This window comes from Strigops habroptila, chromosome 12 (assembly GCF_004027225.2).
Source record: "Strigops habroptila isolate Jane chromosome 12, bStrHab1.2.pri, whole genome shotgun sequence".
NCBI classification, from domain to species: Eukaryota; Metazoa; Chordata; class Aves; order Psittaciformes; family Psittacidae; genus Strigops; species Strigops habroptila.
In genome coordinates, this window is record NC_044288.2 from 10,161,642 (window position 1) to 10,231,303 (window position 69,662).

The 69,662-nt window shown below is 43.2% G+C and overlaps 4 protein-coding genes across 15 annotated transcripts in view; 3 read left to right on the plus strand and 1 right to left on the minus strand.

Moving 5' to 3' along the window:
* Positions 1-7,430: 7,430 nt before the first annotated feature.
* Positions 7,431-21,938, minus strand: SAR1B (secretion associated Ras related GTPase 1B). 10 transcript variants are annotated; one of them, XM_030504431.1, is made up of 7 exons: positions 21,928-21,938; positions 17,431-17,504; positions 13,874-13,993; positions 13,007-13,072; positions 12,360-12,463; positions 12,073-12,204; positions 7,431-10,414 (listed from the first exon to the last, which is right to left on the minus strand). In XM_030504431.1, the coding sequence occupies exons 2-7, from the start codon at positions 17,486-17,488 to the stop codon at positions 10,298-10,300; spliced, it is 597 nt and encodes a 198-aa protein (XP_030360291.1). In that variant the 5' UTR covers positions 17,489-17,504; positions 21,928-21,938; the 3' UTR covers positions 7,431-10,297. The 10 variants fall into 10 exon arrangements, with proteins under 10 accessions (XP_030360291.1, XP_030360284.1, XP_030360281.1 ...); XM_030504424.1 differs by lacking the exon at positions 21,928-21,938 and adding an exon at positions 21,669-21,785; XM_030504421.1 differs by lacking the exon at positions 21,928-21,938 and adding an exon at positions 21,540-21,776.
* SEC24A (SEC24 homolog A, COPII coat complex component) lies at positions 21,840-47,631 on the plus strand. 3 transcript variants are annotated; one of them, XM_030504416.1, is made up of 23 exons: positions 21,840-22,047; positions 27,269-27,784; positions 30,032-30,199; positions 31,639-31,716; positions 32,047-32,213; positions 33,181-33,353; positions 34,300-34,402; positions 35,176-35,302; positions 35,641-35,750; positions 36,132-36,244; positions 36,874-36,992; positions 37,604-37,659; positions 37,975-38,181; positions 38,478-38,598; positions 39,181-39,339; positions 39,854-40,027; positions 40,436-40,546; positions 40,919-41,094; positions 42,484-42,621; positions 43,208-43,312; positions 43,447-43,539; positions 44,070-44,173; positions 44,569-47,440. In XM_030504416.1, the coding sequence occupies exons 1-23, from the start codon at positions 21,975-21,977 to the stop codon at positions 44,681-44,683; spliced, it is 3,306 nt and encodes a 1,101-aa protein (XP_030360276.1). In that variant the 5' UTR covers positions 21,840-21,974; the 3' UTR covers positions 44,684-47,440. The 3 variants fall into 3 exon arrangements, with proteins under 3 accessions (XP_030360276.1, XP_030360275.1, XP_030360274.1); XM_030504415.1 differs by having other exon boundaries at positions 21,885-22,047; positions 27,254-27,784; positions 44,569-47,631; XM_030504414.1 differs by lacking the exon at positions 21,840-22,047 and having other exon boundaries at positions 26,384-27,784; positions 44,569-47,631.
* Positions 47,632-49,581: 1,950 nt separating this feature from the next.
* Positions 49,582-56,138, plus strand: CAMLG (calcium modulating ligand). Its single transcript, XM_030504433.1, has 4 exons — positions 49,582-49,863; positions 51,166-51,608; positions 52,308-52,373; positions 54,030-56,138. Exons 1-4 carry the CDS (start codon positions 49,707-49,709, stop codon positions 54,219-54,221), a joined length of 858 nt encoding a protein of 285 aa, XP_030360293.1. The 5' UTR covers positions 49,582-49,706; the 3' UTR covers positions 54,222-56,138.
* Positions 56,139-56,674: 536 nt separating this feature from the next.
* The window catches only part of DDX46 (DEAD-box helicase 46), a 21,173-nt gene continuing 8,185 nt past the window's right edge, over positions 56,675-69,662 (plus strand). Inside the window, exons 1-16 of the mRNA XM_030504432.1 lie at positions 56,675-56,792; positions 59,093-59,275; positions 59,550-59,690; positions 60,065-60,182; positions 60,932-61,097; positions 61,387-61,538; positions 61,847-61,960; positions 62,601-62,766; positions 63,115-63,235; positions 63,584-63,759; positions 64,195-64,316; positions 65,110-65,188; positions 66,985-67,067; positions 67,808-67,972; positions 68,343-68,505; positions 69,393-69,586. Of these exons, the coding sequence (XP_030360292.1) occupies positions 56,776-56,792; positions 59,093-59,275; positions 59,550-59,690; positions 60,065-60,182; positions 60,932-61,097; positions 61,387-61,538; positions 61,847-61,960; positions 62,601-62,766; positions 63,115-63,235; positions 63,584-63,759; positions 64,195-64,316; positions 65,110-65,188; positions 66,985-67,067; positions 67,808-67,972; positions 68,343-68,505; positions 69,393-69,586 (2,160 nt within the window). The 5' untranslated portion in view covers positions 56,675-56,775. The remainder of the gene's footprint in view (positions 56,793-59,092; positions 59,276-59,549; positions 59,691-60,064; positions 60,183-60,931; positions 61,098-61,386; positions 61,539-61,846; positions 61,961-62,600; positions 62,767-63,114; positions 63,236-63,583; positions 63,760-64,194; positions 64,317-65,109; positions 65,189-66,984; positions 67,068-67,807; positions 67,973-68,342; positions 68,506-69,392; positions 69,587-69,662) is intronic.

Sequence of the window (69,662 nt, forward strand, 5' to 3'; positions counted from 1 at the left end):
GAAGCTCTTCCCTGTGAGGGTGCTGAGGCGCTGGCACAGGGTGCCCAGAGAAGCTGTGGCTGCCCCATCCCTGGCAGTGTTCAAGGCCAGGTTGGACACAGGGGCTTGGAGCAACCTGCTCTAGTGGAAGGTGTCCCTGCCCGTGGCAGGGGGTTGGAGCTGGATGAGCTTTAAGGTCCCTTCCAACCCAAACCAGGCTGGGATTCTAAAAGGGGCTGCAGCAGCCACGGGAGGCCAGGCTGGGAGCAGAGGGGACTGACTGTCGAGGTCACAAACACGCTGCTCATCTCTCAGTGGAACCAACCTTCTATGTTAAACTGGACAAAGATGAGAGCGTAGGGAACATGATGCAGAGAAATAACTGCAATTCAATGTTATGAGACACTGTTACGTACATCACATTTAATGCTCATACACATGGCATTCATCTTCTGTTGCCCTGGTTATCTGCAGGCACATGCTGAAAGAGGAAAGCTCACTGCAACTGAGCACAGTCTAACCCACTGGTCTCAGGGATCCACCACAACCACTGCCTCACTCTTTAGAAAGAAGATTTAATACTTTCACCACAGGGTTAAAAGACGTCCTTTTGTTTTATTCCTTTTCTTAATTTCAGCTTCTTGAAAAACCTGGTTTTTCTTTTATCCTGAGTCATTTCGCATGAAGAAACCATTGTTCTAAACTGTGACTCATCAGTTTGCATCACCCCTTTCCAAGCCCCTCCAGGGCACACGGGCTTGGAAGCAGGGAATGGCAGCCAGCCGCTATTTACCACTAAATAGGCGCTTCATTGCTGCATTGACTCATTGCTGTTTAAGCCTCATTTTGTTCCAGCTTCCCAACCGTGAACCTAGAGTGATCGTTCTGTTTGCTTTTGTAATCACCTTTTATGAAGAGCAGTCGCAGGAACGTCTTACTGACAGCCTGTCTGCTGCTTAAATACAAATACATCAACTTGTAAGGAAAGACAAGGATCTAAATGCTAGTGCTGAAATACCTGCAAATACCAAGTCTCCAAAACCCAGCAGAAACACAACGGCTCATTACAGAGACATACCTCATCTGGTAGAATTCATGGGGGAAAAGAGGCCACCATCCAAATTATCCACTTCATTGAAGCTCTTACACAGATTGTAAATGTATCTGCTTGAATCCAAGTCACAAGGAGCTCTTTTGGAGCTAGACTCCCCTCTGCCAACCAGAGATACACGACCCCTGCCCAGCAAATGCAGCACCAGAAGCAATGTGAGAGATGCATGAGTTAAAAATAGCCTTTAGAGTTTAAAGGTGCAAAATGAAAGGCTTGATCCTGCTTTTCTTATGTATCCAGACCTCATTAATTCTCCTTGTGTACAACTGCTACTGAATAAGTATCAATAAAGCAGAACAAACTAAGGAGTTTGGATGCACTATTTCACCTAAATCCCACAGTTGTCAAGACTAAATGGTGCTCAGCACCTTATCCTAAGTACATGATGCTGCGCTTCCTCGTGGGACATAAATCACAGCTCTAATATCCTGGAGTGCCAACTGGAGCCGGAGGGAGCTGCAAGCTCAGGCAGGGCGCTCCAGCAAACTCCTGCCGTGGTTCCCTTGGGTTGAGATTCATCCCAAGGGCAGGAGGATTGCACAAGGCACAGAGCAGCCTTGACATTAACAGGAAAAGGCAAAGAAAGGAACATCACTTGAAAACCATGAGCCATGCAATATGGGCACAGCTCTATTTTCATGGGGGAATGAGCTGAATTTGGGGCTTGGGGGTTTTCTTTGGCTCTTGAGCAGCAGCAGCATGGCAGCCTGGACTGAAATCTCCTTGACAGACATAGCTCTCCACCAAGGACCTTTCCGGCACTGCAGAAAGCTTGCAGGGGGATGCTGCTCCTTCCACTTCACCTTATCTTTTAGTCTTAGCACAAACTTCCCAAAGACCAGGGCTGGGAGCAGATTATTCCCTAGGGAGATACAGAAATAGAGGCTAAAGGGAGCAGTCGCAGGGCTGCAATGTGTGCCCTATAAGCTACAGTACACAGGAGAAAGACGAAGGTTTGGGGATGTTGTGTGTGAATGGAGGGTCTGCTGAGGCACATGCTGCAATGAGGCCGGAGCTGGGTCGTCTCTTTGAAATGAGGAAACCAGGAATTACATTAATCCAAGATCTCACGGGTCTTTTTCCCCCTCCATGTTTTCACTTTCCTTCCTTGTATGACTTTTCCCCCCAGTCCCCAGCACAGGCTCTGGTTTTCCACTCACCTGCCTGCACAGGCAGGCTGCTGCTTGTCCCAACAAAGCTCCTGCCAGCACACAGCCCACTCCCTGCCACTCATCCCCTCTGGCAATGGGCTCTGGATCCCAAGGAGACTCCCTGAGCCTGCCTACAGCAGCAAGCTACACCCAGCATGGATGCTGCAGGAGGAGATGCTGTGCTAGGGTGGACCTGGGGGAGGAATCCAGCATCTGGCGCAGGGAACATCACTGACCTTTGGACTTGGGATACAGGCTCAGCACAGGAGATGATGCAGAGGTGCCCAGGACAGTCCCGGTGATGCAGGAGGGACACATCTCCTGGAGAGGAGCAGCAGCAGGAGAGGGCTTGGCCAAGGCAGACACCAGCAGAGAACTTGCAGCAGGACCAGTTCCTTCCCCTCCACAGCCTTGTACCATGCTGGTCACCATCAGTACCACCTAATGAGTGCAAAAGCAAAGAATACACAACCCCATAACCCATTTCTCCCACATCTTCTTGTCCTTCTTTCACAATCTTATTATTATTATAATAATATCTTATTATTTCACCCTTTTATTATTATTTTTGCAGAAGGGGTCCAGGTCTCAGTCACATCTGTTTTAAGAAGAATTTATTTCAAATCTGGACTGTACAAAAGAAAACACTACTTTTTTGTGATTTCTTTCTGTGAAGTGCTCTTATGTCCACAAGGTAAGATTTTATTACACATTCCCCTCTTACCTGGTAACGAACTGGGTGGATTCTTTGCTTTATTACTTGACCTACTTCCCTTTCAATAAACATCTCTCAGCAGCACGATGTCCTGCAGTGAGTTCAAATCCACTGTGTGCTCCCAGAGAGGTGCAAGTCCACTGACAGCTGAGCAGGTCAGACCAGGACTTCAGCAGCACCATCTCCATGGCGTGTATTTCATAATTTCATGTTTATGGAGACATAAATAGACTCCATCCCAGTCACATGCATGGGGATCTGTTACACATTCTCTGCTGCAGTCAGGCCTGTGGCAGCGCTGTGAACTCCAACTAACCACAGTGTCTGGAGCGTCCCTGGTTTTCCTCATTGCTCCCCAAATAATAATGGCAACCACCACAAGTAAATCTTTTACTGACTCTCTCTTGCATCCTGACAGTGGCTCTGGAAACACAAGCAGAATTTCTTCTTTGATAGAAGGCCCCATGATGAATTTCTTCCCCAGGATTTTAAACATCAAACTGTTGAGGAAAAGCTCTCCCCAGAAAAGCCAGAGGGGGAAAGAGTCATGTTGGTTTTTAACCTTAGGAGGCAATTCCAATTACAGATGAGGAAATGAAAGGATATTATAGAGTGGTAATAGCAGGTAGGAGGAACAGAGGGGGGCTAAAAAAATAATATATATCAAAAAGAAGACAGACAAATTTTGAGGCACAAATGTCAAATCAACATAAGCTTCTTCTGGAGCTCTTCAGAACCAGCTGAAGAGTCACAAACAGAGCAGTGAGTAGGAGCAAGCGGATGGGACACGCTTCCTAAAAGACACCAGAGTAAACATCTCATTTGGTAGGAACACCCAAACTGCTTCACACCAATGCTACAAGTGACTCTGGTGCCAGGAACAAAGCACAAGCTCTAAAAAAAGGCAAACTGTATAAAGGCAAACTGTATTATTAGCTCTGCCTCCTCCTGCTCTGCCTAAACCCGGCTCCACAGGCAGCACCCAGAGCTCCAGCTGCTCTCCCTGCTGTAGCTGCACATCTGCATTTCCCCCACAGTGTCTCCTGTAATTACTTATTCACCAGTAAAGCAAAAGCTTTTCATTTGCTCGACTGCAAACTCCTTCTGAGTCTTTTTTAGCCTTTAAAACCCCCTGTGAGCACAGACTTTCACTCAATGTCCTCTGCAATTTCATGTTAATGCCTCTTAGTAACAGTATTTTGAACAGATTTATTTTAAGCCTTGTGTCTATATATGTATACGTATATATTTACATATTGCATATTGCATACAGACACTTACAGAGCAAGGAATAGAAGAGTTAAGTGGCACATACAGGAGTCTTTCACAGTTCCAACTGATTTGAACCTAAACCAAAATCCTGCAGAGAGAGCAGCGAGGAAACGGCATTTGGGCACTGGGGCTGGAACCAACAGCTTAGGCTCAAAATGCAGCTCCAAGTGCCAACAGGTACAAAAGAGCTTAAAATATGGGTTTAAGGTTTGCAGCTCCTGCTTATCTCTGGTTAGAAGTGCATTGAACAAGTGACCTCAGCTTTGTCCTTGGGGAAAGGTCCACCCAGGACCAGCACTTTCCAGTGGCTTAGCAAAGCCCAGCTTAACTGTAGGGTACAGGATGGATTTCCACATAACCTGACAAACGCCAGCATGACCAGAGCATGCACAGAGTGATTGAAATACAGCTCCTATCACTAGTTTCTTTCTCTCCCCTTTGCTTTCAGAAGCAGCAGTGTTTCCCAATACCAGCCCTGGGGTCAGCCCACAAACAAGCTGTTGCACGGCAGCATTGGGAGCCCTGTTTGCCATTGTTCTCCCTTGCTGGCAACAGAACATCTTTCAACGCAGTTAATGCTTCCCTTCTTCCACCATATAGCAAGGAACTTGGTCAAGTATTTCCTAGAGATGCTCACACAACCCACAGGGCAGCCCCCAACCATGGTCCCCAGCACTGACCCCTCTCCAGCCTGCTCACTGCCCCATTTCCTGCTGCCAGCAAAGCTTTTAGGTTTCAAACCTCTAACAAAGATTTTAACTTAAACCAAATTCCAACCTTCCTCCTAAGAGCCACATTCTCACTGGGGAGCAGGTTCCTTCACTCAGAAACCCTGTGCTACAGAACCTGAGCTACTCCAGATCCTCTCAACAGGGCACCTGCCTTAGCTCAGCTTCTCACTCTGCACATAGCTCTGCAAGCATCATCCCACCCCTGCCCAGGCAGCAGCTTGTCACAGTGCACCCCATGTCCACAAAGCTGCTGTGTCTACTCCTAGGTTCAGGTACTAAAGTATCATCAAATTGCTAAGATCACATCCTCAATAGCTCATCTATCTCCACCACAACCTACTGCCAGGGGTTTGCTCCAGCTAAAAATCTAACCAGACAATGTAAATTCTTATTTGCCTTTGGCAAAATGATGCATTTAGCCCCAATACTAAATACATGCCTTTAAATCCTCCTTTTAGCAGGATAGCATTTATTTACATTGCAATTTTAGGAAAGAGAATCAGAAATTACAAGTAGATCCAAGCTTTGCACCCACTCCACACATTGCAAGTTTTTGTGTTGCTCTTTTAACTTGTTATCTACTAAATATTGTCATAGTTGGGTGCAACACAGCTGACAGTGAATGGTACACACTTAGAGCAGCTTTTTTGCTAAGAATGCAGAGGAGGTGACCCAAAATACCACTGATTTACACATGGTTTGTGCAGTACCTTCAGTAGCTTGCATGTGATGAAGGTTCCTGTCATCACTGTAGGACACGGTCCCAGGTAAAGGGAGGCATTGCTTCATTCCATGTTGCTGGTGGTTACTGTAAGAGCTCCTCTTATTCAGGCAGTGACCAAGAGTGACCTAAACCCTCCAGACCTCACCCTCCTCACAGGTTAAGAGCCCTCTGCCTCACAAGGATGCTTAGGCAGGATTAGCAGGTAGAAAACTTTGAGGTCCTAGAAAGAAAAGCATCAAAGGCTCTAAAATATTATCAATTTCTCACTGTGATGGGAGACATGCCATAAGGAATAGGGCCATGAGAAAAACAAGGGATATGTTCTTTTAATCAGTATTTTACCACAACTGCTCACCGAACACATTGCTAATTCTAGTTCAAAAGCAGGCAACTAAGAAATCATTTGAAAAATGTAAATGAAGAAGCTCTAGTTAGGATTTAAAGCAGTTCTCTACCACAGTAGGTTAATGCTCTTTCCCATGGGCTATGTCCAACAGCATTGAGTAGACTCAGTTTGATAAGCGCTTAAACTCAGTGGCAATGCCCACTCCACACACTGCAGATCCCAGAGGGCAGCTGGATCCTGAGGCAGCACCATTTGCTTGTCAGATCAGATCCTTCCATTGCATTTTAAAATTGCAGGAAACATCAATTTTTACCATGTTCAAAGAGTTTTCCAAGCAGAGGATTTGCTTCCACACACACGCGAACAGAAACGCTGGCAAAGAAGAGGCTGAATTATTATCAGACCCAGCTGAAGAACCCAAACTCACTAGTAGACCATGTACTAGACCATGCACGCTTTTCTCCTGGGATTGATAATCTGGCAAGAACTACCTGTTCAAAACATAATGGGATAACATAACAACACACACCATGGTAAGAATATGTTTAACACCACTTCCATCTTTTGCTTTTCTTCTGCAGTTTATTATATAAATTAGGCTTTTAAACATTTATAGCACTCACATTTCAAAACAGAAAACATTTCGTTCCACACTGAGATACTAGTGCAAAGAGTGGCTTATCTAAGTGCAAATAAGTTACATTTCCCCACTGACAGCCAGTTGATGAGGCTGGTTTTAATGTAACTCCTACATCCATAATTAACAATTACATCACCTACACCAAATCAGAGCATGTTGTAGTCAATACTGGACTTTGGTTGGTAACCACCAGCTACTCTGTCAGTACAAACAGAACAATTCGACTTCAAGCAGACCTGTGAATTCACTGGGATTAGAGACCACCACCATCATTTTCCAACCTTATTTATAAATGAGTGGATGCCAAATGTTCTCTTTGTCATTCAAGTCATTATTAGAATACAATAAAGCTCACAGGCATGCAAGTGGTGTATTCCAGTGAATGCCATAGGTCATCTTTGGCACATCAGACAGCACCTGAACACTGAATACAGGAATATTAATGCAGTAATCTTGATCTGGCATTAGGATAAATGAGAAAGCTCAAAGATCCTTCCCAGCTCCAATGCCAACTATGTTGCTGAAATATTCATTCAACCAAGACTGAAGTACAGCAATGCCTCTCAGTCACACAATATGTACTAAACCCCAAGTTTAATTAAATCCAAGCAGAATAAATCTTATTCCACCCACAGATCCTAGTGTATGGGGTCACCGCAGTGAAATACAGGCCATTTTGTCAGAAGTGGTTATTAACATCTTAGAAACCTGAATTAATTCCTCTTAAAGAACTGTTACGACATAAGACCAAAACAAGACACTTCATAAATAACATCTTTATTAATGGGTTTCCTTTTTCACATTCCTTCAAGTGATGTTTAATTGAAATCTGCATAGTCCAGAGTGGGGAAAAAGAAATCATAGCAGTAGGACCCAAATGTGAATGTTGCTTTTTGTAAGTTAAGACTGGTCACAATCACAGGAGTAAGCAACCTCCAGAAATAAATGAATGGGGAGATGTGGAGGGTATGGGAATGAAAACCACCAGAAAAACTCATTGTATTTGTCTATTAATGAAGTCTTCACACAAAGACACACAACACCCATTCACATTCATGTGCACAGCAGAATGTAAACTTCCTCTACTGAATGAAATGAAACAGAGCAAGATTGTTTGTGTATGTAACTGAGTGTTGATCAGCTATTCCCACAACGGGAACCATTACAACACCCAGGTGGATAAACACAAGGTCAAGAGTTTGTCATGCCCTTATTACAACCACATTTAAACTAGCATCCTACAGAAGGAAACATGAAAATTGGAGTATTCCCATAATACTAAGCATTACTCTTAACACACACTTTCAAAGCACTATCGCCTCCCTTCTCTTTTCTTAATACTATGATCCCTTTCCTCACTGCTAATGTTATTCACAGTTGGTTGGAAGAGAAGGTGATGAGGACCCCTCCATGCCCACGCAATGGCTCAGCCTGTGGACGTGGTCTGCAGCAGAACACCTCCACCTCCAGCTTCATTTCCATCAAGCACAGGCAACACAGTCCCAAGTCTCCCACCATCACACCACCACAACGTGACTCTGCAAGTAGTACTTTTAATATTTACACCATCTACCGATTTAGCTGCTGTTCTCTGCATTATAACCACCATCAGAAAAAGCTAGAAGGGAAAATAAGAGGCCTGTCCCCTATGTGACAGCTATAAAGACTCATATACTGTCCCCATACTGGTGAGAGGCCGCTTCTTAGCTCCAGTTTTGATTTATGCAAGAGACGTTGCAGCTGAGCACTAGTTTAAATGCAGAATCCTCTTATGTTGGTCATATGATTCTATGATTTGGAAAAGCTATCAGATATCTGTCACTCTGAACTTCACCATGCACAAACTAGGCTTAACACTTTGCATATGATTGTGCAGTAATAAGCTTCAGTTACAATTTACATTAGTTAGGTTCTGAATTATTCATCTCATTCAGATGCACAGTCTAGGACTGTGGGGAACTGATCATCAATATTCAATCGTACAAGTTCAGATCTGGGCAAGGAGTAAGTCTCATTTATTTGCTAGGAGTCTATAGGCTTTAAATCTGACACTGAAGCCCAGCAGGTCAAGGAAGTTATTTATGAAATCAAACCAGACAAATATATTTGCTGCCATGGATACCGGAAACATAAAGCCCAAAGTATTTTGGAGAAAACCTACAACAGCGAGTAAAAGGCATTCAGTAAAAACATTTGTTCAAGGGGAAAATGAACCACACAGCGAAGCTCAAGCCCATCACAGCGAAATGGCAACTCGAGGGCTGAAACCTCCCTTCAACAGATTAGAGTAAAACCTCCCCAGCCCAGGGAAGCACCAAGCACAGCTCCATGGCAGTGTCAGCCAGCACCTAGATGCTGACAGACACATGTGCTTCAAGCCCCTTCTTTGAAAACAACCTGCTTTCTCCTCAGGGAACTGATGCACTCAAAGATGGGGAAAAACAGGCAGGAGTCTGGAAACGAGGGCTGCGGAGAACCAAACTGAACCCCAGAAACAAGCCACGTGGGCAGCCAGCAGCCACACTGGCTGGGTTTGAGGGGAAACACACAGAAAATAATCCAGTTTGTCCCAGTTCAAACCACCAAAAAATCAAACTGGCCGATTGGGTGTGGGCTAACTCATTTTTACAAGCAGCAATGGTCACATTTTCTTTGTTCCTGGCAGTTTCACAAGCAAACCTTCTGGCAGACCCCACATCTGATTAAATTGGGAACAGAATAGTTAGTGCAATGGAATTCTTAATTTCTTCAGAAACACCCCTGTATTTCTTGTGTTGCTTCAGGGGTTTAATTCAAGAGACCAGTAGAGTAAGACCACTTTTGGCATTAGTTCAAGATTCACATTGGCACAGCTGACTGACATGACTTGTACTTTTTAAAGGTGGTGGTTATAAGGGCATCAGATTAGATTTTTCTCTTTTACTAATGCAAAATCCTAAACTAAATGCAATTTAATAGTCTGAAAAAGCCACCTTACTCTAACATACAATGAAACTACTTTGTGGCTTCCCGTGCTTCAGGAAAATATCCCACATATTCAGGTCATCAGGCAGCCTCACTAGTTAAGACACATTAAAATGAAACATTTTCCATTAAAGTTGCCAAAAACTGGATTTACATTTATTGCATGACGTTGCATAAGAAAGTGTATTATTGAAAACCGTAAGGCATCATGCAATTCTCCATCAGCTATTTATTATTCCTTGAAAGATGGTTATATACTTTAAAGTTATAAAACCAGTTTCAAAAAAGTACATAAAAAAATTTAAACATAAGCATTTAAATATTTCTCACATGTTTGTCGTTTTTTAAGCTGTTAAAAAGTGCATTCAAACATACTGTACTGGAAAGTTGCTCTGACCAAAAATGGTGCTGGAGACTTGTTAAATTAAAAGCTGCAAAAGAACGTTGCATGGGATTAGAAAGCTCACAGGTTGTGGCACTTCCAAACCTGCTTGAACTAATTCCTCAATCCTCACAATTTAGCATACATGATATAATTAGCTAAAAATGTGTATTTTTAATAACTAAACAGTCAAATGAATTCAAGTTACGTACACTGAGTGATCAAATAAGGAGCAGACTTAATATTCAGACAGGGGACAGAATGTACTGATGGGATTTGGCATTATTCAATGTACTGTGCCATCCAGCGGAAGCCTTCTCCGTAGCCTTGTCTCTTTAGCACGCTGCACATAAACACTTCTAGCGGCCTGGCGTTCAGTTCTTTCAATGGTATACTGCCCTGCAGGGAGACAGGAGTGGTCCAAGTTACAGTACTGTTACAAAACTCAGCCTGGAGAAGAGAAGGCTCCTGAAGGGGAGACCTTAGAGCAGCTCCAGTGCCTAAAGGGGTTACAGGAAACCTGGAGAGGGGCTTTGGACAAGGACCTGTAGGGATAGGCCAAGGGGAATGGCTTTAACCTGCCAGAGGGGAGATTGAGATGAGCTCTGAGGCAGAAGCTCTTCCCTGTGAGGGTGCTGAGGCGCTGGCACAGGGTGCCCAGAGAAGCTGTGGCTGCCCCATCCCTGGCAGTGTTCAAGGCCAGGTTGGACACAGGGGCTTGGAGCAACCTGCTCTAGTGGAAGGTGTCCCTGCCCGTGGCAGGGGGTTGGAGCTGGATGAGCTTTAAGGTCCCTTCCAACCCAAACAATTCTATGACTCTATGATCTGGAGAGGATGAATTATATGAAACCAGAACACAACAGCAAGCATGTGCACAGAGGGTTTGAGAGCTTGGTTTTCAGTTGCAGTTCCCTGCTCTGTTCCTAACAGCTTTCCAAACACATAAAAAGAGCATTTGCTACCAGTTGTAGGACTGACCATAGCAAGAGCGCTAGTTTGGTTGCTTGCTAAGATCAGCACAGTGAGATAAAGCTGTTGCTCAACTGGAGATTCACAGTGGTATTCGTACTTCATAGACTACATGCAGCGTTGTAAAAACCAGGGCAAGATAAAGAAGAATAATAAGAAGTCAGTAATAACTGTTTATAGCCCATTACACCTATTCTAAAACTAACCTGTTGTCTTTCACACAGAAAGCAAGGTGAAGATTTGCTCCTGCTCAACTTAAACTCTGACTATCTCTGAGCTTTAAGGGAAGCATCTAAGAGTGAATAAGCAAAGAGGAATTACAGGACCTGTGCCCTCCTCAGCAGAGCCACCCTGCCAGTCACTTAACGGGAGCTGGGACAGGAGCCACACTGGAACACCTCTGTCAGCTGCAGGGACATGTCTTTCCAAGGGCAAAGGACAGAGCAACTTGTTTCTAGTGCCCTGTACCCAAATATCTCCTACAAGCAGGATACTGTATTTAAACTAAGAAGAGTTGCAGTATCACAAAGATCTGCAATACAAATCTGCCTTGTTTTTGCAGATACCAGTAGGAACTTTTTTCCTCTCACAACCTCAAAACTGAGACTTCTACAATGATGTAAAACTATTTCTAAGCTTTAGATGAATATGTTAAGTAATGAATTACTTAACTGTACTAAGTCTTCATTTCAAATGAGAAAAGTCACTTACTGAAAGACTCTATCTGGTTTCCTGATACAGCTCTTACTAGAATTCTAGCCTCTGAAAACTTGCTCATCATTTGAAAATACTGCATAGGAAAGCTGAACTATTAAAAAATATCCTAAGTACAGTTAAGTTCTCTCTGCAAAAATGTGGCATTGAATATGATGTAAAAAAGTTGTAGTAGAAATGCATCTAACGTGCACACACAGAAAGCCCAGAATTCATTCTGTATATGGTCATTATGTACCAAGTACTTTATAAATTAAAACCCATTTATTTTGTGTAGTTGGAGTGAACTGGAGTCAACACAAATATAAGACAAACTCACTCCTTAACAAAAAACCCCCACAAACACAAAACCACAAAGGAAGAAGGAGCATTACCTTTCCTGTTGTCTGGCCATAGAGACCAAACATCTCTCGTAACCGCTCTTCACTGATGGCTTCAGGTCTGTCAATCTTGTTACCAAGAATTAGGATAGGCACATTTGCAATAGTTTCATCTGTCATTAGTGACTACAAAGAAAGGAGAAATAAGGAGAGATTAATTTAGAATACAGGTCAAATCGTTACTACTCATGTCCAGGTGGCAGCAGAGCTCTGTGGGGTACGAAGAAATCAGTTCAAACTCCCAGAACTTAAAGTTTAAAGTTCCAAAACCTTAAACTTACATCAAGTTCTTCTTTTGATTCAAGCAATCTTTCATGATCTGCACAGTCCACCAAGAACACGATGCCATTAATTGCAGGCAGATAGTTTTTCCACACTCTGCGAGCTACAGGAAGATGCAAATTAAAAACAAAAGGAAGTTATCCCAAAATTCAGCGTGATGCACGTCAGGAATTAAGAAGCAAAAGGGTTTTTTGAAGTCTTGGCTTATGCTGCCAGTCTTCAGGATGCAATCCCATGTTTTACAGAGCTTGAAATAATGGAGCAAAAGTATCATTCCCTCCACAGTTATCACCACCCTACCCCATGTGCACTCTGATGTCCTGAAGCTTTTCATGTTGCTCCAAGAATTATGTCAACAAAACTAAGTTTGAAGCATAAAGCTTGGAGGTAAATGTAAGTCACTCAAAGTACAGGATCCTCTTCAAAATACAAGTATCAATCAAAAATTGCAGCTCTTGCCAAACTGTATTTGGGATTTGTGATAAGTGGTGAGACAGACAAAAGAGCAGTGAAGGTTTTCCAGGCTATTAAAGAGTGTGGGAAGTCAATCCCTGCAGCATGGTCATATTTCTGATGTGAAACAAGCCAACTGCAGACAGCTCTAACTCAATTCAGTGAAGTTAAGTGAATCAATGTATTCTCTTACCTTGAGCATGTCCACCCAGATCAAAGGTAGTGAAAGTCATGCCAGCAATTGTCAGCTCTTCTGAAGCTAGAAACACACCATTATTTCTGAGAGGATTATGCAGTGGATTGAGCAGTCTAACCTTCTAGCAGGTAGATTTTACTTTCTCTCTTGGCTCTTTTCAGCGTTTTGTTATTCAAGAAGCAGATCGGAGCAATACATTTTCTCTCAAACTCAGTGATGCGTTTGTGTAACAACAAAACATTATTAACCATTAAACCACATGTGAAATATCTACAATGCTAATAGGAGAGAATATTTGTACATCATTTATCCCTACACATTACACAAACAACAGTTGGCTCTGGCATCTGGTTTGCCACAAGGGTGGCATTTCATGAGCAGTACTGTTCAAGGTTCCTACTCTTCACATCCTTTCCCAGTTATCACCTCCTTACTGGACTTCACCAGTCCATGTTTTTAACCTGCGTTGAACTTCTCCTCTTGTGAGAATGCCAGGATAACAATTACACAGCAACCTCTGAGCCAATAAAAATCCAACCAAGGTACATAAATGACCTCAATGCTAGTTTTCCAGCTACACAGAGAAGCTGCTCACGAACACTACAAGGCCCAATTTCCCACAGCTTCTGTAATCTCAACTCCCGGGTCCATCACTCTGCTTGTTACTTACTTCTTTATTTTAAATATGCCACAGTGAACTATCACACACACCTTTCTTTGAATATGACTTGAACTATCTAGAGAGCCCAGAAATTCCTTTGTTTCTCCCCAATTACACTCGGTCTCATGATGTATAATCAGAACCTGCTCTTCACCCAACTCTACAAATACTGTCTGGCTGTGGAACCAGCGATATTAACTTACTGGGGTGTAACGTGGGGACGTGCTGTCCCAGTCTGTCATCTTTGAGCATGTGCAGCAGTGTAGTTTTTCCAGCATTGTCCAGTCCAAGGAACACTAGTTTGCCTGTTTTCTTGTACAGTCCTAGAACACAGAAACACCCAGTGACTAATCAGTTAAACTGAAGAGAGTTCATTTCTAGCACTAGAGACGATTTTACTCCCAAGGACAAAGTGTTACAGTCACAGTACAAAATCCAGGCCAGCCAAGGTCCACTGTGTGCTTTATCAATGCCCTTTATCCATGCTCTCCTAGTCATACGAACTCCATTCACACTTGCTCTTGTGCCTGCTGCACTGCGTGTACACATACTCCTTATGGGATACTCAGCAGGAAGAGGAGAGGCACACAAGTGATGTAAATATGTCACTTGTGCAAATGCATTGACATGTTCTTAGGAAAACCACAGCAGAACAGGACTAAGTTTTGGCAGTGTAGCTTATGCTGCCCCAGCAAAAGGAGAGTTTTGCTCACAGATGGTGGAGAGGGAGCATACAGGTACAGCCCCAACAGTGGGCTCTGAAATATGGACCACTCTGGACCTGAACAGAGGAGGTTTTGTTCAGCTACCTCCAATTATGACAGAAAACTTGTTGGAGGCAAAAATAAAGCCCAGGCCTCCATCAGGGTATTACAGAGAAACTGGTTTCAATGGTAATCATCATCATTAGTATATATATGAATTCTTATGTTGGTTCATTATTATTTTGACAGGAAGTAACCTTCACCCATACCCCCAGCTAACTTGTGTGGCTATAACCTAAAGGGCATCATCAGGGCACTTCTGACACCCTTGCTGGCATGTGATAATGCTTTCATAACAGCAATACGAGATTTTATTTTCACTGCTTGTCATCTTTATAAAAATGACTTCTCCCTCTTTTTGTTTCGCCTCCTTGTAACCCCAGTAAATGCAACAGTTGCTGTGAAGGAGAGGAAGGACATCTAAAACACGAGCACCATATTTTCTGAAGTTTGACATTATTAAAGGGCAATTCACTTATAATTTGTCAACACTACATCCTATGCCAGGATTATTTTTCACTGCTTCATACTGATGGACATTCCAAGTAAAACCTTGTGAAGACAAATTACATTTCTTAAATACCATGTTCTGTACTGAAAAAAAAATACTAAAGTAAAAAAGTGGCTTAACTTTGCCTTTTTAAAGCAGAAAATCTTCCCTTATTCTCTCTTCCAAGATCTGTGGCTGGATCCTACACACCTCCTCAGCAACCACTACCAACCCCAACAGCCTTCTGAAGAGGGCACAACACTTACAACAGCGGGTGAGGAAATACATGTTAGGTACATGCTGCAGTTACATTTCCTCAAAAGCAAACCTGAGCTGTGCTCCTAACAGAACTCTCTCTGCTTTCTGTGTACAAAGAATCACAATACGCAGCTAAATATTGAAATGTGGGAGGTTTTCACATCCCTAGAATCTTTTACTATAGTCATAGTATGTCAGTGCTTTGCAATAGGCTGAAAAGTTTCTTTTACCACCGCTGTGATGATACAGCAACATTGTGAAGCACACAGTCACATTTTACTGCTAAAGCCCAAATGTCCCATCACCAGCTACAGTCCCTGGTAGCTGTGCAAAGGGTGTGTTAACAGCCACCCTGGGTCTCCCTGCACCAGGAGGGCAGTGGGCAGAGCAGTAACATCGGTTTCTGAAGCCCTCATTTTTTCTTCTTGTTTAATGTGTTACCCTCAAACATGTTTTATCTGGTGGGGTTTTAAGTGATGCTATTGCACAGGCACTGATGCCTCATGTGGTAGACATGCCTCTGCCTGGCTGACCTTTACACTGCTGCTGTTTGCTCACCTCTCCCTCCGCCTTCAAGCTAATCCCTGGGATCACATTCCAGCGCGAGATGTTTTGTGGCTTGCAGGAATGAATATTCTTTCATATTCCTCAGCTTATTCCATTTATGAGCTTTACTACTACAGGTACTGAGGAATGTCCTCACACTTCTTTCAAATACAACAACTCTTACTTTCCAAACTCATCTTTTCACATACCCAAATATGTATTAAACTACAGAGTGGAGGAGTAAGTTATTAATATTTACAGAGAAAGGAGGAGTGGGGACACGTTCCCATATATTAATTTATGCCACAGTGAGAAGCTCCAGTTCACTTACCTTATGAAACAAAAATCTACCAAACCATAGTAAAACAGTAACGCTTTTGCCACTCTCAACCTGAATATCCAGGAACCTCTGCTCCCAAATCAGGTGCTGCTGCTTTCTCTGAAACATTTCATATTCCCAAGTGCCTTTCATACAAACACAAGATGAACAAGCAGCAATACTTCAGTTATTAGCTACACCAAGACTAGAGTTTATGTATATATATTAGAAAGGATTATTTATGCATTCTAAAAGTATATGTGTGCAAAGATGTACTTCAAGAAGTGATCTTATCAGCCAGGACAGCACAGGGAACTGCAGGGAGTTTCCCAAATGTTATAATCGGCCTTCTTCAACTGTAAATGTAAATGAGAATGCAAAGAGAAAGCAGTTCCTCCAAAATAAGAAGGACACACTGAAAGTAATTCTCCTTCCTACTTCAAGCTCCAGTATCTTTCACCAGAATCAGACTTTGCATGCATAGGAATGACCAAGTGGGCCAGCGTGCAGCAATCACTGCTTGGGTAAGGAAGAGATAAAACAGATTAGTCGACTTAGTTAAAATTTCACTGGCTAATATTTCGATAGCAGGCCAAGGGTCTGGCATTCAGCAAAGTTTAAACCTTCAACTGATAAAAGGCAGGTGGCACAGCTCGCCACGATTCCTTCACCTCCAGTGCTTTTTATCCACTTCAATGAAATCCTTTGAACTCGTAACTTGTGCCTTTTACCTACATTGTCTGCAACTTCTATTCCTTTTCTTTACTATCCTGACATTGTTTTTCTTCCTGGTTGGTATGGTGCTGGGGTTGTTTTTCCCTTTCTTTCTCCTGTTTTGCACAAGCTAATATTTCACCTTAGCAGATGCCAGTGAAGATTCAGACTGATTTCAGCGGCACCAGTCGCAGAGTAAAGCACTGCTGAACATGAACAAGGGCTTCAACATCCAGCACTTATTTTTTGTAGTCAGTCTCATATTTGGATTCTGAAGTGACATCCTCATGTGCAAAAGAACTGAATTAAAATAATTGAGATCACGTCTTTACAAAGGAGGAAAACCAGGAGAAACTCCATAAGAATCATCTGAATTACACCAGCTCAGATGTAGTATGACTAGAAAAATTAAACCTATTATATTCATGAAAGTAAATGTAGCTTTTTCACAAGGGTAAAGGATTAATGTAAGATTGAGCAGAGTGCACGCTCTGGAAATACTCAGTATTGATAAGTGAAACTTTTGTTCGAATGTTACTGCATAGACACCAAACCAAATATTATTATTTAACCAGTGGCTATGTTTGAAGATAATGGGGGTGAACAGACATTTTACACAAGAATAGCAGAAATAAATCAAACCAAATAAACCAAACAGTAAAAACTTACCTAAAAACTGTAATACGCTACTGAAACCACTGTAAATCCAATTAAATATGAAGGACATAGCTGAATCCTATAGTCTGAAATAAACAGAAAACACAATGCATTTAAGATCTGTTAGAACAGCACATTAAATATTATAAGGTATTTCTAGGTAACAAAAGTAATTCAAAGTCCTGAGTTAAAAACAAAAACCAATTTTGCTTTGGTAAACTGTATCATGGACCAGTTAAGTGACCCCACAACGCATTAAAACAATCAGTGTAGAAATGGAAAACAGAACCCAGACGTTGTGATCCAACAGCAAAGATCTTTTCCTCCCCCTGGAAAGACTTCTGTGGACAAAAATCTTTGCAAAAGGCAAAATAATTCTACCTTAAGTACAGTTTGGTGGAGGTGTGTGGTGTGCCACTGAAGATTTCAAATGGGACCTTCACATAAGCTTTCCGACTGGGAGAAAGTGGCACTTATGGGAGAGCCACCCTTGGGAGCTGCTGGGGTTTGAAGCAGGGGAGATAAGAGGTCAAGAAGTTTTGTGAAGTAGAACCCAAGAGGTCTGATACCAAATAAATCTCTATTGCCTGCACAAAACCTGCCTGTTTGGCTTGTAATGGGAAACAAGTACTTAGCACAAAGTACTGGAATTGCCATTCAGGGACCTGTACTGTCCTGCACAGGCTTCCACAATTTAAACCTTAAATGCTAAGGTTATGTTTAAAAACGGCTCTAGAACACTATGTTTCCCACCAAATTCCTTCAACTTAGACACAGGAAGAGAAGGTTGAGCTGAGAGCAGCCAGGATGACTATAACCACACCTGGAGTGCCCAGGGGAACAAGTTGCTACTGCCAAGGTGATGCTTTGGGGCACAAGAATAAAGCCATCACCGGGTTCATTGCACAGCCATGAGCAATTCATTTCTTAGCTTTCATCTGATTTCCTCATTGTCTAAAATGAGGATAATCACGCTGAAAGCACCAGTTTGACACAGTGAATTAGTGTCTAGGATGAAAACCTCTCAGAAGACTAAAGGCAACATGCTTACAAGCATTTAGCCAGCTAGTTCCTACTGGAGTGCATAACCTGCCAACATCAGGGGATGCTGGAGCCCAACTACCCCAGAGAAACTAGACTGCATTGCTAAATGCAGCTGGCAGAGATATCCACACAGCTGCAGCCTGTCTGGCAACACTCCTCCTGATGCTGCAGCGGTGCCTTGGGGCATCACAAGATGACTTGAGGGCAGCTCTGACCCTGGAGCACAGCACATGGTAGTCAAAACATGGGTCAGGACCAGACCAAAACCCAGGCGCCTGTCTGAGCAATTACACTCATGACAATGAACAGAATTTCTCCACTATGCAACAACAGGTATGTCATGGAAAGATAATATGGAAAGAGGAGGAAAGAATATTTTAATGACATTTGCTTGCACTGGAACAACACCTGTTCAGATGACAAAGCTCTGAGAGTCTTGGTTTCTCCACAACTAACCCCGAAAGCTTTTTCCGCATCCTATGTTACCCTGAACAACACATCAGCTGCAACGGGCACAGGTTTTAAGAATACAACTGAAATACACTTGACCATGCTTAAACGCCCAGTTACACAACATCACCTCTGAAACTGTCCCTCGCACTGCTAAAAAGCAAAGGTCAAGAATAAGCAAACACAGAACACACACGTCAGCAGATTTATTTATTGCTTGAGCAAAACAGCGATCGAGAAAAGCCTCTGTGGGGCTTAGAAAAACCATCGACTCAACCTGCAAATCAGGGCAAACAGTGTGATGTAAGAGAAGCGCTCAGGTTACTGAGGTGAGAATAACTTCAGAGCCTTTGGTTGTATTAACCTCTTCCATCTAGTAAACTTATGGATAAAACAATCTCTGTGCGTTACAGAAAAGACTTTAAGGGGTAAGATTCAAATGATTCAATTGAACAGGATTACTCTGCAAACACAGCTGAAGTGGCATTCACATAGGTTAAATTTCCATCACCAGGAGCAAAGGGGTGTTGGAAACAGAGCTATGCAAATACACCCAGAGCAGCCTCTGTATCAGCTGGCAGTGCTTGAAGGAAAAGACTTTTAAAACGAGTTAAAGATGGGCAGCTAATTGTAAAGGCACACTGGTAATATTTGAATAGAGATATCAAATCTGCCCTTATCACACAGGAAAGGTAACCACATAATTCACAGCAGCGACAAATCAAATCATTATAAAGCCATAGTGGCTCTGCACTTATCAAGAGTGGTGCTGCTAACACGTCCAAGCCAGAGCTACACCAAGCTGAGGGGAGAGCTGAGGCTCCTCAGTGCACACAGACTCAAACTCTCAGCCTCATGCTAAAAATACCATAAAAGCAGAACAATGAAAACTCTGGCAATCACTGTTCACAAGCCACAGTGAAAACAAAGATACTATTTTATGGTTATTTCAAGGGTTGCCTTGAAAATAATCAGTTACAAGCAGGCAGAAGCTTTAAATGGAAAGTGGTGCTGGATACAAGTTTGATACCAACTGTTTTTACAGATATCACCAACTTCCTGATGCCTTCTTAAAAATAGGAGGCTAATTTTCTAACATCACATCAACAACAGAGGGCTATCACTTTAGAAGGTCTCCAGTAACCCTGGCTAACATTATTTCCTCAGCAAAGGATCATTTGGTAACTCACATGGAGCCCTATAAGCCATTCTATAGATCAAGGACAGAGGTTTGCTTACGGGAGACCACTTCCAACCACAGGGATGTGGAATTCCCACCCTTTGGCAACATCTTGAGCCAGCCTCCTGAATGGAACATCGCTGACAGTGAGGACTAGCAAGCAAACTCACACTTACTTCTTTTATAGTCTGAAAAAGAGGAATTTTCTTCTTGTACTCTCAACCTGCACTTTTCTAGCTAGAAACTCCTCAGTTCACTTCTGAAACAGTTAGAACAGCACTTACTTCCAAAGCCTGCGAAGCCTTAGATAAGAGAGGATATCAGGCTTTTAAAGACAGGTTTAAATCACTTCATGGAACAATATGAAACAGAAGCAACACCCAAGCTGAGCAGCTCTTGTGGTAAGTGGAAACACGCTGTGCTGTGCCTGGGTGGGTGCTGACAGCAAGAGTGAGGAAAGAAACCTTTGTCCAACCCCATTGCCCAGCCATGGTTACAGCTGAAAACATGACAGGGGAGAGCTTGAGGTCTGCTCTTAGGGGTGGACCTAAGAGTTTTTCAAGCAGGATCTAAATGTGATCACTTGAAGTTGTAATTTCACATATAATCATTTTAGCATGTTACTATGGCGAACAAAAATCAAGATCCCCAAGATCGGTGAATAAGCTGCTACCTGCCCTTCCACAGCAGTTTATGATATGAAACTCCACTCTGATGTGGTATTGCAGAAGTCAAGGAAAGAGACAGAGTTGGAAAAGGAGGAAACAGCAGAGATTTTCTTTGGGTAGTTTAATCAGGTTTTTGACAGCACGTCATCTTTGAGATGTCAGATAGAGGAATCACCATACTGGTCTGTTACCAATCGTGTTGGCAACCAGAAAGATCAGATATTGTGTGGAAAACTACTTTAAATTTAGTTATATCGCATCTCCTGCTGTGAGACAACCTATCTGACGGTAGCAAAGCTCTCAAGCACACCTGAAGGAGCAGTTTACCTGCGAGGACAGCACAGCCACACGCACGCTGGTGTCAGAGGGCAGTGAATGCAGCCCGGCTCACCAACACCAGTTGTCAAAAAACAACATGAAAACAATAAAAGTCCTAATTTCGGAAGAACTAACACTGCTCAGAACAAGCGTCGCTACGATGCTTCCAGCGGGCTCGGAGCACCCGGAGGCCACGGGACACCGCACCCGCAGCGCCGCAGGCCCCGAGGGCGGCAGGGCCAGCGCTGCCCACCCCCCGCGGCAGGTCACACACGGGCCGGTGCCCCCAGCCCCAGCGGCGACCGACACGGGGAACCCCAGCCCCAGGCCCCCCCCTCCCGGGACCCCCGCAGGCCGCAGCCCGCCCCCAGCCAGGTCCAAACACCGCGGGGCGCCCCGGCAGGACGCGCGGGCCGCCCAGCCCCTCCGCCGTCCCCCGCGGGCCGCCTCACCGCGCTCACCCGCCGCCGCCGCCGCCGAGCCTGAGCTGCGGGCGCTGCGCTTCACCGGCACCGACGCGCACCCCCGCGGCTGCGCCCCGCTCCACCCCCTGGCCCCCGGCAGCTCCTTCCGGGCCCGGCCGCACTCACATACGCGGCGCCGCCGCCGACCGGGGTGGGGTCGGTCCGGTGCCGCTTCTCTCTCCCTACCTTAGGCCCACCCGTAGCCTCACCCTTTACCCGTGTCCCTGCCCCTTTAAGACGCCCGGCCCCGCCCACTGCCGCAGCGCGCCGCTCCCGGAAGTGCCACGTGTACGCGGTGCGCCTGCGCGCGCCGCCCGGTAGTTCCGGTGCGGGGCCGGCCCGTCCCGTTCCTCCTCCCCCTGAGCCGGGCCGGGCGCCGCCACACGGGCACCGCCGAGCCCAGCCGAGCCCAGCCGAGCCCAGCCTGCCGCTATGGCCCAGCCCGCCAGGCCCCCCGCCGGCTACCCCAGCCAGAACGGCGCCGGCCAGCAGCCCTACAGCAACGGTGAGCGCGGTGCCGGTACAGGGCCCGGCGGCGGGGAGGGGGCCGGCGAGTGGGGTGATTGCCGGGGGCAGGCCGCGGCCCGCGGGGAGGGGAAGCGGCGTTCCGGGGCACGGGAGCGCGGCGGGCGGGGTCCGGCTCCTCGGTGTTCCCCCCCCCCCGCCGCTGGGGCTCGCCCGGCCCGCGGGGGTGCGGGGGGTCGCGGTGCGGTGGTGGTAGGAGCGCGTCCTGCCCACATCGGCACCGAGGATAAGGCAGAGGCTCTGCCGGGCACAGTGAACCCCCGCCCCGGTCGGTTGTCGGGACGGAGGCACCCCCCGGTGTGTTTCCGCGTGTGAACGGGCAGACGTGTCTTTTGGAGAGCCGAGGAGAGACGGTCACGGGCCGCACTGGGCGCTCCTGGAGGCCGTGACACAGCCGGGGCCACAGCCTCGGGCCCTTTGGAACGGAGCTGTACATGTGGCACTGTGGTTATCGCTGGCGGGGGGGCGGCGCAGCCGAGATTTGTCTTGGTGGTGGTGTAAAACCGATATCATCCCGCTCCGTGAGCGAGCTGCAACCCAGGAACGTCTTTGACCGCTTTCTTGTCCTCAAAATATATCTTTACAATGGAAAAGGTGAGGGGTGATGGGCACGAGTTACTCCCGGGGAGATTCCGGTTGGATACTACAGGAAAAATTTTCCCAATGAGAACAAGCAGCCATTGGAATAATCCCCCCAAGAGCATGGTGGGTTCCCCAGTGTTGGACACTGTTACGATTCGGCTGGACAGGGCGCTGGGACATCTAGGTCATGTTTTGCATAGGAAGGTTGGACCAGATGCTCCCTGAGGTCCCTTCCAACCTGGAGTTCTATGATGGTTTTTAAAATGAGATATTGAAGTTTCTTCCCCTCAAAATACATCTTTTGAAGGTGACACTGAACAACTCACGATCCAGCTTTTAAAGCCAGGAGCAAAGCAGCACAAGGCAAGCCTGGTCTCCGTATCTGTTTTCTGTGCCTGTGTGGAAGTCAGTGCTGTTGGAAGTGTTTCCTCATTTCCCATACCCAGCCAGCATCCTCTGTCCTTGGCTCCTTAATTACACACGTCTGCATTTGAGTAGCTGGGCTGCATCATAAGCAATTCAGTTCTAATGAGATCTTCTGATTTTTTCGGCTGTGTGCATGAGTAATTAAATGCTTTGACTTGTCTTCCCCCTCCTCCTTTGCAGCTTATTTTCATCAAAGTCATCTGCAGAGTGACATTCCGCAAAGAGTTGTATCGTTGGGTATGGGGTCAGGAAAGTGGGAAGTGTATGAGCACAGGCTGGAGAGAGCCTCTTTTCTGGAGAGCTTCTGGTCTACGTGGAGAGCGTACAAAGCGAAGAGGATGTTAGCTAATGGAGTAATGAAGTGGGGTGATTTACTGACTGACATCGCTTTATGTTTGCTGATTTCCCTGTAGTGGGATTAAGCACATAATGGAAGTTCTGGAGAGGCAGTTGGAGGAGGAGGAATTTCAGGCTGCCCGGCTGTCAGGTGTATGAAAAATAAAGAACTGAAATTCGGAGTTAGGCAAATACAACATAATGAAATTAAACTGTTGTGGTGGTGTGTGAGAGAGAAGATTTGGGTTGCTGGCTTTTGAATAAATTAGATTATTCAAGCATAGACCGTTCTCAGCATTGTTTAAAAGACACGTTGAGGAGGTGCTACCATCCTTGACCTTTACAGTAAAAACAAAGCTTTTTATAACAGTCTGGAGGGTGCTGAGGGTGCTGTGGGGGTACTCCCAGCGAGCTGCCAGCAGGATGATGAATTGTTTTACAGCTGTCAGCTCTTCCTCTCCACTTGCTGCTCGCTTTACTGCGTGCAGGTGCCTCCCCGAGCTCGCGTGTCTGTGAAGGCAGTAAATTGTCACAGCAGCACCGTGTGCTGACTGGGAAATTGTTTAGCATGGAGCATTGGGTTGCTTAGCAGCAGCCTTCCTCTATTTCATCTGTGGTTTGCTTTTAATAGGACCAGTATTCTGTATTTGTTTAACTGAAGGTTACTAATTTGCTCTCCAGTTAACAGACCTGAAGTGCAAACAAGAAGGAGAAACAATTATTGTAGGACTCTTTTCCTCTCCTTACTTCATGGTGCTTCAAGGTCAGAGGTGCTTTAGAAGCTGTTGGGTTGGAAAGCAGTGGGTCAGGGTCAGCTGAAGTGGGTGCTGGTGGTGGCAGTTCAGTTGGGAGGTAGCTTTTCTGTGTGTTCCATCTCCCTGGAGGTCAGCGAGGTTGTGGCTGGTGAGATACTAAAGAACTGGCTTGGAGGAGGTGACACTGAAATTTTGTGTGGCAGTAAATACGACTTGAATCCCAGCCTCCTGCGCTAATAGTTTGACCCCTCATTTTATAGAGACATCAGGCAACCTTCCAGTTCATTCCGGTGCCATTCCTGGTCTCCTAGAAACATTAAATGACCTTGTGTTCCTGTAGAGGCATCTTGAGCTGTTAAGAACGTGGCATTTCTTCTGTTACTAACTCATCTCTGGTCTCCAAGTGTCAGTTGTTTTGCTGGTATCCATGCAGGTATCCAGCTCTTCAGTCAACACCGAATTCCTGGTTGGGTTTTGGCTTCTCAGAACAGCACAGAAAACCAGCAGCAGCATTTGGGGGAAGCTGAAGAGCCTGTATGTTCTCTGACTGAAGAGGTCAGGGCAAGACGGGTATCTGCCAGCAGCAAACCAGCAAGTCCTGAGATGATGTTGTGCGCTGTGAAGCCCCTTGGAGAGGGTTTGTGCTTCTCAGTGCTGCTGCTTTAGTTTTGTCGGCAGCTTTATGCGGAATTGTTTTGGAAACAGGAACTGCACGCAGGCTATCAAGACTTTTTGTTGAGCTTCTGACATTAAAAGTTGAAATTTGGAACATTGTGCTGTGGTGGATTTGATATTTTATTTAAAGCATAGAAAATAACAAGTCAGTTTTGGATTTCAGCTCACTTCCCTTGCTTTATCTTCAAACTTACCCCTCAAGCAGGGAAAAGAGTGTGTAAGACAGCAGTGCGAGTACACTGATTCCTGCCTGGGCTAGAGACTCATGCTTGAAGGTGAACAATCAAGTTATGAACTTAATTTGCATTTGTTCTGTATTTTTCTTACAGCCTATAGTAATATTATGTCAATGTACATGCTGCTGCAGGCAGGAGGCATGGCATCACGTAGGAATTCTTCATTCTTAGTTTTCATTTACAATGGGCATTGTAAATCGATTGTTGAAACCTATCTGGTACAATGCAGGGCAATTTTGGAAGGTGGATCAATTGTTAGCATTTTTGTCTGCACGCTTTTTGTTTAGACACCATTGATTTTAGCGAATTATTAATTACTAAGATTTATAAGCAGCATTGTGAGGACAGTTGGGTATAACTGGATCACCTAACTGGGAACGATAAGTGGCATATTGAGATTAATGGGTGGAGAATAATGTGGCGTGGACTTTTTACACACAAATAACAGAGGCAGTGAGGATGAGATCACTGTACTACTGCTTTGGCAATGTGGTGAGTGTGGATACCTGTGATATTCAGTGTGGTAACAGCTGTTTGTGACCCACAGCCTAAGGCTTTCTAGGAAATGAGGAGCTGAATGACCGGTGCAGTGTTTGTCCTAGTGAAGTATTTTGATGTCTGCTGTGTTTAGTTTTAGTGGTTGTCAGAAGTGCTGAAGTCCAAAGTTATTTTACTTTGGAAATGTGAACCTCCACACCTTTTGAAATGTAACTAGAATGTTTCAATAGGAAACCAGTTGTGTTTGTTTTAATGTAAAATGAAATTCAATGAGTTCATTCTGGTGGCAGCTGTTCCCAGTACTTGTATGGTAAATATATATATAAGATAAATATACATCATAGAATTGTAGAGTGGTTTGTGTTGGAAGGGAGCTTAAAGCTCACCCAGCCCCAACCCACTGCCACGGGCAGGGACACCTTCCACTAGAGCAGGTTGCTCCAAGCCCCTGTGTCCAACCTGGCCTTGAACACTGCTAGGGATGGGGCAGCCACAGCTTCTCGGGGCAACCTGGAACATAGTACAGGGTTGCAAAGAAAAGAATTGTACCTCTAAACCATGAGGAGGATCTTCTCTGCTTTCAGATGTTTAACTGTGTATGTGGAACGTCTCTGGTATCCAGACTGTGTGTTTAGGGAGTGACGGGAGCCACAATGTGAGTGGTTACAATAAGTGATCCACACAGGAAAGTGTTTTAGTACTTTTCAAGGAGTCGTGGCTGGCTGTGGCATGTGTTACCTAGTGTATTCTGCTTAGAAGGATTTCACTTGAAAATGTATAGCCTCCCTTCAGAATGTCCTTTTGTGGCAGTGTTATGAACACCCTGTAGTAGTGATTTTCTTGATGGAGCTCTTGTCATGCTGGAAATCTCACAGTATTCTGTCTCTTTCTGTTTCTGTGTGAAGCAGAAATCTGACAATGCTCTTGTTTACTGTTTGGACAGTTACTAACCCTTTTTCAGTGTTTTCTTCAAATGAGTAAAACTTGGTTCAGCTCTACCAACCCACAAATACATAAAGCACCATTAACCCATCAAGTTTGATTTTCCTGATTGGTGATTTATTTTATGATGAAACTACCCCTCATTCCATGTTCATGACCAGCTGGCTGCTCACATGAGTGGTATGTGTATGAATAGTTCTCTTACTAAAATTAACTGCAGAAACTTCCATAGATTAACTCTGTCACTTGAGCTGCACCCTGGTGACCTATGTTAAATCTGGCTCTTCGTGTCTTTGTGGTAAGCTGAAGTTTAAGTTGGTGTCACTCATCAAGTGAAACAGAGTTGTGATGCAATGGATGCTTCTGCTTTTGGTCTGCTCGCCTGTACTGCTGCCAGCTGTGTGGGAGAGCTCTCCTCTTTGGTAGGCTTGGGTTTGGGTGTTCCTGAGGATAGAAATAGTACCGTGTGTGAGTTTTAGTCCAGGAGGATGGATTGCACCCAAGCACTGGAATGCTGAGTGGTTGTGAGGCTACTGTAAAGCAAAACACTGATCTAAGTGTTGGTAGCAAAGTACTACCGAATTCATGTCCCCTGAAGCAGTATCGCACCTGATTGTTAAAAAAATCCAACTCAAAAATGGCTTGGAGACTAATAAAATCCCCAGGAAAGAGATTCCCAGGAACAACTTTGTTTTCAGAAGCGATACCCAACACTGGCTTTCTAAAGGGTTTGTAGTTTTTTCTCTTCCAGGTCCTGTTCAGAATCAGCTGATGCATTCACCGGATGGCCAGGGATACAGCCCTTCAGTTCCAGGATCGTATTCCCATCAGACACCGGCGAAGGTTCCTCCGCATCCATCTTTGGGACAGTATAACTATAGTGGCTCTCAGAATGTTTCTCAATTAAACAATTACCAAGGACCTGGGCAGACTCTCAACAGACCACCAGTGGCACCTTTCTCCGGGTCACAACAGACAGGTCCTGCTCCACAAGTGCTGCTGCCTCCATTGCAAAACTCAGCTGCTATATCCTCTGCTGGTGGTTTTCCTCCGGGAGCTACCCCCCCAGTGCTTTCAAACTGGCAGTACAGCCAGGCTCCCACAAGCCAGCCCCTTGGGTCTCAAACAAGCCATTTGGCTCATGTGACGGGGACAGGGTCACCTCAGCCACCGTCGTCGTTATCAGGAAATACAAATCCTCCAGGAAGTTATCAATATGCTGCTTCTCCAGGAGGTCCCCCGCTTCAGAACAGCTACATGAAGCCAGGTAACCATAACCTTCTGATATCTGACCAATGTCCCTTTCTCAGTGTCCTTTTAAAAGAAGAATTGACTCCCCAGCAGCATTTTCCCTGTGGAATGAGGTTGTCAAAGCAGAGCATTTTGAGCAGATGCACATCACAAATACAGGCGTGGTTTCTTTTGGGTTAGAAATGGAGGTTCTGTGCACAGGTCATGCATTTCAGTTGGCTGCAGCAGGTAACTCCTGAATGGTCTCATGGTTTTGGGAAGCTGTGAGTGGGTAATGCTGTTTGCGTGACCTTCACCGTTTCTTGGGGTGCTTGCTTCAGTTGAGTGGGGACTTGAGGACTTCATGGTTGAAAACTGTGGTCCTGTTCAATAAGTGTGGTCTTTTGCAGTTTAACACTTGTTGGCCTTTCTGTTAATCACTTGATTCAGATAGTTCTCTCAACAGCCTCAGTCAGGTTGATGCAAACAGCCTGGAAGGAAAACTGAAAAGCAATTCTGTGCCATTGAAATAGAGCCCGGTTCAATGGGAAGCGTCCTTCCTCCAAACATGGAATTCTCACTAACTAATAATAATGGTCAGTCTTTAGAAAGTATTCTGAAAGTGTGAGACTTCCCCTCCTGCTGCTCCCGTGCTGCTCTGTGCAGTGGTGAGAAGCTTTCCTAACACTAACCAGCTCCATTATGCGAGTTGTGATTATTATGGAAACGAAGTCGATACTCACAGGTTTCTCTTTGCTAAACTGCTGTTTGTTGTTCTAGAGGATTTCTAACTGAGCCTGCAAATAGGAGTTAGATACAGAAATATTTTAAATGTTCAAGCAAATATTTTCTTTCTGGTGTTTTAGCCTCACTAGAGCTTTTCCTTGATGCTGGTTTTGTGTTCCGTGCCTGACTCATTTTGTTATGACGTTCAAACTGTCTTACGCTCACGGAGTTTATGAAACTGCTGCTGGCAGTTTATTGGCACAAACAATTAGTACTTTGCAGTTAGTGAGGAAAACGCTGAGACGTTTTAGGAAGCGGCATATGAAATGTGAGCGAGTGTTTGGAATGAGAGAATTCTTACATCCATTCGATGGGGAATCCTCCTGAGCAATTCCCCTGGTAGGTTTTGTGTAGAGCAATGATAACTTTTAAAAGGAGTTTAGCTCCTTTGGTGATCACACTCATTCTCAGAACAAAGGTCTGCCAGCTCCCTGCCTGCACGGCCAACTATGGGCAGCTCTTAGACACTGAATCTCTTCCAAGTTCTGTGATAGTGTTGCCTGCATGTAGCCATTATTAATTAGCTTTGCGGTATCACATACAAATGAACAAACAGATAACTTCACTGGATATGATTTTTTTCACCCCTCTTCCCTTTATTCTTAACCTTCCTTAAATCCTCTGTACTGTGCAGGCTTATGAAGTTGCATATTTTGTGTGGTGGCTTTTTGATCTTGTTGAGCTTATGGGCTTCTGTACCATGTAGAGACCTGGTAACACTGGACAATTTGGCCTTATCTTTTGAAAGGCTAACTTTGATATTAAAACACATTGGTGCCTTCCTAGAGTTAAAGGGCAGTTAAACTGGCCTCTGGAATAAAAGGGAACAAAGGGGTGGAAGCGCTCTTAGGATTTAATATTGTTTGAAGGGGACAAAAGCAATTGGGTTTCTAAATGTTTTGGCTGGAGAAAGGCCTAGAATTTTAAAATAGAAGCAATTAAAAACTTTCCTGTAACTTTTAACATGGAGGGTTAAACATTCCAGAGCAAAACACCTCACACTCGCACAGCAGAGTTATTCAAACTGCAAATTGCTGATGCTTTCCCAAGTGAAATCTTTTTCCCCAGTAATTTTAGTAACTATAGAATGTGGACGTTGCTGTTTTGCATCAGATTATTGAAGTGGAAGATGAGCATCCTGTCAAAAGGAATCTGTTTAGACCCTTACTGGTTTGTTCATATGGGGCTGTACTGTAACGTTATGAAGTCTAGCCTTAGTAATTGAATTGGGATGCTCTCTACCTCCGAAGTTCTTAACAGCAACAAAAAGCTGAAAGAGATCATGGATAATAGCTACAGGAACCCAGTGTGAGAAAAGTGTGACAGAAACAATCTGAAGTTGTGAAACCTTCTACATGCATATCAGGATTCATGTATCTCACACTGCTTATCATATGAATGAGAAGTGTATCTAGAGTTCAGTCTGTGTTTTGGTAACAAAACTTCTGTGACTTCCTCATCTGGGTTAAACTCCTCCTAAAAATGAACCTCTTTACAGGATCTGCTCCTCCACCAGTGACTCAGCCTTTAACTCCACTCCACCCTCCTGCAAGGCCACCCTTAGGACCTCCACCAGTTGGTGGTCCACCTTTAATTAGGCCATCAGCACTGACAGCAGGACCTCCTAATACACAGGCCCTGCTAAACTCAGCTGCAAGTCGAGAAGGTAAGAAATAATGTGCTCTTTGTTGAATTTAAACATTACAACTTGCTCTAGTGTGCAACCTTTGGAGTCAACCACACTGTTCTATTAGAGACTCAAATGGTAAAATTGATACTAATACAGTGCAATTTTAGCTGTGTACAGCTTCCTGTATCATTTTATTCTGCAAGGAGAGCTAAAACATGGATCCTGCAATTCCTTGTAGTTGTACCTGATTCTTCCCTTCTGTGTAAAATCACTGAAACACGTATCTAGGATTGGTTCATTTTTGGAAGGTAGTTACTAGAGGCTGTTAAGTGTCAGCTGTTGAAGACACATATCTGACTTTCTCTGTCTCCTGTGGGCCCTGCACAAATACACCATTGTGTAAGAGCTCTGTATCAAACAGACCTGCAGCTGTGTTGCATTTAGTGCCCTAAGATGGGCCATGTGGTAGTCGGCAGTTTTATTTTTACATACATAGTTTGTTCTGTCAAAGCTGTTGGTTCTTTGCGTGTTCAGATTGACACTTTCTTGTATGTGGTAGCTGTGTGAGTACAAGAATAGTATATTCAGATTTAGCTTAGTTTTGAACATATGAGATGCGTTAGAAACTGCTTTGGTTAGAAAGTCTTTCCTTCATTATGAAAAGAAACATTTCCAAGGCCCTCGGGAGATAGAAATGTTTAGTCTGTGAAGCAGGTTGACTGGTGCATACTAGCAGGATTCAGTGTATAATGTAAGTTCCTTTCATTGGGTCATCTTTGAAGATTTCAATGATAATAAAAATTGAGTACCTACTACTCCTTAGCAATAGGTAGTTGTTTTTGTATATTTAGGCATAGTTAACTTACAAATAGCTATCCTCTGGGAGCATTCCCTCAATTTCAAGGTTTTTCTTATCTCTGCTGGCATTTATATCTTGACTGGTATGTGACCATATCAGAACTGTTGGTGTTTGGTGTAAGCAGCACTGGACTAAGTGTGTAAGCGAAGGGAATTTGGTGTTCCTGTGAATTATCAGAGGGAAAATTTCTTAAGGGAACCCGGCACCTGAATTCCAGGGTACCCTGAAAACTGCAGCAAGCCTACTGACACTTCCTCTGATGAGGACAAGTGTCCCCTGTCCCCAAGCAAGTGTGTCAGCTTGGAAGTTACAGTGAATACCTAACCTGAAGTAATCTGAAAAGATCATTCAACCAGAGGTGTAGGGACTTTTGTTCTCCTTAAAGAAAGATTGTGGTGTTTTATGAATGTCCTCTGTTGAGGTCACGTCACCAGGGGAAGTGTGTGTGAGAAAGAGGCCAAGATGTATATTTAATTCAGTTTTGTCCTGGGGCAGAAGCAAAGTAGATCCAAACTAATGCTAGTCTTAATATTCGTCCAGCAAGTAGGATTTCTTTGCAGTTACCTCATTACAATGAGTAGCTTGTGAAAGTTTTTACTGGGCTTGTCTTTAATAGGTGATGCCACATCTGCTGCCAGCGATGGGGCTGCGGTGCAGAACAGCTACGATGCACTGGAAGGTGGTGGCCTCACAGGTAAGGCTTTGGGAGTAAAAATAGTTACTAGTATGTAACTTATAAGAGTCTGTGAAAGATAGACGTTTAGGCATTTACGTACAAACACATGTACTTGGTTCCATGTCTGTCTTGAAACTAAATATGAAATTTCAAGCCTTGACAAGTACCACATCTTCTCCTGTAAGTATGGGAAAGCAGTGAAGAGCACTTTGCAAAACTGACAGCAGTGGTAGTTGCTTACACTTAGAAACTAACCACCACCAAAAAGCCCTTCTGCTGTATTAAAGCACTGAGCAAGCTGTGGTTCTTCAGCAATTGATTTTAAGTATTTGTTTACTCTGCCTCTAGCAACTCCACATCCTTCTCCTGCACCCCCAAATGTTAAGATGAACAGAAGTGTTGGGTATTCTTACCCTACCTTACCTCCAGGCTACCAAAATACTTCTGCACCCGGAGCACCAGGAATGCAGGCATCTGCTTTGCAATATCCAGATGGATCAAAACATTTCCACCAGGTAAAGGTTGTCTGGTTTTCATCTGGGTACTACCTGTGGTGTAAAGAAAAGGTGGCAGTTGGTGTGTTGTGCATCTATGGGGTGCTGCTTTGATGGTTCACTGTGTGGTGTGCTGGTTGTTCAAGATGACAGACGCAGCCTGAAAGAAGTGCTTTTGCTGATGCCTTGGCACCGGTTTGGGAAAGCTGTGTGCCAGCTCTTTCTGAAGTGTTCTATCCTTGAATCTGCTCAGAGTGTTTCTCTTCAAAATATTCAGCTGCTTTTGGCATGGTTTTCTTCCCTGATTGCCAGTGGTAGCTGAAGTATTTGGGTTTTTCCTGAACTTTCAAAGTGAACTGACCAGCGCTTTTCCCAGCTGAGCCTCTGAAATTCCAGAGCTTGTAGCAACTGTATGTTGGTTTTGACCTCTACTGTCTTACCTGCCAAGTTTATGTGACAAACAGTATTTTACATCATTGTAATATAATGGCAGTTAATATATAAACAAACCAGAAAAAAATAAGGAAGGGAAATAAGTTTGCTATTTAAATTAACTGTGGGCTTCGTTCATTGGGCTTCTTCAGCCTGGAGAAGAGAAGGCTCCTTAAGGGGAGACCTAACAACAGTCTTCCAGTACCTGAAGGGGCTGACAAAAAGTCTGGAGAGGGACTTTTTATAAGGGCTTGTAGTGATAGGACAAGGGAGAATGGCTTTAAACTGAGGGAGGGGAGATTGAGATGAGATCTCAAGTTCTTCCCTGTGAGGGTGCTGAGGCGCTGGCACAGGGTGCCCAGAGAAGCTGTGGCTGCCCCATCCCTGGCAGTGTTCAAGGCCAGGCTGGACACAGGGGCTTGGAGCAACCTGCTCTAGTGGAAGGTGTCCCTGCCCGTGGCAGGGGTTGGAACTGGATGAGCTTTAAGGTCCCAACATAAACTATTCCATGATTTAAATAACTGGTGTTAATTTTGGGAATTCCATTTGACTCTAGCCTGCCCTGGGCACTAATCACTTGAGTGCATCTATGGGTGCCCTGAGTCTACAGCAAGAAGGATTAAGACCTGTGAATCTTCTTCAAGAAAGAAATATTCTTCCTACAACCCTCTTGAAGGCTCCAGTCCCAAACTTGCATGAGGACATCCAGAAGCTCAACTGTAATCCTGAGTAAGATTATCCATTTGCTTTAATTCATTGAATTCCTATTGGTAAACATAACTCTTTAAGTAGAAAACACTGAAAATGGGCTTCGCTGTGTTAAGATAAAGGTGGTAAATGGTTTAAACTGTGACAGAGAATTGTGTGTGTAAGGTATGAGTTAAAATGGTTTTTGCAAGGCAGTGATAGACTGGTACAGTACAAAAACTTTACAATGTAGCTGGCAATGAGCATGACTCAGAAAAGAGACAAAATAGGAATTAACTCGCTTGAGTGAGGTACACCAAAAAGATTGACAATGCAGAAACATGAGTGACGTCTGTATCGATAGTAACCTTTTAAACAATGGAGTAAATGGAATGTCAAACAAGAGGGTGGCAGTTGCTTATTCAAGTAATCTCTCTGAGGAGACCAGCCAAGCTGTGTATAACCAGGTACTCCTGCTTTGCAAGGCTTTTTATGATAGATAGAGGAAATAACAGCATCTTTGTCAAGTTGCTCATACAAACAAGCTGAACTGGAGTTGCAAAAGTGCTGTGCACATCTGCACTTGTGGAAACCACTGAGTTCTGAGGTCTCTGCTTATAGTCATTAAGACCCCTTTTTAAACTTCGCTGGTTCAGATTTGTGTGTAAGGCCACCTGAGAATGGTATCCCAAAATAACACGGTATATAAGGGTTTGGTGTAACTTTGAACATTGTTAGGCTTAACTTTGACTTGAGTGACTGACACTTAGTTTTGTTTGAACAGTGTGTGTATGAAGTAAGAACTCAAAGCTGGGTCAAGCTCAGACTAAACCAGAACGATTTGACAGAGCTGGAGAAGATCCTATATCTGGAAATGGAAATTCACCATCACCAGCTCTAAAATAATAGAAAGGATGCTCTGTACTACTGAAATCATCATTTTTATTATCTGAAAGCCTCTGAAAATAACCCTTTGTCCTCCATGTAGGTTGTTCCGCTGTACCCTGACTAACATTCCTCAAACTCAGGCCTTATTGAATAAAGCCAAACTTCCTTTGGGGCTCCTGCTTCATCCTTTCAAAGACTTATCGGTATGACCAATATTCAAACCTTTAAATGCTGAAATCTCAACTGTGCCTTCCCTAGAGTCCAGAGCTGGAAAATGAATTATAACAGAAGAGCAGAAAAATTCCCTTGGCAACTGACATTTCCCTTCTCCAGGCAGATCATTGTAATGTTTCTGATTTTTTTCTCCCTACCATTTTTAAACTTTCAAGCCTCACTTCTTAATCAAAAAACCCCGCAGCTTGGAGCCAGCACAGCACTAGGACTGTGACACAAGGCAGCACATCTAATGGCTTAAATAGCTTTATCTTGTCACATAGCAGTTGTAGTTATTGATTTCCTGTACCGAACGTAGTACTAATTCTAAACTTAATTAAGAATTAACAGAGTGAAAGGGGTTTGGATGTCCTCAGATAGCCAGGAGACTTTGTGAATTTAGCAGTGCCTCTTTTAAACACTGTTATTTTTTATAATTTGAATAATTTTTCAATGATGTGGGGTTTATTTTCTGATTTTTTGATCTGTATTGGGTGTAGGACTTGGTCTAAAGCCATCAGTGTAAAACTCAAGACTCGAGAGGCTTGAAAAGAGAAGCTGCACACTTGAATAGGTTAGAGCTCAGTCCCAACCAGTCATCTTATTGAGGAATTGTAAGGGTGCTGTGAGGTTGCAGAAATCCTTCTTTCTTCAACAAGTCTGCTTTGACTAGCTAAGCAAGAAGCACAGTGTAGATAATGTTACCATAGATGAATAGCTGCAGTGTGGTAATGCCTTAAAACAGGAAGCTTTTCTTTTCCAGCAATTGCCAGTGGTCACTTCAAGCACTATTGTGAGATGCCGTTCCTGCCGGACATACATTAACCCTTTTGTCAGCTTTCTAGACCAAAGGAGATGGAAATGCAATCTGTGCTATAGAGTGAATGATGGTAGGTGTTAAATATGCTTGTTGCTTTGAATGGTTAAGGTCAGCCTTGCCCACCCTTGGCCTTTGAGACTGTAGTGTTGTTGGCCATGAGCATGAGAGGTTGTTGTCAGTCACATTGAGGCTGTGAGGCTTGAGAAGTGTTCCCATGGGCAAAGACAGGGTGTCACTGATGGAGCACAGTAAGTCTGATGTGGTTTCCCACCCTCGCAGGTGACAAAGTAGGTGCTTAGTTCTCCAAGAAGCATTGCCCAACAGGCACAGAAGAGTTGATGTATTGTTTTAAAATGCAGCCCAACTAATACTAGTGTGAAGTAATAAGATATAAATTTATCTGCATAGTTCCTGAAGAATTCATGTATAATCCTGTGACAAGAGTTTATGGAGAACCTCATAAAAGACCTGAAGTCCAGAATGCTACTATTGAGTTTATGGCTCCATCTGAATACATGGTAAGGCTTTATTTACTTCTAGTTGTTTTATTTCCAGAGGGAAGTCAGAAAAAGCCTTGTTATTGAGGATGCTTTCCAGCTCAGTAGAACAGTTCCAGCCTCGAGGAGTGTATCTGAGAACTCTTGGGAAGAACTTCAGATAGTTCTTCATTTCTAAACAACTACGATGTCAAAGTTCTTCTATATTTAGAATGTAGGTGTTTTGGGGTCTTCTGGAAGAAAATTGTTCTTCTAGATTACCCAATAAGCGACAAATGCATTCAGAAGTTGTAGCTATCATCTGTGCACTGTTTTAATAGAGTTTAAACTTGCAGTGGAATGAATAAAGCCCATCTAATAAATGCAAGTTTGCAAATTGAAGGTAACCTTTTCTTTCCTCAGCTACGTCCACCTCAACCACCCGTGTACCTCTTTGTGTTCGATGTCTCTCATAATGCAATAGAGACAGGATACTTGAATACAGTCTGCCAGACGTTGTTAGACAATCTTGACTTGTAAGTATCTTAGAATCTACTATTTTTGTTCCTCTTATGGAACTTCTGATAGGCATCAATGTGCCAGTACTGCCTATGTAGAAGAGAAATTGCCTAGCATTGGCTAGCAATGGCCAGTGTTACATTAAAACATAGTGTAAAGCTGTAGTCTTTTTCCCATCACAGCTGCACTGGTATAAAAGGTAATTTTGAGGCTTGTTTCTCAATCTGGCTCTTTCCTATTTGCTTCACCAATCCCCAAAAGGAATAAATATCATGTTTCTGATGTCTTTAGAATGTATTTTTTAAAAGCAGAAATGTAGGTAAGGATCTGCTGAAAGGAATGCATACATCTCATACATTTTTAATAAAATACATGCTGTTCGAACTCATCTAAATGCTTTTGCATTTTGTTTCTTCCTTTTCTTCCATTTCTTATTACCCTCTTAAAAAAATCTTGAGTGTCTGCTAGGCAACTCTACTATGAGCTCCTTTTCTGCTCCAAAGTGACTGAGTCAAGCTGTTGCAGTTAGCTGTAAAGCTAACTACTTGGTAACAACCACGGAGAGGTGCAGTGGATGGTTAAAAAAAAAAGCAAGGCTGCAGAAATGAAATTCCATCTTGCTGAACACCATATGTCTCATTTTCAGGCTTCCTGGGAACACTAGAACAAAAATAGGCTTCATAACATTCGACAGCACAATCCATTTCTACAGTCTTCAGGAAGGTCTCTCTCAGCCTCAGATGCTTATAGTTTCAGATATTGAAGGTATGCAGAAATAAATCCTGTGATTTGTATCTACTAACGCTGCTGGGTTTGACAGCCTTTAAGAAAATAGACCTGGTGGAAGCTTCTAGACCAGCTCATGAGTCTTTCCAGTAATGGTTTTACAAGTAGTGTATGTCTGTGTGTGTTTATGAAGCCCCTGATGTGTGGGAATGCTGTGGCTGTTAAAACATGAAGACAGCCTTCTAACCTCCGCTGTAATGCGTACAGTTATCTGGATTTCTCTTCTGATCTCAAATACTGGTGCTTGGTGAATAACTATAGATTCTGTGGTGACTGATGCTTAGTGCTTGTTCTTCTGCCCAAGTCACCTTTCACTGTATGTTACAGGGCAAGGCAGAATGAACACTAGAAAGTCTGTGCTGTCCATTTTTACTTAATAATCTTGATTATCCTTGAATCCTGTCAATTGCTAATCTAACAGGGTTAGATTTTCCCTATGGGAAGAGAAATCTACATAATGATGTTTAAATGGGTTTACACACTGATACTGTATTCTTTTTTCAATCGGTGTAATGGTGGGCAAATACAATTGGGGGAAGTTTGATGTTTTTAAAAAGTAACTTAAATAGTTTTGGTTGTTTCCCTTCCAGATGTATTTATACCAATGCCAGAAAACTTATTAGTAAATTTAAATGAAAACAAAGAGGTAAGAACTAACTTAACTAACTAGTGACTTTCACATAGTTTGGGATATGCTTGGAAATTTCTGTGTTACTTAATGCACTTTAACACCTACAGTTTAAATGCAAAGTTTGAGGTGGAAGAAAGGTCTTTTATCTGTGTGACTGTAAACTTTTGCCACCCTGAGACACGACAGTACTTGAATTCTGCTAGGGCTTTTTCTTCACTACCTCAATATTAGATGTGTTAATGCATGTTGATGCATGTTCAGCAATCAGCTCTATAAAGAAGAAAACTCCAAAGGCTCCTGGTATTAATACTTTTGTCTTCTCAATTGTAGCTAATTCAAGATCTGTTGAAGGCCTTGCCACAGATGTTTACCAAGTCTCTGGAAACTCACAGTGCCCTGGGGCCTGCATTACAGGCTGCCTTTAAACTGATGTCTCCCACTGGAGGTAGAATCTCTGTCTTCCAGACACAGCTTCCATCTGTGGGAATGGGAGCACTGAAGGCACGAGAAGAGCCAAACCAAAGAGCAACTGCAAAGGTGAGGAAAGCAAAAAGGTTGAGAAATGATTGCCCTGATCTGTACATGTAGGTGGTTCTGGAATTGCCTGTTCTGGGTTAATGTTATGGTTCTCTGTTTGTGCTAACCTTCCTTTGTTAAAGAAGTGGAAAGAACAAAAACAACCAAACCCAAGCACTATAAGCATGATTGGATGATAAGATTAATGATTCATGATAAGAATGATATCAATTCTTACTGTCCCTGAAAAGAAGCAATAAATGTGTTAATCTGTTTGCATTTCCTTTGTATTTTTTAATACTCCATTGTATTAACAGGACATACATCTGACACCATCGACTGACTTTTACAAGAAGTTAGCCTTGGACTGCTCAGGGCAACAGGTTGCAGTGGATCTATTTCTTCTTAGTGGACAATATTCGGACTTGGCTTCTCTAGGTGAGTCATATGAAGCTGTTCTGGGGTGTGTAACTCTTGTACTTTTGGCAAATACATAGCGTCTACATTAATATTTAGTACATGAACCTGATTTGAATTAATCTAATGTGATAAGATGTAAATTAATCCTTGATGAGCAGTGACAGTGAATAGAATGTAATCCTTCAATCTTTCCTGATTCAACCTAGCTGTTTTCATATTCTGCCCTAGTGAGTCAGGATTCTTGTGATCCTGGTATAAGTGGCTGAAATACTTTCCTCCTTTTATGCCTTTGAACCACCAGTGTAAACATCTTGAGAGTAACTTTCATTAGCATTTGAATTCTTTTCTCCATTTAACCCAACTTTCAAATGACAAAGTACCTGTAATTTCAGGTCAATGGAGAATTATTTCATACCTGAAACTCCTTAAATACATATAGTTGTGTTACACCTGTCTTTGAAAGCAGGTCTGTAACTGTAAGAGCTATTTGTGGGTGTGAACAGTTTAATAATTAAAGGGAGTATTGCATTTAGCTGGTATATTTAAAAACCACAGCAGCGACTGTCTGCACTCTGCCAATGCGTGTTGCTTTTGTTTCAGGTTGTATATCGAGGTATTCTGCAGGTAGTGTCTACTACTACCAGTCTTACCACCATAAACACAACCCTGTCCAGGTGGAGAAGTTGCAAAAGGAACTGAAACGATATTTAACTAGAAAGATCGGGTTTGAGGCTGTCATGAGGATAAGATGCACCAAAGGTTTGAACACAGTTTTGTTTTGACTGGGAAGGGGAGAGGGGAAATGTGTGTTTGCTGGTATTTGGGAAAGTTTTGATGGGTATTTTAGCTACTATGTAAGCTTAAATGGTTAAAAGACAAAGATTAGAGAAGTAGAATTCAGTACCAGGAATCAGACCAGTTATTAAAGATCGTATTTGCAGCATCTTTACTGGCATCCAGGTTCCATTTTACAGTGGTTAAAACTGGAGATTTTGTTGGACTGCTGTTTAAACAAGGGAGTTCTTTTATAGTCTAGAGACTTAGTACTATCCTGCATTGATTTGACTTCCAAATTCCTGCTTTCTGCTAGGCTTTGTGGATTCTATGGATTAGTTGTCTTGTCTGGGATCTTTACCTTTCCTGAAGATACTTTACTTCATTGAGAAGGATCTTAATATTCTGATACAGAGCCATCTATGGCAGCTGTGTAAATGATGTCTGTACTTCACAACTATGAACACAAAACTGACTCAGTACAATGCTTATCTTGTAGGTCTCTCCATTCACACTTTCCATGGGAACTTCTTCGTACGATCTACAGACTTGTTGTCGTTACCCAACGTGAACCCAGATGCAGGATATGCTGTGCAAATGTCAGTAGAAGAGAGTCTTACTGATATGCAGGTTGTTTCCTTTCAGTCAGCTCTCCTGTACACATCCAGCAAAGGTAAGATACACGGGCAGTGTTAGCTGCAGCAGCAGTACAGTACTCAGATGAGTCTCTCTGTGTCTATTTATCAGCTGCAATTCAGTGGCAGGAACTTACACAAACTATTTTATCTACTATCAAGATCACAGCTGTGATGTGTTCCAGCGTGTTGGTCATGTTATTGCTTCTTCCAGACCAAGAAGCTTCCTGGGAAACTTAGTTCTGGTCTGAAAATAGGTAGATGTAACCCAGAAACTGAGAACTAACTGTATTTAAAAGCTACTGGAAATGGCCTGTTTCACCACTTGTATGATTAATTAGATTAAATCTTAGGGTTTTGTTGCTATTGAGTAATCAGTGGTGTTTGTTTTATCATGTCATAAAACATAAGTTTTGTGTGGAGACAACAGTTTTCTTTTCTTACAGGTGAAAGACGAATTCGTGTCCACACTATGTGTTTACCTGTTGTAACAACTCTGAGCGATGTCTACCTAGGGGCAGATGTACAAGCCATTACAGGGCTCTTAGCCAATATGGGTAAGCATGTTTGGATATGCAGGGATGATATCCCTCCAGCTCTGAGCAGTAATCCTCTGGGAAGTAACATTAAAAGAAAAGATTCTCATTCTAAGAGTGCTTTTTAAGTTGCAAACCTAAGGGGAGGGGGTTTACTTGTAATGCTTGGCTTAGGTAAGGTGTCATTACTGCTGGATGTAGTCACCTGAACTTAGTCTGATGCATTATCCCTGGCTTTTTTTCCTGAATCACTTGTCTTGACTTCCTCGATAGTGTAGTTAAAGCTTATTAAGACGCATGGAAGTACATGTTAAAATGAGAAGAGACAACACATGTGACTATTCCTTCCAAGGGAGGAAAGCCTCTTAAGTCAGCTCTGTACTCTATTTTCAGCTGTGGACCGGTCAGTCTCCGCTACGTTGAGCGATGCTCGGGATGCTCTGGTCAACGCAGTGATAGACTCTTTATCTGCTTATCGCTCAGCAGTGCTGAGCATTCAACAACCTGGCCTCACAGCCCCCTCCTCACTACGGCTCTTCCCACTTTACGTACTGGCACTCTTAAAACAGGTAAGAGTTAAAAGGAAGCTGTGCAAGAGGATGATTGTTTGGCATGTCAACCCAAAGTAACGGGATGTTTCTTTAATGTACAAAATAGCATCTGTCTTTCAGTATATTTGTAAGACTCAAAGCTGGGAAGTTGCTTAGTTTAGATCATTTAATAGAACCAGCCTTTCTCAAGATAACAATTCTATTTCTCTGCACCCCAGAATTTAATGACTTGAAAGGTCAATGTAGAACGAAGCCTATTTAATTGTTTCTCAGGCCTGGGTAGATAACTTATGATTTTACAGGTGGTGAACATGTGTTTTTACATTGGAGTCTGTTATGTTATGAAAAATGGAGGGATTTGGAGATTTTTATGGAGCAAATACATCAGAGTAATGGACAGGTCTTCTCTTACCTGCAGAGGGCAATAGGGGATAGAGATATTTAAAGATTATCATTATGGACAGTGATCTAGTTGAGAAGCAGGAGTTTAGAAGTGTGCATAAAACCAAAGGCATAAATGTTTTAAGCAAGGGAATAGGACACTGTTAAAGACTGACTAGGTTAGGGAATGTGGCACTGGTAGAGTGTGTTTTCAGTAATAATTCTTGTGCATTTCTGGCAACGTAGATCCACACTTGCTATCAGTGTGGATAGCAAGAGAGCTGGCTGGCAGAGAGGCAGCTGGCTGTCTGTTCTTGCAAAAGGTTTAAAGCCTTTCACAATATTTGCTCAGTGTAAGTAGTTTTTGATTGGATTTCCCTGAACTGATACTCGAGGTCGTTCTAAGTGCTGGACATGCTGGCTTTCTGTTCTACAGAGAATTTTCTGATTCATGCCCCTTGATAAGGAATTAAGCAGCGTGTTCATACTGACATTTTTCATGTAGAAGACTTTATAAGTGTCTGACCCAGTGAAGAGGGAGGAGCGAGCCCTTGTTTCAGTTATAGCTGTTCGGGACTTTTTTTGTCCTAACATGTAGCACTATATCTTTATTGTAAATCCAGAATTACCAAAGATTCCATATGTAGAAGCCAATCGTAAACTGCTCCAATATTTATTCTTTTAAATTCCATCAAGTAGCATTTTTGAGGTGTGTGTTAAGAGATGTATTTCAAGATACTTTCATCTCAGCTGCAGTGCTCACTAGAAAGGATTGGTGGAGCAAGGTCATGGTTAATTCTAGAACCCAGCAATGGGAATAAGGAGACTTGTATGATCTGTATGTGAAACGCTTGAAAGGACTATGGAGATGTAAACCAGCAGTGCTAAAATATCATATCCAGCAGAAAATACTTATGGCTCATCTCTAAGACTTAAATAAGTTATATGTAAACAATAGAGGGTGTGCTAAATTCTGCTCATCTCACTTTGCTTTAATGGTCAAATGAAATGCCTGGTTGTTTGCAGAAAGCATTTCAAACCGGGACGAACACCCGTTTAGATGAACGCATTTTTACCATGTGTCAAGTGAAGAACCAGCCCCTTGTTTACCTCATGCTCATGACACATCCCAGCCTGTACAGAGTCGATAACCTCACAGATGAGGTGAGTACTGGTCTGTTTGTCTGACCCCAAAGACTTGGATGATGTGAAAGTAAATTTGTGTTAAAAATCTCACCATTGGTTGTTTGGGACTGGACTGATGAATTCTGGAGAGAGGCTGTGCTCTGGCTATGGATGGATGGGGAAGGTTTCTTCTAAATTATTCCACTTTTTGCCCCGTGTCATTAACTTTTCACTATAAATCACATGTACGTAAAGACAGTGTAACATGCTTTAACTTTTTGTCCCTCTGTGGCTTCCTTTATTGTAAAATGTCAGAGTAGTTCTGTGAACAGTGAATATCTATGTAAGAGTGAGTATTTTTAGAAATCACGTCTTTTGTACATTACAAATCTGATACTCCTGTCCTAGAATTTAATAATCTTAAGTTGAAGTGCACCCTCTCTAAATAAAACACGAAGGGATTTGCTAGTAAATTATGCACTCAAAGTATGACTTGAACTGAGAAAAAGGGTCCAGCTTCATATTAAGTGTAACACGTCCTACTCTTATTTAACCTTCTGTTCTCGTGCCTGTTTCAATGCCTCAAGATGTGAACCACTGTTTTTCTTTTTGCCTTTTCCTTCAGGGGGCTCTTAACGTAAACGACAGAACTATACCTCAGCCACCCCTTCTCCAGCTGTCAGTGGAGAAGTTGAGCAGGGATGGTGCTTACCTTATGGATGCTGGCTCTGTAAGTTGGGTGGTCCTTTTAAAAAGTATCCAAATTTACTTGACGCGTTCTTTCTGAGAGCTCAGGCTGCGGAGGAGGCTGCTGAGGTGTGGTTTTGTGTTGGGTTAATGTTGTTATCGCTGGGTATCTTTCAGGTAATGTTTCTGTGGATTGGGAAGAACTGTGGGCAGAGCTTTATCAGCCAAGTCCTTGGAGTTCCCAATTATGGCTCAATACCACAGAACATGGTACGTGCTTTTCTTGCTATACATCAGTGATAGTGCCACCAGAATATTAGTTTCATGAGAACTTAAATACCACTGTTCAAATATTAGCCCTTTAGTTATTATTCAATATAAATCCACATTCAGGGAAATAAATAATTTCTGTTGCCTCTCTTGGAGTTTCTCCAGGCTAAACCTTTATAGCTATTCCCAGGAAAGCACACTAAGAAGAGGCTGGCAGTGAGTAAGTTTCTCAGACTTGTGGGAGCAGACTGAGAATACTTGCCAATAGTAAGCACAGTGGGTGAGTGGGAAATCCTTTGGTGTCTGCAATAGGTATTGATCACAGCTCAGTCATCACTGTTCTGACAGCTAATTGCTGTTTACTATATTGCTGTACTAGTTTAGTGCACTTGACTGTCTCAAGCCCTTTCAAATGAGACTAGACAAAATGTATCTGTCTGGGTTTCATTTATACTCAGTAAGGATAGAGTCCTTTCAATGTTCTTCTGAAACCCGTCCTCTATGTATTAATGATTCCCTTTGCCTCTTAGACACATCTCCCAGAACTTGACACTGCTGAATCCATCAGAACAATAGCTTTCATTTCTTGGCTGAGAGAACAGAGACCTTTCTTCCCTATACTATATATAATAAAGTAAGTATTCTTTTAACAGTATTTGTGCTTCTTTAGGGATCTCTTAATACATATTTCAGTATCATATACTGGACTTTCTTAATGGAAGTTTTAAGTGGTGCGTGCTGTGCCTAACAGATTGGACAACGGACATGACTTGTTAGGAGCTGACTCCAATTAGAATTGCCACAGACTAAATGTCACAGAATAATCTTGAGTTAACGTCAGATAATGAAGTGAATGCTGATAAGTGCACTTGTTAGGATTAATGACAAGGGTATTTGAGATGCTCTTTTCATATGTCCTTAAGCTCTTGAAATAGCTTTGCCACTTGAGCTGTAACTTTATGAATGCATTGCACTGGTGATCTTGGCAAATGTTTATTTCACTCAAACACTTATATTTTCATTTTTAAGGGATGACAGTCCATTGAAATCAAGTTTTCTGCAAAATATGATTGAAGACCGAACAGAATCAGCCTTATCATACTATGAATTCCTCCTTCATATACAGCAGCAAGTGAATAAATGAAACACTAACCTTTGGCTCACTTCTTTAAGGAAAGATTTTGCAGTAAAGAACGATTGTGCTTGTAATATCTTCATTAAATCTGTGGCCTGAGGCAGTTGATGAGAAGTTCTCACTGTGATTTCAACGAACTAAAGCAAATAAAGGACCACATCTGAGAATCAAATGTGCAACTCCATAATATTGTACCTTAAGAAAAAAAGAAAATCAAACTGTTGGAACTGGTTGAGCACCTTTAATTTGCTGCAAATCATGTTTTTACTGTAAGTAGTTGCAGCATGAAGTATATTTACAAAGGCAATACTGAAAAGGTGAAATACATTTTGTAAAATAAAGAGTTCTTTGTTGTTCAAAATGTATATTTCTGTAACTCTTTGCCTTTTTCTTTTTCTTCTTCTTTTTGTTTTGTTTTTTTTTTTTTTGCTGCTAGATACAAAACCTCACAATACTGATCATGATTTGCAGGGAAATTGTTTTAAGTGCATCCAGTGATTACAGACAAGAGCATCTCAATGTTCAAACTTAAAGCTTAAAGTAGCAATGAAACAACCGTTCATTGTGAAATGAACAAATGCTTCTGAAGTGTAGAATCCAGGGATTGTGGCTAACAGGACTAAAGGTGAGCTTAACCTGGACGAGGTGGTTGAGTTTGATAAAGCTTTTAATAAGTCAGTATTCTAATTAAAAGAGTGGGGAGGAGCGGGCCCTCTATGAGAACATCTTAAAGTCAGTGGCTGAGGTAGCAGCAGAAGTAGACATAGATGGCAAATGTTTTTCTTCAGTGAAAGGAATAGTTGTCATTTCAGTTTGTGAATGGGGCGGGAGGGGAAGGGCGAGGAAGGTTCTCTCAGACTTTTCGCTTTATGTTTAATAGACTTTTGGCTCCTGTTTACATTATCTGAATGTTTAGCCCCTAAAATCTAGTGTGTTTCTGAAGCGAGTTTGTGTGACAGCACTTCAAACCTCATGTTTTGAGACAACATTGAGTATTCTGAGGTTAAAATTCAAAAAGACATTATTTTTCCAAAGACAAAAATATTTTACGTTGCAGATGAGTCGATGGTTTGAGACACACTTGAAGCTTTCAGTTTATTTTTCTTTTACTGCAGCTGTGTAATGAGCCCAGGTCCAAAGCCAAATAAGAGCTTTAAATATACTCTCAGATCCCTGCCAGAGCTCCAGATGGAAGGTGACATTGGCCTTGAAGTGCAAATTTATATACAGAAATACTGAAATCATTTTAAAAGTGCATAGATCATTGTTCTGTGGTGGAGATTAAGCTATCATTGATAGCTAACAACGTAAAGAGTATTTAAGTTAGTGTATCCCAATGCCTGTGGAAGCGTTTCATATGGAAAAATGTTGGTTTGCTTTTTTGTTTGTGATAAAGGACTTGCAAAACCTACTTCCTGGGGCAAGTAACTTGAACAGGTAAAATGCTTGTAAGTGCTCAAACATGCACTGTGATAAGGTTAGTTAACTTACGTTTGTGATACAGATGTCCAAGGACATCGTGGGTAATCATTTGCTGCCATTTCAGGCTGTAGCTACACGTGGTTGTCAGGAGTTGCCTTACTTCAGGGGAGTTCCTTTAGGGAAGTTGTTCTTGTCACTTGAGCACAAGAAGCTGAATTCCAGAACAATGCCTAAGGTAGCATGAAAAGACTTATTAGAGAATCAATTGAAGCTTCCCCTTCTGCTGTCTCCCTTCAAACAGGAGTATATTTACTTGAACAGCTTGTCAGAGAATTGCACAGTTTCGAAGTCATAGTGAAGAGGTTCTTAAGTTTTCACAGTCTGATTTAACTTTTTTGCTGGGGGAAAGGGGTCTCTTCATTTAAATAATAAACGGAAGCTATGCACTTGCATAGGTTATGACTTAAAACTTGTGGTTTGGGTATATTATCACTCAGATGGTGAAAGTCATCCTTGCATCTTAACAGCCCCCCCAAAGTCTGTCTCTTACTATGACTGTATTTTGCTACTATATCCCTTACTTTTTTAAGACATAAATGTTGGAGATGGCTTCATTGCTTTTATGTACACCAGACTAATGGCTAAAGATGTCAGTCTTTGTGGCAATTAACAGCTTTGAATTAGAGTCCCTAAGTTTTACAGAGCAAAACATGGTAAGAATCAGATGAACCCATTTGGAGTCCTCTTTGCTTTGGAAGAAATTCAGTGTGGAGCCTTGTTAGTGTATTCCCTCGCAGTGGGAAAGCTGCTGGGTCACCCTGTATTGCTGTAGGGGCAGTGCAGGACAGATGAACACAGAAACTACTCATGATTTGTCATTTTCACCTACAACTGAAAAATGAGGACACTGAAGATGAGCTGCCGAAAGAGGCAAGAGTGGCTCTGGTACTTAGATCTCAGCACGACAACTCTACCACTGCAAATGTTCTCTATTTTTCTAGTTGAAGACTTCTTTTGAAACTCTATCTGTATTTGACACATTAGTGTTCAGCCAACATTGTTACCATCCATTTTACTTTGCTTTCATTCTCGTTTTTAATTTAATATATTTGAGTCGGAGTCCACATAGACTGTGTTGCAATAACTAGAATGATTCACTTTTAACTTAGAATTAATTTCTTAACAGAATTTAATCAAAGAAACAGAATGGCTGTTAAGTAAGGGACCATTAAATGTGATTTTAAGGTTCTGTTTACTATTACGGATGTAATCCTTATAGTAAATTTAATTTTGTAAAGTAGTGTATAATACTGTAATATTAAATCTTTGTTTTCTGAACTCAAACATATGATCTTCAGTATGAAGTGATAAATCTTCCCCCTTCTGAATCTGAGACAGGATTTACTTGTCCTCCTTTTTACAGTTTGTAATTTTCACTGTTTTATTCCTGTAAAAAGTCATTTGTAACACATGCAAATGCTTATTTTATCTGTGCTAATTTATCAGATTTGGCTACTCAATAAAATTAATTGAAAGAACTCATGCAAGTCCATCAGTGCTTTCTTAGAAATAACGTATTTGATCAATTGAGTTAAATGCTATGTACCAACAAGTGATAAATTCTATTTTTAGATAGAACATAAAATATTCAGGTGATAACTGAGAGGGAATTGGTGACAATCTGTCACTGGCATTTTCTGTCCCTGCAAAGCACCTCTGTCAGTCAGTATTGTTACTCGCACCTCTGTCAGTCAGTATTGTTACTCAGTCCTGCCTTGGGATGTGTTCTTCCAGCAAGGTGAGTGGGGCTGTACCCACCATGTGGTACCCTACCAGCTGGCTGGGAGTTGGTTTTAAGAGCCAGTTGACATTGACGATTGGAATTTAGCCTTCAGCAGTGATCCCAAGTGATCAATTTTATCGTAGGTAATCCTTTATCTTCATTTAACATCCTTATTCTTTCAACACCTTTTTGTAAAAGCCATTCCATCTTACGCTTGCCAGTTTTTTTATGAGCTGTCATCACTGTTGCTTCTGGTTCATCGTATGTAAGTTAATGCATGAGCTTGGTCCTTTGACCTCAGTACTGAGCAGGTTTTGAATATGGAATTCTCTCATTCTCTCTCTAAATCACTTTGTATTGTAGAAATATTAATTGGACTTGTCAGCACAAAGTTTTTCCCCCAATACATGTAACGATTCGTCCTGCTGCTGCTGAATTCACCACTTGGCAATGAACTGGCAGCCATTCCAGCACTGCTCTGTGGAACTCCAAACAGCATCTCGAAGCCGAGCTCTGCGTGAAGTGCCTGTGGCGCAGTCTGTGAGTTAATGAGTGCAAGTCATTCAGTGTCAAGGACGTTGAAGGTAATTAGTTGGAAGTATTGATGGAATGTATTCATGTCACTGTCTTCATTTGATTTGGCTTTCGGGTACTTCTCACCAGAGCGCAGTAGAGGGGGAGAATCCTCTCCCTCAACCTGCTCACGCTCTGGGGATGCAGCCCAGGAACTAAAGATGCTCCCTGTTTTATGATGTTATGGTAAATCCGGAATCCTTGAGAGGTCCTTGTTCCCAGTATGCGTATTCAATCCCTTCAGCTGATTATTAACAGCAGTGCAGTGACACCACACTGGGAATACGATTTGGGAAGCTGACCCTTGGGAAGTGCTGCCTAGCCGTTCCCTAGAAGGCATTTCCCTACACTGGGTATTGCTTTCGTGTACACGTAAAAACGTCTGTTTGCTGGCACTCCAGTGAACAGCAGACTCTTCCCTCCTTTGGAGTGTGCCCAGAGATGACAAATTACTCCCTAAATCCATCTGCCCAGCAGCGCTCAATGGTTTTCCAGCAGAAAACCTCCCCCAGCCTGAGGAGCACAGTGGGGAGCTTCTGCTTGTGCTTCAGATATTGGGTGCTGGAAATGAAACAGCTCTGTGAGCTGAAACTGTGAGTACCTCTGATGTTCTGCTGCTTTTGTACAGTTTTAACTTGTTTTTCTAGTTATGGAGCGTGAGGTAAATACTACTTGGGTTAGAAACATAAAGGTTCACTTTAGTACTTTAAGCTTCTATACAGAACACTGCTTTCATCACTGTATGATAAGGAGAACGTTACCATCCTGCTCTAGTTTTTATATCGCGTTGTTAAGATTTTCCTCACCGAATGCAAGGAGGATGTACCACGTTTACTGACACCACAATTTTAACCACACTAACGAAGGAGCCGGCCACTGGTCGCGCCCCCCTCGGCCGCTGTTCCCCTGCAGCACACCGGAGCCCTTACCCGGCTGCCGCCGCCGCCGGGTTCCCCTCAGCGCGGCCATGACCCCGCTCTGCCTTCCCGCCTCCTCCCTGGGCGGGCACACCGCCCCTCGCGCCGGGACACCGCTTCCGACGCCGCGGCGGCCATCTTAGGTGCGGGCGCCGCACGGGCAGAGAGCGCGGCCCGCCCGAGGCTCCCCCCCCCCCCGCGCCCCTCTCTGTGCCGCTGCCCTTACCCAACATGGCGGCGCTTGCTTCAGCGGCGGGCGGTGCCGGCGCCTGCCCGCTGACGCGAGGCGGCCCCATTGTGCGGTGCTGAGGTAACGCCGCGGCCTGTTCCACCGGCGATGGAGGAGGACGGCGGGGCGGGAGCGGCCCCCGCGGCCCCCGCCGGCCTCTCGGCCTCCCAGCGCCGAGCCGAGCTGCGGCGGAAGAAGCTGCTGATGAACTCGGAGGAACGGATCAACCGCATCATGGGCTTCCACCGGCCCGCGGCGGGCAAGGGTAAGCCGCGGGGCGGCGGTGGTGTGAGGGCTGCCGGGGCTGCGGCCGCAGCTCCTCAGGGCGGCTTGTTCGGGCCCCCAAGCGCGATCTGTCGGTTCAGCGGTGCTTTAAGCAGGGCGAAACCGTTTGTGGTCCTCGAGAGACCCGTCAGAGAGGTGCCGGGGTCGGGGCTCGGGCCTGGGCTGCTCTGGCACAGCGAGCGCTCCAGCCGTCACTCCAAGTAGTTTGTCTCAATTGAAGAAATAATGAGTCTGCCCCATGTTTTCATCCACTAACTGCTTTCACAGTTATGTTTTATATCAAAGTTTTCTCTGATTTGGGTAATAACCAGTCACTGGATGCTTGTCCTGGCAGGCAGGGTTTCCTTGCAGCTTCCTAAGAGGTCATTTCATTTCTGTGCATTGAGTCTCAACTGTCTCGTCAGGAAAGGGTTCCCAGATTTCAGGTTACAAAGATGCCCGCGAGTCTGCTTTAATACTGAAAAATACTCTTTAAGTGTTCCTCTCTGTTAGTGCCAGACCTCTTGTGCCTCCTGCTTTGGTTTTGTTCTTTGGCATCACCTTTAGCTGTAAGATGGGGTATTCAGGTTGAACACAGAGCAGGGTAACACTACTTTGCCTCTGATAATAGAGAAGAACAAGCCAAAGTCCGCTGCTTCTATCACCTGCTCATTTGCCAGTCTTTAATGCTTCTGTGTGGTTCACTTTCCATAAATCTTTGTCCCTTTTTATGTTGCTGCATGTATTTGAAGCATCTTTCCTCTTGTCCCTGCAGTGTTGTTGCTTAAGGAAATCCGATGTTGTAATTTCTCCACTGCTGACCGACAGCTTCAGCTTCCGACCCGGTCGTTCAACTTCTGTCTCGTGCCTGCCCCGCTTCAGAGTGCCCTGCAATGCAAAGCATGTGCTGCACAAGGGTTCTTTGGAGGCTGGTGGAGAGGGTGTAGCCAGGGCTGTACTGAGTCCAGATGTGTAAAAATACACTTTTGGTGAAGCTGATGAGCATTTTCAGTCTGGTCCATGCTGCGCTCTTCCATTTTCGTTACCATCTGTGTGTAACCTGAGCGTAAACCTTTCCTTTGATACACAAGGAGGCTGTGTATCAGCTGAGCCCATTCCTTTTAAAATGGGATTGCATGTATTCAAGTACATCCGATGTCTTTGTGATGAATAATTAGCACATTTATTAATCATAAATCTATCTTTTCACTTCAGAAGCAGCGACCCCAGCCCAGAATGGCCAAAGTGTTGTTCCACATACCTGGTGTGCATAACTCTTGTCTTTATTGTTTCTCTTCTTTAGATGATGAAAGTCACACAGAATCAAAGCTCCAGCATGAACAAGATAAATCCGTTCCTTCAGTTTCCAAGCGAATTGTGCTGGGTGATACTGTCTGTAGCATGGCAGGCACAGCTGACCATGCAGGTGGCATGACAGACCTCAAAGGGGAGAAGGACTTGTTCGCTAAAACACCAGACCTTGTCAATGAGGGCACAACCGAGCTCCGGCACCGTGGCAGAGGGGAACTGCCACCTGAAGCTGCAGGACGGCCACCTAGACACGGATTAGACCAGTACTTGTCTAGATTTGAAGAAGCTCTGAAGCTGAGGAACCAGCTGATGAATGAGAAGCCAAGCCAAGAGAATGGGAATGCAGCGGAGGAGTTTGACTCCTTCCGCATTTTCAGATTGGTGGGGTGTACTGTGCTTGCCATCACTGTCAGGGCGTTTGTGTGCAAGCACTTGGTGAGTGCAGGGAGGCAAACTAGCCTCTTCTGCTTTGCTAGTTTACTGCTAACTTAGTGTGAAATACCCTTTATCTAGGGCTGAAGTTTATCAGTTGTGACTGAGTTGGGAACTTCAGGCGCTCTTTATGTTTCTGACAACTGTATAAAACCTACCACGGTGTGTGAATTCTTTGAGATGAATCCGTGTTGCCTTACACAGCCTCTATGTGGCAGCTGAGAGAAGCACACCTTTAGTCCGTAGTGTTCGAGGAGCAGAAGCACTGGAATAGTTGTTGCTTATATCCCATCTCTGTGAGCATGAATCAACTGCTTTTCTAGTTTGGAGTCTAGAAAAGAATAACAGAGCAAGAACAGCAGTAGTTGTCTCAGGATAAGCAGATCCTGCTCCTGTATCAGCCTCCTGAGCAAAGAGCCTCAGTGCCTGTGCCTGGCTGCCACCTCCTGGCTTGCTGGGCTCCTTTTCACACACTGCTCTACGCTTCTGTGATCTCAGGGGTTTAGGCTCAAAGAAAATAAGGCAGAACCTTATTTTTGACATGTAAATTCTCTACTTAGGTTTGTAGTATTGAAAAATACTGTTGCTATTGTCCACAGATAATTTTTCTACCTAATTTATGATTTGAGGAGCATTAAATTTGTGTGTTTTCTTAGCTGTTACTTCTGACCCTGTTAATTTTCATGTCTTCTTTTCTTTCAGTCAATATTTGCACCATTTCTTACTCTACAACTTGCTTACATGGGCCTGGCCAAGTACTTTCCAAAGGTAATTTATTATTATTATTATTATTATTAATTATTATTTTATTATTATTATTTCAGAATTAGATTAATTTAAAATGTTTTAAATTTAAACTTGTGCTTAGAATGTATTAAGACCAATGCACGTGAAGTATTCTTCTCTTGTTTTAGACTGTAGAACTGACAGTTACCAAATGCTGATAGCTTATACTGCTTTAATCTTCCCAGATTTAGTCCAAATCTCTTTTAAAGTTGCTGGGAAAACGTGGACTAACTACTTTTTTAGCTAAAAGCATCTGACGAGGAAAGGCAGGTAGTTCTTTCCTGTCTTTAGGAAGCTTTTCTCCTAGACCATGCTTTTCTGTGGTTCCTCTTTGCTCTGTCAGCAAACTGATGTGCGTGTGATACCTGGACAAAATCTGGGAGGGTGTTCATTATAAAATGAGACGGTCCTTGGCTTCTAAGGGCTCTGCATGCCATTCCTGGGATCAGTTTGAACTGCACCTTGAAATGAGACATGTATTTGTGTGTGAAACTTGCTGCTTATTAGCAAGATTTGCTGTATCACTTGCTTTACATGCTTACACCAATGGATTGTGCTCAAGTATTTGTTTGGTTGATGACTTTCTCAGGTCTGCAGCACAAAGCAGGATTGAATGATGCTCAATCCACGTGGATTGAATGATGCTCAATCCACGGCTGAAAAGGAAAATTAGCATTTTAAAAGGAATGAGAGATTACCTGTAGCAAACCAGAATAAATCAGCATTTCTTTTGTGGTTAAGCAGATAACTGCAAACTAAACTTCATGGTAGATATTCTAATCTGATGTGTCACAACAGAAAACAGTAGAATTAGCTTAGACTTGCACTAGCTCATCTGCTACAGCTTTTTGATCTTGTTCCTTCTGTCTTCAAAATCAGCTCTTTCAGAATTTAAGAGGTTGCTCCTTTCCACAGCTTGTTTTTACCACATTCATACCCAGATGAGGTCAATCAGTTTGTTATCCTTCTTTTTTCTCTTATGAAACCCACAAAGAGTCTTGAAAGCTGCATGTAGAAGGGATTAAATTAAGATATGCAGCAAGTATCACCGTTTCCTGCCTGTCAGGCTTTGCCTCCTTGGGATTCCTCATCTTAAGCTCAGCTTTCAAAAGGTTTTGGAGCGTTTCTGGGTTCAGAGACTAAAACTGCCAAATGGAGCCGTACTAAAATAGAAGGAAACAGTTGGTTTTCAATCCTAAATCATTTTTCTGCATTAGAAAAGTAACAGTATTTTTTTTGCCAAGTAGTGTGAGGAGATGAATCCTGTTCTGCCAGAGGAGGTGCCTGGCTTGGCTTCTCACACCCAGATTGCCCTTGTCTGGGACTCTTCCCACTCCCGCAGAAGCTGCTGCACAGCCCCAGTGCCAGCACATAATGTGTGTGATGAATTCTCATCTGCTGTTACCAGCCTTTCACTCAGCTCCAGCACATCCAGCACAGTGTGAATCTGTCGCTGGGATAAGTGGTGTGAATCCTGGAGCATGTCTGGAGAGAATCAATCCAAACCTGCTGCTCTTCCTGAGGAAGTTGGAATGTTCCTGGCTGCGGGTGAAATTGGCCCAACACTCGTGGCATGTAGAGCAGGATTGGATTATAACACAAGAACTAACATAACGCTGTGGGGTTTTTATCTTCTAGTATGAGAAGAAGGTGAAAACGACGGTGTTAACCGCTGCTCTCCTCCTGTCTGGAATCCCTGCGGAAGTGATTAGTCGCTCCATGGACACCTACAGCAAAATGGGAGATGTTTTCACAGACCTCTGTGTCTATTTCTTTACTTTCATCTTTTGCCACGAACTCGCTCTGGCTTTTGGTTCTGAAGAGCCATGATGTAGAATTGAACGCAGTAGTTACACTAAAGCTTTCTGGACTGTTTTCCTTTAGCATCTGACTGTGCAGACAGGTTTCAGCCTTCATTAAATTTCTTAACCTGTTCAAATACTTGAAAGGAGCCTTAAATCCAGTCATTTGGGGAAAGGAAGAGCAGGGTCCCAGACTGCCAGTTGTATTGAGTCAGTTTATTTAAATGCTGTATCTGCCTATTACAAATGTGAAGAACAGGGGGCAAGTGTCAGAGAGTGATTTATTTGGTCCAGTTTGATGATGCCCTTCTCAGCCTCCTTCATAAACATTTAAAAAGCTGCCTTTGTTCTTCTCAGTGAGGACAAAGAGAATGCCATAGAGCAGAACCATATAGATATATATCTCCAGTATGACTGTAGCTAAAAAGAACTCGTTTTGTGGTGGTCCCATTTTCTTTAAGCAAGCTCTAAATAAAAGAAAGCCCTTTCTTCTCCTGTTCAGAATGTTGAACCAAGTAGCTGCTTCTGGAGAACGATGGCGAAACATGCCACCTTGTTGTCCTAATCCTTGCCTTGCTCTACATTGTGATTGTGATTCATTTTGATGGTTATAATGCAAAACAGCTAAGCAGAGACACCAACAAAGTAAGTCCTAGTCTTTACAACTGTTACTAACCGAAAAGTAGGGAGAAACACAATTGTTCATGTCGCCTGTTTGTGACTTTCCAGCATCCTAATCCTAGTGCAGCCATTCCCGTGCTTTCATCCTCATGCCTTTTCTTTAAGAGTTAATTTCATGAGGGGAAAGTTGTATATATTGGCAACCGACCTGCAGGATCTGCTGTTTGCTCTGGTGCATGTAAAACTTAAAAGGGAACTGTTTGTTGTCCGGCTCCTGGCAGGACTGCAGAAGACAGCTTTTAATATGACATTCATTTCTGTGCTTTGTTTATCCTGTAAACAGGATCTTAACAGAGGAGTTCTGCTCCTGCAGCGTCCTACCCAGCAGTGCACAGCCTCTGATGCAGCAGAACTCTTCATCTCAGCTCGGTTTGGGGTGTTTCTGACCTCGCCCCCATGAAATTGCAGGGACCATTCCTGTTTAAATCCTGTACCACAAAGCTCAAAACCAGGGCTTTGAGCTGCGAACGTGGAGTAACGGAGAACAGCCTTTGGTGGGGTTTTATTGTGGATGTGGATGTCTCAATAGGGGAGACAATGACAAATACAACTGAATCCTGTCTCTGGTTAACGTGGGAAGCTCCTGAATGTGTTTGTTCTCAATCTTGCATGAATTTTGCACAGGGAGAGGAAGGAGGTGTCGTTCCAAATAGTCAAACACTGATGATCTCCAGTACTTTCTGTTGAAGCTAAATTTGGTAGTGGTGTCAGCTTGTAGCTTTCTGGTTAGAATCTGGACTTTCAGGCAATCTCAGCAATGCCCTTTTTTAGCACAGGGAAACCCCCGTTTAGCTCAGTGTTTGTCTGCAGAAATACTTTTAGGGAGCAGAAGAGTTTGACCCTGGCTCTGCAAAGCAAAGGGCTCCGTGTTCTGCTGCTGCCTTTCTGTTCAAGCTTCCCGCTGTTACTGTAGCACAGCATTTCTGACTCCTACATTAGATACAGGTTTGTTTGTGGCATGAAAACAAGAAGCTTATGTTTTGATTTGACTATTTCCAGGCTTGTTTTTTACTGATTCTTTTTCAGGTGTCCAGGGCCGAGCTGCAGAATGTTCTGATGTAGTTCTGTTAGCACAAATATTTATTCAGAAGCTTTAAATTCGTTTGTATTAGACAGGAATTTCAGCAGATTGAAATGGCTGTCATTTAAATTCAGGGTGAGGTATGTACATAATGAGTTTGCTCAGAAGTTGCACTTGTTCTGACCCTATTTATATGCCCAAATGTAATACAAATAAACTGCCAAAATACTGTGTACTAACATCTCCCGAAAGCAATGACTTTTTAATCCTCAGTGTGAAATGCTGATCCTGATCAGCTAAACAGCAGAGAGCTGCCCCTGCTGCCGTGTGTTCGCCCCATCCTTGCACCATCCTGACATCCAAGGGAAGATGAAGTGGGATTTCTCCTCAAGCAGTGGAAGCAACCTGGCTGCGAGACCCAACTGGACCTCAGCAGCTTGTTTTCATCCGGTGGTTTTGGCTGGCCCTCAGGGGCACGGGCATCGCGCCAAGCAACCTGTGGGCAGCACCTGGATCCCTTCTGTTCCGATTTCAGCCTCTCTCTGTTCCTGTACGCGATTCTGTTCCATGTTTAGTGCCAAACTGCGTGTTTTCTATTAAAAGGATGTTTGTTACCCGCTTCCTCGGCAGTTCGGCCTGGATCGGGGGGGGTCGGGGTGTACCCTGTGCCCGGCCCCTTGCGGCGGGCGGGACGGCGGGAGCTGCCGAACGCTGCCAGCTTCGGGGGCGCTGCGCCCTCCGGCCGGCGGGGGGCGCTGCAGGCGAGCGGCGGCAGGAAGTGGGGGGGCCCTTCCCGCCGCGCCTCTCGTCGTCCCGGGCGCTGGGGCGGGGAATGGCCGCTGCCGTGTAGCGGAGGGACCGCGCCGCCGCCGCCGCCGCCATGGGCCGGGAGTCCAGGTGAGGCAGCGGGGACGGCGCCGCCACGGACCGCGACGGGGGCCGCGGCTGCCTCGGGGCGGCGGCGCGGGGCGGGCGGCTGTGTGCAGGGAACAAAGGGCGGCGGGCTCGCCGAGGGCCGCGGCGGGCCGCTGGGGCAGGCTCCGGGGCTGGGCCCGGCGCGGGGCGGGGAGCTCGGGGCCGGGTGAGGAGCCGGCGGGCCCGGCCCCTGGCGTTGGGCCCGAAGAGCCGGCGCTGGCGGGCGCGAACCCCGCGGAGCCCAGCTGGGCTCTGCCGCCTCGCTTGGCACGGATAGCGGTGGCGCAATGAGCCGGGTTGGGGGTGTTTTACCCGGATTAGAGGGTTTTGCTGGTTCTTCCGAAGTTCCTGCGGGATCACGCACCTCTCGTCCTCTCGCAGCAGGTGTAAACACCTGAGGAGCTGGAACCAGCTCAGCGGGGATGTGGCCGTGTACTCGGTGTGTCTCAGGTCGGGCCTGGTCTGGAGCTGCTTACACCTACCGGGCTTTGAGCCAGCTCAATAAACTACACGTGCTCTTGTGGCACATGGCTCCGTTTCCTAGTTTAACCAAACTATCCGGCTTTAACACCAAAACAGTGCCCTAATAGGCCCCACGTGCGGTTGTCCCTGCAGTGTAGCAGCTTCTGAGAGCCACAACTGAGATTTATACTGAGAGAGGCAGAGGAGGTGACATTTTAACAACCAGATTGGGTTCAAATCGGTGATTCAGCTCCCGTAGATAGCTCTAAATCGGTTTCAGACTGGCTGGCGCAGGGGTTGTTGCCAGCAGGACACTGTTAGAGACTGAGGCTGCAAAACCTCCTGGGAACTGAGCACCAAACTGCTCACCCTGAAGCAGGAGTCCCTCACTCACTACAGGACAGCTTCTCTTCTCATAGCGACAAGTGTTTTCTGTTTGGGCTAAAACTAATGTAAAAAGTGGGTTTAAACGTGTCTTAATTTTCTATTTTAATAGGTATAAAAAGTTCTAAAAGTGAGGGAATGCTGGGTGGAGGGGGGGTGGGCTGCGTGTGCTGGAGCTGATGGAAAGCAATGTTTGTCAGACTGGGGCTTTTGGAACCTGGAATCATGTCCGCTTTATTGCATGTAAGGGGAAAGTAAAACATAGTAATTTTGGTTGTCTAAAACACAAAGATTAGAAAGGGGGAGGTGTGGGGAGCAGATCCCAGGGCATTTTGTGGCAGAGATGCAAAGGAAATTAGAGCTGTCTTACACTGACAGATGTTCTTTGCATTCGCTTATGCTGTGGATCAGCAGTATATGGATATCATGCTGCTGCCGTACTGATTCCAAGTGTACACGGCACCTAAATATATCAAGGTGCTGAAATAAGCTTTATTTTTAGTGCCAATATGGTTGTAACACAACCCTGTGTGGCAGGGACAGAAGGGAGAGAAGGAGCTGGGGGCTTGAGGGCTTGTCTTCCCTCTTCTTCTTGCTTCCCAGGCTTGTTGGGAGAAAGGGCCTTTCGGTCCTGGGCTACAAGAGGGTGAACAAGGGCATTATTCTGGCTTGGTGGCCGAAGATCAGGAGATGGTCACCATAGAGGTCACTCTTTGACTTGTAGGCTCAGCTGAAGAATTTCCTATGTAATTCCTAGCCTTCAATAAAGAGTAAATGAGGGAGAGAGAGAGATTCCCATCTCATTCACACACCCCTTGGGCCTTGCTGACTTCTTCAAGCTTCTGTTGTGATGTTTGGTGACGTTATGGGATTTCTTTTCATGTCAGCATTGACCACTGCTGTGTCACCTATGTTCAGGGGTTTCTGTTTCTTGAATTGCAGCCTGAGAGCTTTTCTGCTGAGCGGAGGTGTCACTTACACGGCTAACCTGCATAAAAATGATGTATTGCATAAAAAGCAACAAAGAACAGTTTTATTTGTTCAACAGATTTTGAGGTGGCTTCAAAGGGTCTTTGTCTTTTCCTCTGTATAAAGCAAATCAGTGGATTTCTGAAAAGGAAATTGTTCTTCATGTTCTAGTGTTCTCATTATGTGCTTATAGCAGCACTCTAAAACAAAGCAAAACCATCACCAAGTAATGCCTCTAATTCCAGCATCATTAGGAGTATATATATATATATATACTGATTTATGTATATATTGATATCAATATATAGATATTAATCCGTTTGGCAAGATGATTACAAACGTTTAGAGATTCGAGAAGCCCAAGAGAAGTGATTATTTTTGGCCTGTCCACCTAAATGGGACCAATACCCTTTAACTGCAGATTGCTCTCACTGTAACCGTTCCTCTCTCTGTGCATCCATGGTCAGGCACTATCGGAAGCGCTCCGCGTCACGGGGACGCTCCGGCAGCCGCTCCAGGAGCCGTTCCCCGTCTGACAAGAGGAAACGTGAAGACAGACGCTCCAGAAGTCGGGATCGAGACCGGAGACGTGAGAGGTCCCGCAGCAGGGACAAGAGGAGGTCTCGGTCACGGGACAGGAAGCGCCAAAGGTATGACTTCCTAATCCCACCCAAAGGAGACACAAACGCCTGTCACCTGAACACTGGTGTCCTTCCACTGTGATGAGTTTGCTGTTGTTCAGGATGGATTTTATTGTGTTTAATGATTTTGGTAATTAAGTGGTTTCTAGCTACTGGTGCTGGAGTTTGTAAGCTCTTAGCAGTCTCGATGATTGTCGGATTCCTTTGACAACCTGTTCCTCAATAGCAGCTAAAATGACACTGTGATTACGTGCTAAGTAAATACAGTTTTGTTCCGTGGCAGACGTTCAAGAAGCAGAGAAAGGGAACGGAGCCGAGAGAGGAGAAGATCCCGGAGCCGGGAGAGGAGGCGCTCTAGAAGCAGGAGCAGGGGCAGACGGTCTCGATCCTCCAGTCCAAGCAAGAACAGGAAAGCAGAAAACAGGTATTTGTTCTCTGATATCATCATGACAAGGTATCACAGAACTGTTGGTAGCATGGAAAGAATCAGGCAAAGCTTTGGTTTGTAGAACGAGGAGAATATGATGTGACCGTACTTTACTGCTTAACATGTCTAATGCAGTTTGTTGTGAGAACCAAGGTGAATTGGTGGGTTGCAATAGATTCTACATTTCTGGTAGTTAAAAGGAATATTTCCATGACATGGAAAGATTCCCAGGGAAGCAATGTGCTTTGTAAGGTATTTGAAAACATAAATCACTACTGGGTGTTCAGAGTCCTGTTTCTATCCAGCACATGTGGATCCTGCCCCTGGGAAAAGCTTCAGTGTTCTCAGAACTCTTTGATCTCACCTTTCAGGTCAAGATCTAAAGAAAAGACAGACGGTGTGGAAGTTTCCAAAGAAAAGAAAAAAGACAAAGATGACAAAGAAGAAGAGAAGGATAAAGATGCGACCCCAAATACTGTGGCCACTGAGGTAGAAGCTTTTAACACATAGAAATTTAAAACATTAGAATTTAAAGTAGGAATTAAGTTAGCCATAGATTAGTGCATTAATGAAAGAAAACCTGTTCTTAGAGCTGGACAAAATCCCCACTGAGAGAGCATTCTCTTCAATAGCACACACTCCTGTCACTGGGTGTGCTTCTGGTTCTTGCAGAAGAAACATTCTTCTCAATTGAAGGTTTCAAACCTCTTAGACTATGAACCCCAGACAAGCCTGAAGGGTCTCTCGTTTGTCACAGATTAGGTGTCACCAGAGGAGCTGAACATTTTCTTGTCCTCTGGAGCCAGGCAGGAATCAAAGAACAGAGGGAGAGGGAAGCTCACTTTGCCTTATTCCATTATATGAGAAGTTGTGTCTAGATGAAGAATTCCCAAACCAGCAGTTTTAGCTGACTTTTCTAGAACAGCACATTGTTCCTAACCCTCCTTCGTTAGTAGCCATTGCATGGTCAGTGAGGGCTCCCCAGGCATAAACCAGTCACAGGCTTTTGTACCAGAAGGACCTTTGGAAGTAGAGGGTAACAGGATAATTCTTCAGCCTTTTCTCAGTCAATGGCTACAATGAGTTGATAGTTGATGTTAGTACTTTTCAGTTACTTCTGTTGGGATAAGTTGGTGGGTGTCCAGTCCCCGCTCACACAATGGTTGTAGTTGTTTGAAGAAGCACAGACTAAAGCCAGTGGCCATTAATTTTCACTGTTTGGTTGGGTTTTGTCATAGAATTTTGATCAGAACAAACTAGAAGAAGAAATGAGAAAACGAAAAGAGAGAGTGGAGAAATGGAGGGAAGAGCAACGCAAGAAGGCGATGGAGAACATAGGAGAGCTGAAAAAGGAAATTGAAGAGATGAAACAGGGCAAAAAATGGAGTTTAGAAGATGATGATGGTATTGAATTTTTCATATATAACAGTTGAAATACTTTTCTTGCTAGTATTGCATTATCTGTAAAGCATTTAATTACTTTTCAGAACTGTAAAGTAACAAAGCCTAAACCTGGTCATGGCTTCAGATGGTTTAAGTTATAATTGAGATTAACAAACTGGAGAGATTTGTATGAGGAAAAATGGTACAATAATAAAACTGGACTATAGTTATTTGGGTACAGTAATAATTCAACACATGTGAACACTTTCCTCTTTCCCTATTTTATTCCCATCTTTCTTGTTCATATTAGATGATGAGGAGGAAACTGCAGAAGGAGAAAAAGAAGGCAATGAGGTTGAAGATGAAGAGTTAGATCCTTTGGATGCTTATATGGAAGAAGTAAAAGAAGAGGTCAAGAAGTTCAATATGAGAAGCGTGAAAGGTGGAGGTGGGAGTGAAAAGGTAAAACCATTTATTAAACATTTGTGTTTTAATGTCCCAGTGGCTTTGGAAGAAAAGGGGGGAAATGCAAAAAGGCAAGAAGTCAGGTAGATGCACTTAATGCCTCTTTGCTTTAGCTTTAATTTCCTGGTGTTTTTATCAAGCTCAGAATATCAGGGATTATTCTGATGAAATTTCACTGAAGGAAGTGGGAAAAAAGCCCCAAACCATCATAATGCATTCAGCAGCACAGATACTCTGTGTGTTTTATGCAGTGTGGGGTTTGCTGTGTGTGATAGCACAATAATTCTTACTACCTGTTTTTATAGAAGTCCGGACCAACTGTTACCAAGGTAGTAACTGTGGTGACAACCAAAAAGGCAGCTGCAGAGTCAGAAAAGAAGAAAGGGGAGCTCATGGAGAATGACCAAGATGCAATGGAGGTAATGGAAACGTCTTGTATTTCTACTATGAAAGGCAACGTGCTTATTTTAAGAGACATGAGAATGGGGATAGTCCTGGGATTTATTTATCTCTTAGGAGATAAATATTTAGTTATTTAATTTGCAGAACCACAGTCACAAGATTTTTTGATCTTGCAATTTCTTGTTCCTTGTACTGTTGTTACAGCTTAGGAAAGAGTAGAAAGGAGTTTGTTTCTAGGGCTACAAAATGTGATGCCAAGTCATGTGTTCTAGTAGGCAGCGCACTAAGCCAAATATATAAGCATTTTGTGTTACACTGGCTGTAAATAACAAGTGTGTTTTAATAGGAAGAGGTGGTACAAGTGGTTAAATGGAAGCCGCCCTCTCTGGGTGTGGGTTCAGTGAGCTGGCTGCTAGTTAGTATTCATAAAGTTGTGAAAGTGATACAGAACATGGTGAAAGTTGAAGTTTGGGAGGAACATGGAGGAAATGGATGGAAGAATAGTTGGGACTCAAACTGAGAGCAGGTTTTCAGTGTGTGGTCCAAAAGAGTAAGGAGTAACTGTTGCTTCTGAGTAAAGTTCCTCCATAAATGAAAAACCAGAGCCTCTGGGAATACCATTCATCCTGATTTTCACACAAATTATAATCTGCACAGTATTCCTCAGAAGAGGAAGAAGTTGATCTTCAGACTGCCCTGACTGGCTATCAGACCAAGCAGAGGAAGCTGCTAGAACCAGTGGATCATGGAAAGATCGAATACGAACCTTTCAGGAAAAACTTCTATGTTGAAGTACCAGAACTAGCTAAAATGACTCAAGAAGGTAAGGGCAGATCTGACCAGAACACCTTGGGTCCTGTTAAAGAAAAGAATGGCAGGTTTTGATGTGTGAAGAAACAGCAAATTCTTCTGGAATTGAAGAGCATTTGGAGCAACTTTGTCTAGAAAAGCACTGAATCAGATCACTGTTATGGATAACTTCATACCATTATATATGAGGCTTTGACTGAAAAAGTTACCTGAGTCCTTTCCACCCACCTCCTGTATTTTTGTGCAACAAGCTAAAAGCTGGTTTTCTGGTGGTGATAAAATTAGTATTTGAAGAGTATCTTGATCAAGGTAGTAGAGAAGTGTCAAGTTTGACTCTGTTGTAATGCAAACTCTGTTTCAGAGGTGAATGTGTACAGGCTGGAGTTGGAGGGGATTACAGTCAAGGGAAAAGGCTGCCCCAAACCAATAAAAACCTGGGTACAGTGTGGTATTTCCATGAAGATTCTCACTGCCCTCAAAAAGTAAGCAAGCACTTTATGAACTAAATCATACTTTGCTCACTGTGTTCTATAATACATTTATGAGAAAAACCTTTTTGTTTGTCACGTAATGCAACACATCCATGTCTGTAGATGTTACATTTATAGTCAGCAGAGTGTTTATTGCTCTGTGTCGAACTACTGTTATGAACTATTCCTTCTGCCATTTGTATCATGCGTTTGCTGCTCCTTTTTAAGCTGTATATTTTGAATGGCACTGATATGTTCATGTAAATATGACTGCAACTTTTTTTTAGCATGACTTTGCAATTCACATCTGTCAAATCCTATTTTGTTCTTAAAATATCTTTTGGTTTTCCTTTCTTCAAGGCATGGCTATGAAAAGCCCACTCCCATTCAGACCCAGGCTATCCCTGCAATTATGAACGGCCGTGATTTGATCGGCATTGCTAAAACGGGAAGTGGGAAAACTATTGCATTTCTATTGCCCATGTTCAGACACATTATGGATCAGAGAGCATTAGAAGAAGGAGAAGGTCCCATAGGTACACAGCTTTGATTTTCATAATTGCTGTTTAAATAACTGAAGAGTCAAGCATATGCTTTAGAAGGGTCTTCAGTTTTTCTGTTGGCTATAGGGAGGAATATTTACTTACTAATGTCCATTAATGAGTGGCTTTTTTAAATTGAATTAATGCTCACCATGATACTGAATGGTGTTTGTGATCACTGGGCTGTCTGATGCTGTTTCAAGAGCACTCGGTATATCTGGGAGATCTTACTGCTTTGATTTTGAAACTTTGATCAGATTTCCACCCCCACCCACCCCATGCTGTCTGAATTATATGTGGTTTTTTAAATGTAATTTCAAGAAAAGCATAAGTAAATTGCTGTAAACATCATTACAAAATATTAACTTCTATTATATAAATAACAACATCTCTCATTACCAAGGCTGATGAAAGTACTGTGCTTTTCAGCTGTCATCATGACACCTACTCGTGAGTTGGCTTTGCAGATCACCAAGGAGTGCAAGAAATTCTCCAAGACCCTTGGGCTTCGAGTTGTCTGTGTTTATGGAGGGACAGGAATCAGCGAACAGGTATGCAAAGAACACACCTTACTTGTCACATAACTCCTGAACCTCAGTGTTACCTTTGCAGTGAATTTACTTTCTTTCTCTCTCCATAAATCCAGTACACTTGTGTAACCTTCGTTATGTATCTTCTCTGTATGAGTGGAGTAATGCAGAAGCTTAAGCATTTGCACATAACATAGCCTTAAACATACTGATCTTCTTGAAAATTCTGAAAAGTATGAGTTGTCCTCCAGCTTAGGTTGTTGGAGGTTGCTCTTTTGGGAAGCAGTTTTCCAAAGACTTACAGAAATTGCTGTGTAAAATCTTCACATAAACAAGTCACACTAGTAGAACAGCTACAGTATTGCAATATAAGCCTGGAGAAGAGAAGGCTCCAGGGAGACCTTAGAGCCACTCCAGTGCCTAAAGGGGCTGACAAGAAACCTGGAGAGGGGCTTTGGACAAGGGCCTGTAGGGACAGGCCAAGGGGAATGGCTTTAACCTGCCAGAGGGGAGATTGAGATGAGCTCTGAGGCAGAAGCTCTTCCCTGTGAGGGTGCTGAGGCGCTGGCACAGACTTTTCCCAGAGAAGCTGTGGCTGCCCCATCCCTGGCAGTGTTCAAGGCCAGGTTGGACACAGGGGCTTGGAGCAACCTGCTCTAGTGGAATCTGTCCCTGCCCGTGGCAGGGGTTGGAGCTGGATGAGCTTTAAGGTCCCTTCAGCCCAAACCAGGCTGGGATTCTATGATACATGTTATTAAAAAAACACCAAGCAAAACCCCACTCTAACAGTTTGTTCACTGTGTTTTAAAATCAGATTGCTGAACTCAAAAGAGGTGCTGAAATAATTGTTTGCACACCTGGGCGTATGATTGACATGTTAGCAGCTAACAATGGTGAGTAGCAAACCTTTTCCTATGGAGAGTTTTTTATATTTGTTGTGTAATTCTAACAAATTCAAAGATCATGTATTTTGATAAATGGTCTTATGGAATTTTCTTATATCTCTTCAGGCTGCACTATCTTGCTATTGAGAATGTATAGCAGTAATGATAGGTTAAATCAAATATTGGTTTGACTGTTTTGGGGAGGACAGGAAATATGACATTCTTGGGTTTCTGAGAATGTTTATCATTGTTAAACTTAAGATGTGCTGGTCCAAATTCTTTAAGTTCAAGTCATGTAGATAAAGGTTTTATAGAGTTGCTTATTTTATCTGCCCACTGAACCTTTATTATCATTAGTGTAGCTCAGCAGTTACCACTTGTACCTGAGAGCCTCTGACTCTGCCTTTATCTGTTGGTTTTCAAAACCAAAGAAGCCCTCCCTAAATAACTATTCAAAAGTAAAAGAACTGACCTTATATCACATATTCAGATTGATTCATCTGAGCCACTGCAGCTTTAAGAGGTTTTGTCCTAGTGTAACCATTGCATGCTTATTAGATAAAGTTTTATTATTAAATTATTCCACATCAAAACCTCTACTAAACTGTTGACATTATTTAACTTCTGTGGAAAAAGTACCTTCAAGACATATAGAACTGGGCTTCCAAGACTTAAATCGTCAAAGGTAGGTACATTAATGCTGTTCCCAAGTAATTTTACAAAGTTATTATTTGGGGATGAAAGTGTTAAGATGTTAAATAGATATGTAGATTTAAAGAAATACCTATTTTGTTCCTTAAGCCTGAATTCCATACCTTAAAAAATGCAGCGCTAAATCTCTACCAAGTAATTTGAGGATTCAGCTCCAATTTGCTGAAGCTGAAAGGACCAAATTCTGCTGTAGTTTGATAGGCACATGTCTGAGTGGTACTTGTAGGAAGGGTGAGAAATCTGTTCCATTCCGAGAGCATTTGACAGTGGCGCTCCACAGCTGTTTGGAGCTGAATGTGTTCACGTGTTTATATCATTTGAGAATATGATTCTTAAATCCTTCCGTTAAATCCTCCTCGTGAAAGGGAATCTCTTGGCCATTTGTTTGGGAAGGGTGTTAATTATCCTGTCCATCAGAACCTCTAAATGTTCACAGATACACAACTTTGTTTCCAGCTGTCCCAGAGTTTGGGGTGGTCCTTAAATTTAGTCGTGTTACTGGGTAGGTTTCAATCTTTGTATATTCACTTTGAAAAGACTGCTTACTCTGTTTTATGCCTATTACTAGCATAGTTAGCTTAGAATTAGTATGATTATCCTCAACTAGTTATCTCTAGCTCCGAGGAAGCGTTACAGATGATATGTATGAGAGGAGTTTTTCTGAGGCTGCAGCAGTTAGCACTGGGCTTTGCCTTCCACACATGCGCTGTAATCTCTAATATGTTTTTTTCTAGGTGTCGCTGTCAGATAATGGCTGATGTGGCTCCTTGCTTCATCTCAGTCTTAGTTTTATGATGTGTTTTGGCGAGGGCACTTTTCTGAATTTTACAGGTTCTTCTGGCCCTATGATGGTATGCAAGAGAAGAGTTTGACAAACTAAAAGGGCCTTGTGCATACTTACACGTTTCCCACAATGTATTCCTGATTAAAATGAGAACATGAAAATTCACATTTAGTGAATTTTTTTAAAGAATAAATTAATGTCTTTGTTAGAAGATAGTGAGACTATAAAACATTTAAAAAGTTATTCCTGAGGGGAAGCTTGATTTCCGTTTGATTTTGTTTCCCATGTGCTTTTTCCTCTCCTTTCACAGGTCGGGTGACAAATCTCCGTCGAGTCACATACGTTGTACTTGATGAAGCAGACAGAATGTTTGACATGGGTTTTGAGCCTCAGGTAATTAATGACAGGAGTGATATTGTCACAAGATGTTCTTTGCCACTCCACAGGATTTTGCAGTGCTATGCTATTATTACACTGCCAAGGAGTGCTCAAGAAGATGTGCTACATATGGACAACAGTTTAAACTGACTCTTTAATTTCTCTACTCTCTCTAATGCTTTGTTTTCAATAATTTCATGCGTAAACTTGCTATTTTTTTTACACACTTGTTTTGGATACGTTTAGCCATCTTGTAGTCCAATGTAATGCTTTGATTCAAGTGTCATATTAGTAGTAAGCTACACTGCTTATACTTCCTGGTAAAGCCTGCTTATACTTCCTAATGTCTCCTGGTAAAGTCATGCAGAAAACAGGAACAAAATGTTGGAAGCGTTAGTGACACATTCCTTGCTGGCAGATTCGGGCATCCAGGACTATTTCCAGTTGCCATCAGGTTCTGTTGTCCCCCAAAACTAGGAAAATTACTGTATTTCATCTCTTGAGCTGTGGAGTTGCTGCATGTCTTAAGGTTTCTGCTGGGCTGTTGTCAGGTTGCATATTGCCACTCAACTTCCTTTCTCATCCAGCAAGTTTTGCCTGTCTTCCAATGCCAGCACCTAGGTCCCAAGAGGAAATCTGGAAAGAAATGTTTTGTAGTCTGTGTAGTGCGGATACCACCTAGCTTCAAAGATGACAGCTCTGTCTGTGTGTGAAGTTCAGTTACAGCACTAACAGGGGATCTTCTCTTAAACCAGGTTATGCGCATTGTAGACAACGTCAGGCCTGACCGTCAGACTGTCATGTTCTCTGCTACTTTTCCCAGAGCTATGGAGGCACTAGCTCGGAGAATCCTCAGTAAACCTATAGAAGTGCAGGTTGGAGGCAGAAGTGTTGTCTGTTCTGATGTGGAGCAACATGTTGTGAGTATCACACGTCTGCCTTGCTTACCTTCTCCTTTGCTTGCAAAATACTCCTGGCAAGATTGAATGTGGCCACAAAGCTATATTCAAAGCACCAGTATAGCCACAAAACTTCTACTTTTAGAAGTTTAGACCTTACTAAATGTGAACTCAGAATAAACTAGCATCTCAATCTGCAAATGCAATGTGATCATTCTTTTTTTGTTTTTGCCTTATCCTACTGAGCTGAACAGTACTTTCGCCCCTGACTGTGGAAACAGCCTGGGAAAGTCCTCTCTTGTTCCTGATTTTTGTTTGTGTGTGCCCTGAAGGTGTTTAATGACTGAAGATACAATTTATACTCTTCCTACTTTGGTATGTCTTTCTCCAGATTGTCATAGAAGAAGAGAACAAGTTTTTGAAGTTACTGGAGCTCCTGGGACACTATCAGGAGAAAGGATCAGTGATCATATTTGTAGATAAACAAGAACATGCTGATGGGTTGTTGAAAGATCTAATGAGAGCCTCTTACCCTTGCTTGTCTCTTCATGGAGGTAATCTGCAATCTTAATGGTTTACATTAACAACTCCAAACTAGAATATTGTATTTAGTAGTTACAAAGAGAGGCTACTTAGTTCCTGTATAGTACCAATTGTTATTTCTTCCTAAGCAGGTTTTGCTTTAAAAGTGAGCAAGAGTTTTGTTTCTTGATTCGAAATAGACAGGATAGTTTTCTGTAATTACTCATTATTGTTCCCTGTGAGATGTCATCAGATGCCAAATCTTGTTTCTGTGCAGCAGAGTTGTTACTGAGAGTTAACACCTCCCAGGGAATATTACTAACTACTTGCTGTTGTAGAGGAGCGAATGCTATTGGGGGATATTATATGATATTTTTATTTGAGATTGCACAATAATAGCAGCTGTTGTTTCACTTTTCTGACATCAAGTAGGAATAGAATGGATGTAGTTTAGTAGCAAGAAGAGGAAATCTCTTTTTGAACATTGTCCATCCCAGAACATTTTAAAACTTTATATATATAATGCTCTTAAAAATGCAGTAACCAGTAAGTACAAACCACTGCTCATTAGTGGAAGAAGGAAAAATACTCTCATTCTTCTGAGACTTCTGTTGCCTTTAGAGAACAGGCAAAGCCTCCAGGTGAGGTCTTAGTTGAATACAAGAAGTCAAACAGAAAATCATATTAAAGAAACTTTTGAGGATCTTGGTATGGGTAAACAGCTTTTTGTAGTAGAAGAACTTCACGGTTTTGTTATTCTGGATAATAGACTAAGATTTATAATTCTGGCTAATACCCTTTGCCTCTAAAAGTGTGAATGTATTGTGAATGTTATTTGCTTAGCTTTTGCTTGTTGGAAGTTGGTGTGTGGCTCTGGCACAAAGCAGAGCTTGCTAACGAACTGTTTGGTTTCTGGCAGGCATTGATCAGTATGACAGGGACAGCATCATTAATGATTTCAAGAATGGAACTTGCAAACTTCTGGTGGCCACATCTGTAGCAGCGAGGGGGTTGGATGTAAAACAGTTGATGCTGGTGGTCAATTACAGCTGTCCCAACCATTATGAAGACTATGTGCACCGAGCAGGAAGAACTGGACGAGCTGGCAATAAAGTATGGATCAGCATTTGTCTGGTTTGGTTCTACTGAAAGTTTGTCCTTATTTATTGCTTGATCAAGGTGTTCCCAA

Bases quoted from the DNA above. Each gene is read 5' to 3' on its own strand.
- SAR1B (XM_030504431.1), bottom strand. From the start codon at position 17,488: ATGTCCTTCATATTTAATTGGATTTACAGTGGTTTCAGTAGCGTATTA. The intron at 13,073-13,873 runs GTAAGTTAATAT...GTGTGTTTCTAG, and splicing joins CGTCCCCACGTTACACCCCA to CTTCAGAAGAGCTGACAATT. The intron at 12,205-12,359 runs GTAAGTTTAAGG...CTTTCTTTGTAG, and splicing joins AATCAAAAGAAGAACTTGAT to TCACTAATGACAGATGAAAC.
- SEC24A (XM_030504414.1), top strand. From the start codon at position 27,103: ATGTCCCCTGAAGCAGTATCGCACCTGATTGTTAAAAAAATCCAACTC. The intron at 31,717-32,046 runs GTAAGGCTTTGG...CTCTGCCTCTAG, and splicing joins GGAAGGTGGTGGCCTCACAG to CAACTCCACATCCTTCTCCT. The intron at 41,095-42,483 runs GTAAGAGTTAAA...GGTTGTTTGCAG, and splicing joins TACTGGCACTCTTAAAACAG to AAAGCATTTCAAACCGGGAC.
- CAMLG (XM_030504433.1), top strand. From the start codon at position 49,707: ATGGAGGAGGACGGCGGGGCGGGAGCGGCCCCCGCGGCCCCCGCCGGC. The intron at 49,864-51,165 runs GTAAGCCGCGGG...TCTCTTCTTTAG, and splicing joins CCGGCCCGCGGCGGGCAAGG to ATGATGAAAGTCACACAGAA. The intron at 51,609-52,307 runs GTGAGTGCAGGG...CTTTTCTTTCAG, and splicing joins CGTTTGTGTGCAAGCACTTG to TCAATATTTGCACCATTTCT.